Consider the following 72,089-nt stretch of genomic DNA (forward strand, 5'->3'; position numbering starts at 1 on the left):
TTTAGCTAATAAAGTTTGAACAAAACCACAATTTCTCAAATGAAGTTAACATGGTAGATTAGCCACACATCTGTCATCAGTGTTCACATAGGAAGGTATTTATATATGTGTGATGAAAACTCAAATGGGTATTTTTATTCTAACTGAAGTATGCACGCTGAATAGTCTCTTGGTTTATTGGCAGTAAATTGTGTAACTTTTTTTTTTTTTTTTAAACCACAGTCCAAGTATTTGTTTCAGATATGGACAAACCAAATGTGTTTTGGGAGGTTCTGTTTTTGATATTACCAGCCTATGTCTGGAAAGGTTTTCCTCAAATCCCCCCCAAAAAAAGGAAGAAAAATTAAAAAAATAAAAATAAAGATAAGGCATTTGCAGCAGCTAAGAAACTGAATAAAAGCAGTTTAGTAGTGCAGGTCAAGAGTACTTCTTAAGCTCAGCCACCAAGCTGTGGTGAGTAAATTAAATGCAGCAAGGCCTGGCTGACAATGAACTTTGCTGTTGGAAGGGGGTGTATTAAAATGCACAGACTTACCTTTCTATTTTAAATGCAGTTTTATCACTTTAATTCTTGGGTGGGGGATGGAGGCGAAGACTCACTTTTTTGCTGGGTTAGAGTACACAAAGTTAATCTGCTACTATTTATATTCATCTACTTTGAATCGCCTTTTATCCACCTTTGCTGCTGCAGCCCACCACTCGCCATTCATCAGTTTATACATTGTGCGCCAGGGCAAATAATGACAGAATATCTAGCTAAAGAAGGGGTACTTAATCAGCAATCAAGATTCAATTTGTTTTAATTTTAGCAGGTGTTTGTGAGGTACATTGATGGGAGAGATAATATGTGCTGCTTTCATTAGCTCTCTTGTTTTTGTGCTTGAACATTTAAGAGCCAGATGTTCGGAGGTGAGCTGATCAGAATATTAAGTCTCCAGAGGTTGGTTTCCATAGTGTTTTACATTCCTTTCTTTATCTCCCTCGATTCACCCTGAGCTCTGAGGTGCAAGTGCTTGCAATGACAGACTCTATCTCAGCGTCCTGTTCAACTAAGGCTTTAAATTAGTGGCTAATTCTCGGTATAAAATACTTTAGTTTAATAATCTGCCATTAATTCTTGGACTCTGGGTCATCCTCTCTTCTCATTCAAAACTCTTTCCACTGATAATCTATTTTAGAATTATTTGTGTAGCAGCTGGTATTTCATCAGGATATTTTCTCGAAGCAAAAACACGAGAATCACATAAGCTACAAAGGTAATGACCCCATCATCTTGTTAAATCCATACCCAAACTTGATCAGTGCTCTGTCATCAACTAGTCAAAACATGACAGTGACGACAGCATCCTGGCCTAAACAACAATAACAGGGCCATTTGAAATTGGTAGCTTTGCTGACTTTGAAAGTTATTACCTCTTGCAAGGAAGTGTGAATATTCTTACATGAAATTATTTTATAATGTAATATAAGATTACTGCGTTACAGTTTGCAATAAAGCATTAATAGGACTTGGAGAAGATCTAATCAGTAGTTAGGCTTTGTTTTACAATTTTATCTCAATGGTAACTGAATTTAGCTTTTATTTAATAGCTTTGCTACATTGCATTATGGTAAGCTGCACATTTTTTTTTCCTTCTTTTTCTTTTGGTCGTCCCTTTCTGCTGAAAAACAAACCTACCAATAAAGAGTTAATTGAATTGGCATTGGCAAGAAGATGTTTTCTCCCACTATTAATTGTTCTCTGTTTACTTTGATATTCAAGGATTGTACTGTTTTATAAGCATATTTTCTTAATTGTGTCACCTTGTACCATAAGTATGTCAGAGGGGAAACATTTGCAAGTGATTAGATATGGACCTATGTGTCACCAAATGTATGAGGTACATACCCTTATAGGATATAATTGTGATCTTTTAATATGCAGCCATTGACCCAGACTTGTTATTATCTATTATAGTTTATAATAATGTATCTCTTTATGATTAAATGATGATGCCCGGCAGAACACTATGATTAGCATTTCAGTTATTTATAGATTATGTCAGAGCAGTAATAAACATAAAATGCTGTTAATGTGTGGCTAATGAAATCTGGACCTGAACAAGTTTATGAATTGATATAATTCATTTGAGTGTTCTAACTGAGCTGCTGGTTCTTGTCATAATTCAAAAGCTTAGCAGGGTTCACCGATTAGGTGGTAGACTAATTTGCTACAAAAAGTCAATGGGTTTTCATCGTCTTGGGCCATCATACCCAGCATGGCTGATTGCATAAGGACTATACAAAGTAATTCTCATAAATATGTTTATTAAGCTTAATATGTTTTGTAAGGGTAGGACGGAATCAACTATTACACAACATATGTAGAACAAAAATCACAGTGTTAATTAGATAGCCAAAAAGATATGTAGAGCAAAATCATGAAAGGCTAGAGAATTATTTGATTATTAAGGGAGGAAAAAACCACGGTGATTCAGGAGCAAATGTTGATAAAGACTGCAAACTGAGGGTGCCTTTTGTCCCCCCTTGAGATACTCATCAAGTACACATTAAATTCCATTTGACTAGTATGACTGGAAGCTGCAAGTTGCATTTCTCAGGCTGTTAGGACGAACTTCACATCTGTAGCTCAATTCAAATCTCCAAGGAAAGATATCAGTTTATGCTTTGTTCTAGTGGTGTTAATATACTTATTAGAAAGGTCTGTTTTTAAGACCAAATCTGAAATGATGATTTCTTCTCAGTAAGCAAAACCCAAAGACATCTCTGAGGTTCATAGAGATCGATCTTTATGGCCAAAGAACACTCACTCCTAACTCTCAGGCAGTAGTGGCTGACTCCTAGACATGCCACACTTGCATAGAACACCATTACAGAGCCATAACTGATACATTAAAAGTAAAGTCCGTTTTGGAAGTCATAATGTAAGGAGAAAAAATACATTTATTTTCCAGCTTCAATTTGTATGTAAAATATTTGGTTACTTCACTGTGTTAGTCTATCTAATTTAGGCACTGCTTCCATAACCAAATCTGTCTTTTTACTATTCATCACAGATCTATAGATGGCAGAAGTAGGACAAAGAAAAGGATGATTCAAGGTGGCAGCTTTTGGATGATGATGATGATGATGATGATGATGATGATGATAATAATAATAATAATAAACAACCAGCACTACCCACAACAGCAACTTTCCAACAGTAATGACTAATGCCTCTTGGATATTAAGTAAGCCTGTGGTGGGTTATCCTGGGGATATCCTAGTTGAGGCTGGATAATCAGATGGATGATGAGACTGGATCAACATTTCTCAAAGAGTGTTCCATGGAATATCAGTACTGTAAGGTGCTCTATTTTTTAAAAACATGTTTTCAAAATAAATAAATAAATAAGTCTTTTTAAAAAGTGGGGTAGAGTACTTGGGTGGCTCAGTTGGTTAAGTGTCTGACTCTTGGTTTCTGCTCAGGCCATGATCATGTGAATCAAGCCCCATGTTGGGCTCCACACTCAGCAGGGAGTCTGCTTGAGGATTCCTACCTTTGCCCCTCACCCCACTCATGCTCTCTCTCTCTCTCTCAAAATAAATAAGCAAATCTTTAAAATAAAGTTTTCAGATTAGTATGATAAACATTATTTATTCCACTCTGTAGTATCTATTCTAACTGATTTAAAATTGATTATTTAATCCATGCATCAGGCAAGAAATAGTTTATAGATATAGTAGATGTTCAATAATTTGTGGACTGAATGTAACCATTAATTACAATTTTCTAGAAAATTCCTTATTACTGGGATTGAAGCAGTTTTAAGGTAAGCCATGCATCTATATGTTTAATATGGTTGATTTTGTAGTTTGTCCTGCAGTTGTGGCATAAGGGTAAGTGTTTTCTTCTGTCTATCTAAAAAGAGGAACTGGGAAAATAATCAGGAGAATGGAATCTTTTGCTCCTTTTTGATAGTTTTTTCCCCTTAAGCGTATTCTGTCCTCAAAGTGGACATTTACCCCAAAATTTTTTGGGGCAGGATACATAGGCCCTTGCCAAACACTGTGGGTGGAGAGTGGAAGGCTCCTTGGGGTAAAGCTTTCATCACTGTCTCTGAGAATATTTCTCAGGTTGGTATTCTTTTTTTATCTTTTAAATTGTTATTTAAATTCCAGTTAGTTAACATACAGTACAATATTAGTTTCAGGTGTACACTTAGTGATTCAATACTTCCATATAAGACCCAATGCTCACCACATCAAGTACACTCCTTAATCTCCATCACCTATTTAACCTGTCCCCTCCCCACCTCCCCTCTGATAACCATCAGTTTGTTCTCTATAGTTAAGAGTTTGTTTCTTGATTTGCCTCTCTCTCCTTTTTCACTATGCTCATTTGTTTTGTTTCTTAAATTCCACATATGAGTGAAATCATATATTTGTCTTTCTTTGACTAACTTATTTTACTTAGCCTAATCCTCCCTACCTCCATCCATGTCATTGCAAATGGCAATATTTCATTCTTTTTTATATCTGAGTAATATTCCATTGTATGTATATACCACATCTTCTTTATCCTTTCATCGGTTGATGGACACTTGGGCTGTTTCTATAGTTTACTGTTAATATTACTATTACTGTTTCCATAGTTACTATTATAGATAATGCTGCTATAAACACTGGGCTGCATGTATCCCTTTGAATTATTATTTTTGTATTCTTTGGGTAAATATCTAGTACTGTGATTGCTGTATCATAGGGTAGTTAAAAAGCTATTTTTATCTTTTTGAGGAACCTCCATACTGTTTTCCAGAGTGGCTGCACCAGTTTGCATTCCCACTAGCAGCGCATGAGGTTCATCTTTCCCCACATCCTCACCAACACCTGTTGTTTTTTGTGTTGTTGAGTTTAGCCATTCTGACAGGTATGAGGTGATACCTTAGTGTGGTTTTGATTTGTATTTCCCTGATATTGAGTGATGTTGAGCATCTTTTCATGGGTCTGTTGGCCATCTGTATGTCTTCTTTAGAAAAATGCCTATTCATGTCTTCTGCCTATTTTTAATTGGATTTTTCATTTTTGGTGTGTAGAGCTTGATAAGTTCTTTATAGATTTTGTATACTAACCCTTTGTCAGATATGTCATTTTTGCAAATATCTTCTCCCATTCCATAGATTGCCTTGTATTCTTTTTTTTAAGATTTTATTTATTTACTCATGAGACAGAGAGAGAAAGAGAGTGAGAAAGAGAGAGAGAGGCAGAGACACAGGCAGAGGGAGAAGCAGGCTCCATGCAGGAAGCCCGACGTGGACTCGATCCCGGGTCTCCAGGATCATGCCCTGGGCTGAAGGCAGTGCTAAACCACTGAGCCACCCGGACTGCCCTGCATTCTTATCCTGTAACATTGTATACCTACCTCTACTACTTGACTAGTCATATTGTATTGGAAGTTGTTTATCTATATAAATATTGCTTGAATTTATCAAAATCAGGATTATGTCTAATTTTGCTTTATATGTGTTTCTGTGCCTGTCAAAAATGCCTAGTTAGGGTAATCTACATAGTAAGCCTGGAAAGAAAGCAAGACCACAGGGAAACATTTAACCAAGATGCTATCCTTGGAATTATGAGCCCTAATCTTGAGAGCATAAAATTCCCTAGAGCTTTAAAAAAAATATGAGGTTAAACTCCACTTGCAGAGAGTTTGTTCATTTCAACAAGATAAGGCTAACAAGCTTGCATTTGGAAAATAAACAAAAAGAAGGAGAATAGGGATCCCTGGGTGGCGCAGCGGTTTGGCGCCTGCCTTTGGCCCAGGGCGCGATCCTGGAGACCCGCGATCGAATCCCACGTCAGCCTCCCGGTGCATGGAGCCTGCTTCTCCCTCTGCCTATGTCTCTGCCTCTCTCTCTCTCTCTCTGTATGACTATCATAAAAAAAAAAAAAAGAAGGAGAATAAAACAACCCCCCCCCCCCCGCCCCAGTGAATTGAGTACCCTATTTTAGGCCCAGGAGACATCAAACATTAAGACCCAGTGTGTCACCAAAACATGTAGTCCTGAGAAATACATGGAAACTTAATTGAGGCTCACCCAGAAGTGAGGTTTTGCTTCTATTCAACTGTAGATGGAAAATCTTACTAATCCCTTAAAAAAAGAAATGATCAATAGAGAAATATTCTTGGGAAGAATATATATATACATATATAAGATATGGTATGTGTATATGTGTGTGTTTATATATATATGTATGTATAATATATATAATGTTTATATACAAATGTATCTTTGTTTATTGCTTGATAAAACTATACAAATTTTACCCACTGTTTTGCTATGCTAAATTAGTAGAGCCAAAACAGGAAATTCTCTAGTGCCAAACTATAGAATTTTATAGAACATCAAAAGTAATAGTAGAGGTTCTTTATGTATTTATAATATTTCCAAAAACTTAATTTAAATTGTAAATTCACCTGTGATAAGAATGCATAGGCTGACTTAAAATGACAAACATTTCTTGCTTTTGTTTTTAATGAAATAAACTTAATGTGGTACTTCTGATTTGCTCATGATGTTCTACACTGAAGACAAAAATTTATCTATCTATCTATCTATCTATCTATCTATCTATCTATCATCTATCTATCTATCTACCTATCTATTGTAAATGTCTTTTACCTGACTCAGTTGGGACTGGTAGTTGTTCAAATTATTGGAAAAGTTGATAAAATCAAGAGTCATAAAAATAATACCCTTATATATTTTATTTTAACCTAAAGCTTTGAAAATGGGTCCAAAGACTGAGATTCCGTGTAGTCTTTTCTGTGAAAAGTATGCCAATGATCTTGCCTTTATGATTTTTAATTCTAGTTTCTTTAGAGTAGAGTGAAAAAATTGTAGATGCTTCTGAAAAAAATTGAAGGAATCCTTCAGTTGTTTTTAAATGATTTTTTAGGTCTATGGTGTCTTTCCACAAACCTAGTACTACACAACCTTTGTGTGTGTGTGTGTATGTGTGTGCATGGTGGTGGTGGATGTGGTGGTGGTGTGGGTGGGATGGTAGCTCAACTTAATCCATTTATCTGAAGCATTGAATGTAGTTTTAGAGACACAATAATTCTTTATTTTTCCCTCATGTCTCATTGGTTTGTGGATGAATAAGAGAGCTTTTATATATGTGTGTGTATGTGTGTGTGTGTGTGTATGTGTGTATTTGGTTTACAAAGTATTTAAAAGTAATTATGGTTTAATATACCTTGTTTAGTTGATAGACTCTTTTTTTTTTTTTTTTTAGTTGATAGACTCTTTGAAGAAAAACCAAGAGTCAATAAATCCTCTTTTGCTAAAAAATAATTAAAATTAAAATTATTTTTAAATGAATCCCTTGATTCCAAAGTCCTAGCTTAAAGAAACATGTTCTTAGGTTAAGTGGAAACGGCTGACCAGCAGGTCATGATGTAGGTATATGTGTGAGTGTAAACTCTCCTCCAGCATTCAAATTCCTTGTTAGAAAGAAACTCCTAATGCAGATAATTTTACAGGAAAAGTCTTTCTTCAGTTGGGTGGGATAGATAGAAATTCAGGTCTCACAAAATTGTGTCTCAGTGAATGCTCCCTCATACCAACATTTTGCATTTACAGAATAAAATGCTTCCAACTTTTTATCAGGTTCTTCATAAAATTCTCTCTCTTTTTTTCTCATAGCATCTGTTAGAGAGGGACTGAGGTCTTTTACTAAAGGTTGTTTTTCTTTTTTTAATTGAAGGTCTTTTTTGTATCCCAGAATCAACTCATGAAAATATTTCAATTCTGTATTTTTTTGGTTGAGAATCATCTATTTGCCATAGGTAGGACCAAACACTGAGGTCTCGGTGAGCCATGAGTCTCCTCACTCCTTGTAGTTCAGGGATTTTTAAACTACAAATCTAGCATTTAGGGTTGTAACACCTAAGAGAATGTTAGTTCACAGCTATTCACATTTCTTTTCATTTCCAGCCTTTGTCCCTGTAGGTGTCTATACATAACTAATTCTTATTGATGGAATGTGAATGAAGTGCTATGTCACCTTCTAGTCTGAGGTAGTTAAAAGCGGGTGGGCCTTGTACATCTGTACTCTATCTCTTGCTCCCTGCCTGTCCTCTTCTTCCTTTTCCTTTCTCCCTCCTTCCCTTGCTCTCTCCATTTGTGTATTAGAAGTTAGGGGAGTGAAGTTGATGATTGCAAGATAGAAGTGGCTCAAGTTCCTGAGTTGTCCAGGAGAGGATTATCCAAACCACAAAGAGGGAACAGGGTTAAGCCACTGAAATTCCAGGGTTTATTTGTACCATAGAATATATTAGTCTGTTCTGAATGATACAGTGGGTTCACTGTAGCATAAAGTTGGTAAAAGGAACTGGAAGAATTTCAGTTGAGTATGTTCTCATCTATAACATGTTTTTTTTTTTTTTATAATACTACTAACTACACTGATAAATCAAATCCAACAAAAATAATCACAAATAGCTATCTATTTTTGCATCTGCAAAGACTTATTGTGAGTATACAGATAACCAAAGAAGACATTTAAAATGGACCAGTTATAATAGGGCCAGCAAACAATAGCAGTGGCCCTGACCTTCTCCTCCCCTTCTCCTCAGTCCTGGTGTTTATTAGGTACTTACTAGCTTCTGGGTGTTTTCTAAGAGCTTTACTTGGAAAATATAAATTAATCCTCACAATAACCCAGTGAGGTAGGTAGTATTATTTTCCTTATTTTACAGATCAGGAAACTGAAGCCCAAGAGGTACATTGCCCAAGGTCACATTGCTGGTAAGTGAGAGGATGAGATATGAAACCCAGAGAGTCTGCTGCGAGAGCCCATGTGCTTAACCCCTACGTTATGTTACATAAGCCAGTTTCTTAAATGATACTCACAAGTGTGGATTTGTAGATTTATAAGCATAGTGCTGGGCATGAAGCCAATACTCCAGAAATACATTGGTTAATTTCTTGGTGTGGGGCTTCTGGAAACCAACTCTTTTTGGTAAGGAAAAGGGTTGTGAGCAACACTGCCTCATTCAGGGCTACTGAAGCCCCTCCGTTTTCAGCACATCATTTGGCCTTTTCTTCCTTGCTCATCAGTTCTGGTAGCCCCTTAAACTCAGAGATACCAAATGTTCAGAGCTCCTTTGGGAGAGGACGATTATGCATAGACTAGATTTGAAGAGCCCTGTACCACAGAAAAGGGCTCAGCTTGTGGCATACAAATTATCTTAAAATACCTCATGCCCATCTCCAAAGCTTCAGTGTATTCTTTTGCCCTGTTTGTAAGATTGTCCTGATGTAACCTTGTTTTCTACTGTCTTTGGATCACAGACTGTAAAACAAAGAACTGGCATAAATGATGTCTAAGATGCTTTACTTTGCCAGCCAGGTAGATCATCTAACTGTCTCTACCATCCATATTTCTTATTCCGCCTACTATTTTGTAGTGAGGAGTGTTCAAACATTGGGTCAGACAGACCTGGATTTGGATACAGGCTATATCACTTAGTAGAGGTTTGTCCCTGGGAAACTTATAACTAAATCTCTCTAAATCTCTCCCAGTACCATATTTCTCAACTATGAAATGAGTATAATCACATTGACTTAGTACAGCTTAGCCCATAATTGTTTTCAGTGAACCCTCACCTTTTAGTTTCTGTCTGTCTGTACATGTATCATTTTTCAAAGCCTAACTTTTGCTCTATCTCCTCCTCGAAACTTTCTCTGATGAATTCAACCCACACTGTATATTTCTCCTCAAATTGCTTTTGCACTTATTTTCCTGTGCTCCAGAAATGATCCTTCATTATACTTGGCATCTGAGCTGACATCCATAATCAAATCTCATTTAGTCTTTCTTCTTTGTCTTGATTATTCAACTAGTATGCAGGTTGAGGGTAAGGAGCTTTTTAGCCTGCATTTCTCCTAGAGCTGGGCACACAACAGACAGCCAGTACACACTTCTTTTAATTATCAGCCCATATATACCTTTGCTATAAACCAGCAGGAGAAGGGAACAACTCAATTTAATGATTGCTTAATTCATTTTGGTAATACACTGCATATGGAGACAGGGGGAGCCCCCAAGTGAGGAAAAAGTTGTGATACAGGAAAAAAATGAGTGCAAAATGCTATAATGCAACTTGAGAAATAGATATATGGGACATCCAAAGATGGTAAAAAAAATACATCTGGTTTGGAAAATTAGAAAGGATGAATGACATGGTTTCCATTACAATGGGTACTATCTGTTACATTGTATCCATCTCTAGTCCAATTGCTTCATCATCAGATGCAACTGAAAAACTATACCAAGTTCATCAGGAAGCAGAGGGATGTGCCTCAGTCATGAGTGCATTAGCTTGGCATTCCTTCTGTCCCACTTGTTAACCAGTACTTATTCTAATGGTCCTTAATGACATGGGCGGAATTCCCTCCATCCAGTTTATTTCTTTAAAAGTAAATCTCATAATGCAAGGATATTTATATATAAATTTGGAAGTGCATATGTTTTAATTTTTAAAAAGCTAACAGATGTGTAGAGTGGAAAAGTAAAGAGTGCACTTACAAAAAATCATCTGTGATCATTCCAGGGCCTGTGCAGAAGCATTTAACATTGTTCCCTCCACATGGCTCTGACTCAACACATGACTCTATGGGCATTTGCTCCCTTATCTCTCATATCAGCCTCTGTTCAGTTACCTTTCAGTATCATTCACACTACACACATTCTTTTCCTGTGGAACATAAATCTTTTTCCTGTCTCAACAAAAAAGTGCTGGATGTAATCATACACCACCAGCTTCAGCCATATTCTGCTGATCCTTTCATTCCCCCCCCCCCCTTTTTTAATTTTAAACTTCAGGGATTAAATTAGTTTTTGCCATATTGTTCCCACGAATCATTTTGCCTTGCCTTTGAAGATAAACCATACCTTCTTCCTTTTCTTTATTGAGTTAAGGAGGAAAAAAGATTTGAAAAGATTTGTAATTAAACTTGCTTCAATAAAGTAATCTATCATGAATCACTCTAACAAATTTGACATCTGTAATAAAACTTCACTTTTACATATACCCCTTTATGTCAACCCAGATCTTTTAATATTCTTAGGAAGGGAACCAAAATAATCATAGAGTCTTTGTCAGTACAATTAGCATAAATGCTGTGAATAATTTGACAACATCTACACCTTAAACTTCCCTATGGTCTACCATGTCTTAGCATTTTGATCTTTATTTTTGGTGGGGGGAAATAAGCCAGTGTGTTACCCTTTTCTTGATCCTAATGTGAAATTCTTTTTCTGCATATCTAAATACATATCTGACTCAACCCCTTAGCAACCTTACCCACTTCTTTATCTCCTTCTCCATTCACTAGCTTCCCCACTCTGTAAAGTTAAAAAGAATTATGAGTGTAAGCCAAGAGAATGCTGGGCTCGGAAGTGTGTGATTTGAAGATGTTGATGATAAGCATGGAGAATTACAACTACCCTCTTTAACTAGAATGTCATGTGTTTTCCTCACCACCCACAAAATCCCACAGGCAACTTAGAGGAACAGTATTTTGCTTGTGTCTGTATCTTACTGTTGCAGTATATTGTAATGAAGCAAGCATTAGAGAACTAATTCAGAGTCTGGATAGCAGGGGTTATTAGGAGACAGATCATCTGAAATACAGGTGAGCTAAACTTCTTTAACAATTTTCAGGATACTTGGACTATAGGAAGCCTTTGTACAAGTAAATATAAGTGTTACTTTACATAATAGGTAGTTATTATATAGAACACAGTACCCCAAATAAAGGAAAAAGCTTCACCAATTTGTTCACCAGTGTGAAGTTGATGCCACTTGAGGACCACTACTTACCTGTAAAAATATCTCCCTGCCCTCCCTCTCCCAATGTATTGTGAGAAAGAGGATACTGACAGTGGTTAAATCTTGAAGTTTATATTTTCTATTCTCAGTTATTACAAGATTTGCTAATTCTTGCCCCATTTTTCTCTTTATGGAATATTCTATAGAGTAAGAATAGGTGTTTAATTCTTCATAAGATTCTTTGAATTCATAGGCAAAACATTTTTAAGATCCCTATAAAATTAGGATGGCTCTAAATTCTGTAATGGCTATATAATATCAGTCTGGGCGTCTATAAACAAAGTGTGCCATTTAGAGTTCAGGTTCTTCAGTGAACATGGGTGATACCTGATTTTTCCTTCTTGCTTCATTGTGTAATGGAAATGGTCAGCATCTATGCACCAAGCACGCTGCTAGATGAGTAGGGGCATAGAAAATGATTGGAAGATATAATTCCTCCCCATAACAGTTTCCAGTCTACTTAGAGAGAAGACTCAGAGCATATGTGGATGATGATCCTTCTATAGATCATACATCCAAACAATTAGGGTTGGGGGGAAGAACATTCTGATTCAAAGTAGTCAAACAGATATTCTGGAGGAGGTAGAATGTGGAGCAGGTCTAGGAGGAAGGGCAGGGAGGTGACATTGTACAGCAGAGTAGGAGGAGGAGGTCTGTGAGCAGCTTAAGGAGAAGCCTATAGCATGGGTTACCAAGAATACGGGAATGGTGACAAGAGCCCTGGACTAAAAGCTTAGAGGATGTATGAAATATTTAATGTTTCTGACATTCTGCTTCTTCATCTATAAAATGGAATAATTATACCTACTTTGCATATCTTACAGAGGAGTTGATGGTTCAAAAAATAATACTTGTGAAAGTGCCTTGAAAGTTATAAATCCAAGTGTTACTTGTGACTGTATGTGGGGGCATTTGGAGAGAAGCAGAAGAGGAGACCTAACCAGGCTGCTGCTCATGGAAAGGAGGTTAGACTTGTTTCAGGAGATAGAACTAGCCACAGGAGAAATCATGCAATTCAATTAAATTTTAAAAATATTTCCTGATATTGTAATAGATGATAATGATAGAGATTAAATTATGTAGAAGACAGTCATGGGCTCTGCCCTCCTTGATCTGATGATCCTCTTCTCCCCAGAACTCTGTCCTTGTGCCAAACCTACAGGATCTCATCATGACCACAGTATTACCCTTTTCAAAAATATTGTCTTAATTATGGCTTCTTGAAGACTTACATGTTATTGGGGGAAAAATGACTAAATGTTAAGTCACATAAAAATGCCAGGTGCTGGGAAAATATTCCTGAGCATTTCACTGAGGAAGGAACATGATAAAAATAGTCTTTGAGGAATGTTAGTTTGTTGTGGGTGTGAAGAGCATGTTATTGAGAAGTGTGGCAAAGACAGTTACTGCTTCCTGAACACCTGATGCTCCTGGGCCTTCCACAATTAGCAGTGCCATGTGACTAATTCTGGCCCAAGGGCTGTGACAGACGCTGTTTCACTTCCAGGCAATGCATTTAGTAGTCATCTATGACCCTCCAGCTCTCTTTTCCTGTGTGTGGCAACCCTGGAGGTCTTTTGTTGAGATGGCAGAGGCCCAAAATGGAAACAACTTATATCTCTGAGTTACTTTGTGTTGCGAACTGCTTTGGAGAGGTGCTTGGAAGAGTAGCAGCCTTTGTGTGAGCACAAAATAAACTTTTGGCTTAAACCACCGAGTCCTATCCTGACACTTACAGTGAGATAGGCTGGTAACAATAAGATCTGCCAAATGGCAGGAATATTATTCTAGGGATGAGATGATTGAGGTAGAGTTGGGAAATGCCCTGAATGTTCTGCTTGCAGTTCCTGGCTTTTATGTAATATCATTCCATTCAACCTCTCATCCAAACAGGAGACTAGATTGAAAGCCAGTAAAATGCATTTTTTGTTAAACTTGTAAATATTATATGCAAAAACAAAAACCTGAGGACTAAATCCCAAGGATGGTAGTTTAATGCATAAGATCATGTTCACTGAGGGAAGAAATAAGTGCTGGATAATACTTGTGTGGAATTACTCCACTGCAATTTTCTCAGGTTCCTTTCCAATGACAGAACAAGCCAGAAATGACTCCACATCTACTCTCATGTCATGTGGGCTTTGTTTACTATATGGGCAGTTTCTCAATGAAGAGAGGCATTTCAATTATTCCCAGTAGCGGTGTTCCTGTTGACACCTTGATGCCATATAGGAAAGAGTTAGTGAGCTTTAGCCTCTGGAGCTAAATACATTTTATCAGGAAACAATTTCAGCAATTGACTCTCATCTGGTCATGTTACTTATATCTTGTTATTTCTCAAGGGCCCTGTAATTAAAGCAGGTGTGTGTCCTCTTAAATTAGAGTTGTGGCAACTGTAGATATTGCACTAAGTTCTAACAGGAGACCCTAATAACCCTTAGATTCCATAATTAAAATGAGGCTGGTGGGAGTGTTTGGCCAGGGAAAGTGTCAAAATGGGCAAATATTTCCCAAAGTGATGGGCTTATAGGATACATCATAAGTGAATCAGAAAACATTTCAAACAAAATCACAGACCCCTTTTCCCTCCCTCCCTCCTTCCCTCCCTCCCTCTCCCATCCTCTCACCCACTGTTCCTCCTTCTTTGTCTTCCTTCCTTCCTTCCTTCCTTCCTTCCTTCCTTCCTTCCTTCCCTGCCCCTTATTCCTCTCTATAAATAGACCAAAGCATAATTTCAATATAGATGTTTTTCCAATATTCAGTGTAAAATGTAAGACAAACCTTTTTGCTATTTTAATAGCTAATATTCTAGTAAGCAAGTGACCCAAAATTGTTAAATGGCAATGTTGGGGCTACTTTTTATGTCTTAATTGGGTATTGAGCATGTTCTACAACCCTTGAAGATTGTGGAAAAGTAAAGGCAATTGAGGAGGAAGAAAAACTATTGAGGTAAGTGAGAAGAAAATGTGATAAAGTAGACCTAAAAAAGAAAAATAAAGATGAAAACAGAAGGAGAGAAACCATAAAACACTCAACTACAGGAAAGAAACTCAGGGTTGTTGGAGGGGAGGAGCAGGAGGGATAGGGTAACCTGGTGATGGGCATTAAGGAGGGCATGTGATGTAATAAGCACTGGATGTTATATGCAACTGATGAATCACTAACTTCTATCCCTGAAACTAATAATACAGTATATGTTAATTAAATTGAATTTAAATTAAACTTTTTTTTTTTTTTAAAGACCTAAAAGAAGAGAACCAGGGGAGGAGAGTGGCAGGATTTGTCTTGAGGCAAATGGGCAAGGGCGGGGGGGGGGGGGATTAAAAGAATTTCCTCCGAATATATGTGTGTTTTGCAAAAGTAATTCCACATAAATAATATGTGGTGTTAATTACAATGCTTAGTGCTCCTATATTGCCTTTCTTTTATTGACTATTTTTTAGAGGAGTTTTAGGTTCATAGAAAAATTGAGAAGGTAGAAATTACCTATATTCCATATGTCCCGTGCCCCCACACATGCAGAGCCTCCACTACTACCAATGTTCCCCACCAGGGTGGTGCATTTGTTACAAGTGATGACCCTACTTCAGCACATAGTAATCATCCAACCTACCTTGACACTACATTATGGTTCACTCTCGGTGTACATTCTGTGGATTTGGACAAATATAAAATGACATCCATCAGCATAATATCATACAGAGTATTTTCTCTGCCCTAAAAATCTTCTGTGTTCCTCCTATTCATCCTCCTCCCCCCCCCCCCCCCCCCCCCCAGCCTCTGGCCAACCTTTAATCTTTTTACTCTCTCCAGAATGTCATCATCTGGTTAGGATCACACAGCCTTTTCAGACCAGCCTCTTAAACTTAATAATATGCATTTAAGATTCCTCCATGACTTTTCATGGCTTGCTAGTTTATACTTCTTGAGAGGAAAATAAACTGATCTTCAGTTCTTCTAGAGCAAGAAATGCATAGTAGATGATTATCAGTCCCCTCACCGACACTCCCTTGGCTCCCTCAGCCCCAGTAAGCAGTCCCTGTGCATGTTGATGTCTTCACGTCTCTCAGCTTCTCTACTTCAGGCCTTCCTTAGCTAGGTCAGCCCTGATTAGGTGTAGCCTTGAGGGAAGGGAACTTGATGTCCCTCAGGGTTTAGTGCAATTCTCTCTTATGGACTGGATCAGAGAAGAAATGCCCCAGGCTTCTAATACTGCAGTGGTACAATTCTGAGGTTCATGTCTTCTCAGTTCCCAAGGGACCTGAGAGGCACTAGGCCTCTGGTGTGTTCACAGTAATAATGGCCTCACAACTTGCCCTTACCTGCTCCCCCTCCTTCCCTGACTTGCTTTCCCTGTTCCTTGACTCCAGCTTCGCTGAGTCCTTGTCACCGTTTTTGCTTTTGTAGGAATTTAAATACACTATTTCCACTGTAAAGTGTTTTTCAAACTCAACTCCTCTGTTCATTTAATCTGATTTTCAACTATTTTTGGAATAAGTTGAATTGAAATATGTTTACCTTGACACACAGCTCCTAAAAGGATAGAAAACAGAATTATGGGACTATCTCTTCTCTCCCATCTCAAAAATGTTTTTATTGGTCAGGCTAGGTGATTACTAGTGCTTTCAGGGTTATTATCAGAAGTGCTAATTGGTTAGTAGACAACACAGCTTATTATAGTATTATAAGAGAAAAATGCTAAAAGTAACGTATTATTTTTATTTCCCTTCCCTCAGCCCCTAACAACTATTGAGAACCGTTTAACCTCTAAGTTATTAAGGAATTTTTTTTTCTTTAGAGATGACAATGCATGATGATTTCTATGTCCTTAGGGCAAGGGTAAATCTTGGTGTGCAGCCTGAACCAAACAGATAAATATAATTATTATTTCTGTATATTTGATGATGAAAGGGTTTCAGGCTCCACAGACTGATCTTTCTGTCGCCAACTGCGTACTGCCGAAATTTTGATTAAAGGCTCACTGAAGTAGTTTATCAGTATTTGTTTGGTTTCAGGAAGTAAAATATGTGAGCTCAATATGAATGACAGACTACATCCAAAGAGAGCATTTGTTTCATCAGCCTGGGAAACTCAGAATCCTTGCTGTAGATAATGTATGAGGGAGATATTTTCCCTTCTCAGATTTGCATAGAGCTCAATAGTTCCCTGATTCTAGACGTATTATGTTCTGTGGTAGCTTTCCTCGCCTCCATCTTCCTCTTGCAAATGTGAACGTGCTAGAATACAGACATCATTTAAAAAAATAATTTAAACCCTTCAAATTCCCCTGTCTGGAAAATGTTTATACAATTTGTAACAGAGAAGCCCAAAGTGCAGCTGAAGACAGCCAAAATATTTTGCTGACTTTTTGAAGGGATCATTTCTAGGCAGGGAGGAAAAAAATACCGATCTTGATAGAAGGGAAAGGAGGGAAAAAGCAGGTTCTGATTTTTAAACTTTTGGGAAATAGTAAGAAAATATTTTAAGAAATTCCTTTAAAAAATACTAAAATGGGTGAGTAGGTGGAGATAGGCTATGAAATGCCCTTGAGTCTCTTGAGTCAAAGCAAACTCATGTTAGGTGCACTATAATTTTTTTGTATATACATTTTTATTGGAGTTCGATATGCCAACATATAGCATAACACCCAGTGCTCATCTCATCAAGAAGGTGCACTATGAAAAAAAAAAAAAGAAGGTGCACTATGATTAATCTGACGTTTTCTTGTGTGTCTGAGAGAAAGAAGAAAAGATTGAGAGAGAGATATGGAAAAAAAGAGACACGGGGGGGGAGGAGAAAGAAAGAGAACACACACACACACACACACACACACACACACCCCTTGGTGAGGGGATAGGAAAACAATACAAACAAAACCATCATATGAACATTTCCAGAATTCACTTGATAATCGTAGAATGGTTATTTTATTCTTATTGTATACTCTTCTACCCATAAATGGAAAGCACTAGTAAATACAAATAAACTTTTGATAAATCTCAGCTATTTACATCTCTCTATGAAATATGGGATATTTATCCTAATCCAGCCTTTTAACATTAAGAATTTTGAATCTTTTCATTTTTTCATTATTCTCATGAACCTGAGCCTTTATCACTCTGTATGAACACATCATGTACACGAGTGATTGCAAACAAACAAAACAAAACAGACATCAAAGGAGGATGCCTTGATTTCTTTCTGTGGAGCAAAACTGAAGGAAGCAGAGATATTCACCATTTATTGTAACTTTGGTGTTTTTCCAAATTGCCTGCAATACATCAAGCTCTTTGTCCAGACCTTTTAAAATAACATAAAGAGACAACATGCAGAACATTTAGAGTGAAGGCTGACAGTGTCTTTTCAGTTGATGGGACTTGGAGTAAAAAATAGTAATAATGATGTAATAATAATAATAATAATAATAATAATAATAATCAACTTACACAATGTGAATTAGAAAGAAAATACCTGTCTCTACCTTTTAGATTTTTGGGTTTCTCTACACTTGTAATCTTTATATTTTGAAATGGTGGCTTATGTCCTCTTTTTTTCCCTTTTATTTTCCCTCTTTTTCTCTCTTTTTTAAACACTAAAGTCCCTTCTATGTGTGGGATAAGTACACAGTGAGGCATATGATAGGCACTACAGTAATTTTGAAAATGTGTATTATTTGGCAAAATAGTCTATAATGATTTGAGCCCATTGTGTACATCTGTATTTGGACACTTCTTTAAAAGTGAATTTTTGATCTGATAGACCGTAATAACTTCTTCCACAGCAAATCCCTCTCAGATGCTGAATTATTGGGCCTCCACTGCAGTTATGGTTTATTGGGTAAATAATAGTCTGACTGTACCAAGGCAAAAGTTATGGATGGCCTGATGTGCATGTTAGCTGCCTACAAATCTTGCCATACTTTCATTGAAAACAATTACCAGAGTATACAGGCCAATGGGAGGGTCAGAGATTCCTTTTGCATAATTATAATGGTATGCCCACTACCCTTTCCAAGGCCTTTTGTTCTGCATTTTTCATTAGAATATGACAGAAGTCTGAGAGGTCAGTGTTGGGAGCTTGTAGCCAACAAGAAAGCTGAATCTTGGTGTGTTAAGTGACTCATCCAGATCCTTAGAACTCTAGATGGAGAATGTGGCCATGAAGGTGGGTCTCCCTCTGTCTGCTGGGCAGCTGCCTTGTTCTCCACAGACTCTGTGTCAGGTGTAAAGTGATGAGGTTAGGTTTAGCATTTATCTTGAAGAAAAAGGGGGCTACTATGATGTTTAAATGTCAGCTATATTCAAGTTTGATTACATTTGAGACCAGTAAAGAGAAAAACATTTTAAAGCATTAACAGGGAAAGAGTGATAGTGTTGAAAAAAAGAATTAGTAATTTTATTTAAGAGCTGCAGTTCTGAGTTTGGAAATGTGAGTGGCAGGGGTGTTCATCGCAACCACAGGTATAGAATTAGGTGCTACTTCAGCAGTGTTACCAGGAGTGTTTTTCAGCAAATGGCTATGATTGTATTTCTTAAAATAAGTTTCTCAAAAGATAAAACAAATTTTCAGAATTGAGTTTGTTCTAGGGACTTAAACTCAGGATTTTCAATATGTGCTAGGTCACTCACATTCTATCTAGCATTTTCAAGAGTTAATAAATTAAGAATTTTCAAAATTCTCCCTAACTAAAGACATAAAATCTTCAACCTGTTTGTCTTTTATTTTGCCTATTTCTTCTTGCTAACAAGATTACATCTCCAATATTTTTTATGCAGTTGGAAGTTAAATATTTATTGATATGCTCCTGCATGCCAGACACTCAGTTTGGCATTGCTGGGTCTAATAATCTGAGTAAGATTAACCTGTATTAGTTTTTTAAATTCATCAGCTTGAATCAATACTCATTAATTAATAGGTCAGAAGTTTAGCAAAAAAATGACTGGGTTCTCTACTCAGAGTTTCACCAGGATAAAATCAAGGTATCATTTGGGCTGTTTTATCTGGAGGTCCTGGGAAGAATCTACTTCTGAGGTCATTCCTGGTGGAATTAAGTTCTTTGTGGTTGTACAACTGAGATTCCCATTTTTTAGATGGCTTTCTTGGTGGAGGCTGCTCACAACTCCTAGAAACTGCCATCATTCCTTGTCTTGTGGCCCCTTCTCTCTTCAAATATGCAGTGAGAACCTCTCATGCCTCAAATCCCCTTTGTGCTTTGATTCTCTGACCTTTCTTTCTTTCTTTCTTTCTTTCTTTCTTCTTCTTCCTTCCTTCCTTCCTTCCTTCCATCCTTCCTTCCTTCCATTTGTTCGTTCTTTTCTTTCTTTCTTTCTTTCTTTCTTTCTTTCTTTCTTTCTTTCTTTCTTTCTTTTCTTTTCTTTTCTTTTCTTTTCTTTTTTTTCTTTCTTTTTTCTCTCCTTCCTTTTTTCCTTTCTTTATTTGAGAGAGAGGGGGTTGGGGAGGGGCAGAGGGAGAGGGAGAGAGAATCTCAAGATTTCTTTCTTTCTTTCTTAAAAATTTTATTTATTTATTCATGAAAGACAGAGAGAGGGAGACAGCGACAGAGGGAGAAGCAGGGTCCCCTCAGAACGGGGAGTCCGATGTGGGACTCAGTCTCAGGACCCTGGGATCATGACCTGAGCTAAAGGAAATGCTTAACTGACTGAGCCACCCAGGCACCCCTGACTTGTCTTTCTGATGGAGAAAATTTTCTGTATTTAAAGACTTATGTGATTAGGTCAGGCTCACACTGACAATCTTTATATCATCTTAATGTCAACTGATTTGGGACCTTAATTCCGTTTGTAAAATCTTTTCACAGCAGTAGTTAGATTAATGCTTGATTGAGTAACTCAGAGAAGGTGTTTGTACACCAGAGACTGGGAATCTTGGGGGTCTATTTTGTAATTTGCTTACCACACCTGCCATAAGGGAGATTAAAAGTCCTTTAGGATGGATAAAGCAAAAAAAAATTAAAAAAAAAAAAAGATGGATAAAGCAAAGATATGTAGCGATAGATGCAGGACTATAAGAGCCACAGGAGAGGGATAAACCAGATGTTATAGGGGCTTTAAAAAAGGAGAAACCGGTTTTACGTAGGAAAATCTAGAGGGGTTTCATGAAAAGGAACTTGAAGTGTGGGCAGTATTTTTATTCCTTGAGTTTAGGAAAAGATGCTCCAGGCAGAGATAACCACACAAACACAATGACACAGGTATGGGAAAGTGAAGCATGCTGGGGGAAATGGTTAGCAGCACTATATAGAGAGAGTTGAAATGGATTTGGAATGGTGAGAAATGGAACTACAGAGGTAATTTCAATTTGGGAAGAACTTTGAATATCAGGCAGATTAGTTTGCCTCTAAATTGGCGGGAATGTACCATAACTGAAAGTCATTGAATGTGGGAAAGATGTGATTGGAACTCTGCTTTAGAAATATTGATAGTCCAATAGGGAGAGGTAGGGTTTGGGAGGTGGGCATCCAGAGAGACTCTCTATCATATCTTGGAAGGTAATGAGGACCTCAACTCTGCTAGAGAAAGTAAGAATGAAAGGAGGGTAAAGGATGAATGTGGTGATGGACCCTGTAAACTAGAAAACGGATTGCAAATATGGAGGGAAAGAAAGGGAAAGCTGGCACCACTTTGAGCCCTCCTAAGCAAAGGCAGAGACATCAGAATGATTTGCTTTGGAAAGAAAATGCAAAGAGATAGGTTGTACATAGCATGATTCAGATAGAATCAATGAAGCCCCCAAGAATGAGGCAACAAAGGCCATACTGAACAAGGGACCAGTGAAGTAGAACTAACTGGGCTTTATCTAAGGTTACCATGAATAGGCCAAATGTGAAATTAAAATAAATACAGTCATGGAAGCTGAAGTATGCTGAACACCTAGTAGTGGAGATCCTGGGATCTTAAACAATCATTTTAGAGAATTCAGTGGCCATAGACATGGGGTATATGGTCTAGTCCCCAAGTGGAAGGGGTTAGCAAAACATAGTTAAGATATTAGGGACCTATTCACCTCTTGGAAAACTGATGCACTATTCAGAAACTATTCATACAGATTGTGTGATCATGTAAGTGACATGAGTTAGGGGAGGGCTTAATGGTTGGCAACCCACAGCTTCCAAGGGCTTGGTAGACACACTGGGAATAGAACTAATATCAGTTCAATGGGCTAGATTGTGTCAATATAGTGAAATATATTAGCCGTCTTAGAAATGAATGGCTCAGTCTAGAAGGTGAGATGTTACTATCATATTTAGAATTGAAGGGGAATAGACAAGGCTAAGACTACTGTTTATTTTATTTTATTTTTAGGTTTTATTTATTTATTCATGAGAGACACACAGAGAGAAGCAGAGACGTAGGAAGAAGGAGCAGCAGGCTCCATGCAGGTAGCCCAATGTGGGACTCGATCCTGGAACCGTGGGATCATGCCCTGAGCCAAAGGCAGACACTCAACCGCTGAGCCACCCAGGCATCCCAAGACTACTATTTATTATTCTGACTTTTAGAGGATAGTCACTCCACACTTTCTGGCAGGCAGGTGGAAATGTGGTCTGTCCCTTGGATAAGTGATAGTAATTCTATGTTCCACAGAATTTTGGTGGAGAGCAGCAGTGACATTTTAGATATATGGAAAAAGGGGTAAGGAAATTATTAACTACTCTTCACTAAATTTTTAGTGGAAGGAGATTGTTCATGAAAAGGATCGTTTGCTTATTTTAAGAATCTGGTAGTTCTATGTTTGTTTATGGATGGAGGAGAAGGAACCAGTAGAAGTACTGATGATGAGGATTGAGGAGCAATCAGATGGTGTGAGATCCAGGAAGAAAGAGGCAAATGGATGGGATAGGCAGTCATAGTAAAGTTAGTGGGATTCTCTTTTTCTGGCAGGAGGAAAAGCTTGGGTTCTTTATAAAAAATGTAGAATACATCCTCCTCAAAACAGTGATGTTACCCATCTAAAAATAATATCATCTTCATAAAACCTATTTTTGAAAATACTTACATGATGGATCTGCTTTTATTCTCTCATACTTATTCTTCCTATTAGGATTTAGGTTTCCAAACTTTTCCTTAAAGTTTTCCATTGACAAGCCCTTTACTTTCAGGAGGCTGGATAATGAGGGTAGGAGTGTCCTTGGATTCCTACTTGTACCTTCTTGACTGCTGCATGGAATAGAGTAAGACAGAGGGCCCTGACACTAAGCCAAGTAGATCAGAATCCTGAATAGTGAGTGTTGATCAAGAGGGTGAAGATAAGGTGCTAGATGGAAGATGAAGTAGAAGGTCAGGAGACCACAGGAGACTAGAAAGCTGGAGAATGGAGTGAGTGGAAAGGAGAGAATAAATCCGGAAGTGAAGCATCTGAGTAAAGCTAGAGAAGTGAAATCAGCATGGCTGAAATGCTGGATTAGTTTAAAACAATCGTGCAAATGAGGACTTAATCATAGAATGAAACCACCCCCCACCTCCCACCCCCACTGAGCAGGACATCAAAGATATTCCTGCTATGCTGCAAAAAGCATCAAAGTAGCAGCAGGCTCTTAGAACATTCTAAGAGCAGGGCCTTTCATGCCTCTTTTTCTTTGAGCGTCTTTGCCTATTCAACCAAAAAATACCACTTTTACCTAACTTTTTCACATAGCTTTATTTTTGCTTGAAATAGCCTCTTGATACCATCTTCCAAAACTCTCCCTTAGGCCACAAGTTTCTTTTTTCTTTTTTCTTTTTCTTTCTTTCTTTCTTTTTTTTTTTTTTGGACACAAGTTTCTGAAATCCCACCTCTTTTCAAATGAAAACTGTACTGGCACAGTTGTAGAACTTCCTCTGGCTTGCTCCTCCAATCTAAACAAGAGACTGTGGCATCTCTTCCATCCTGCATCCTCCAACAGGCATAGTACCTTTTCTTGTACCTGATACTGAAAGAGCTTTTCTGAATATAACTTTTAAAAATATGTTTTCAGTTTTCCGTATCCTCATCAAATGTGTAACTGCTTGGAGCACATTTAAATCTCTGAATCTCAGATTACAGTACAGTGTAGTATTTTATTTAACATACATTTCTTGAATGTTCACTGTCTTCCCAGGATGGTGATGGTGGTGGTGGTGATGTGTGTAGTGGATGGAGATCCAGGTAGAGGAAATAATGGTTACCAAAGCAGAGGCATGTCTGGTGGAATTGCAGTGAATGCAGCACAAGATGTAAGGATGCATGAAACCATGGTCATGTGGGCAATTAATCTAGCAGTGTCTTTTGAAAAGAAGTGAAGATGTTGTTTGAGGTATCTGGAGTGGATTCCAAAGGCAGTGGGGGAAGCGCAGGTCTCCAAGCAGGGGAGGAAAATGACTGTGATCTCTGTAAAGACAGGGTTTGATATTTTCCCCCAGCAGTTTCCCACAGTCTCTAACACCCTGGAGCTAATCAGTAAACATTTTTGCTGAATTAAATTATGTTTCATCCATGTGACATGAATGTAATGCAGGGGCAATATTGTGACTACACTGCAGTGGGGAGAGGCTGGAGTCTGGAAGAATCGTTAGACCACTGCATGTATTCAGGTAAGAGATAGTAGCGATCATAGTATTATGGGTGATTTTTATTTTTCTCTTTTTGAATTTCTGATTATCTTGCAGATTTCTTAAAATGAACATGAGTTATATTTATCATTTTAAAAGCCTCCTAGTCCTTATTATGAAAGGAAATGGAAATGACAGACTTAGAGGCCTTTGGAGTGCTCATGGAGCAAAGAGGACAGAGTTGAGAGACATTTTGAAAATACTAGACATGGATGAAGAAATGACCTCCTGCCACCACATGTGCACATTTCATATTCCTTAAATTTATTGAGAGCTTTTTATTGCTGAGCTCTTTTTAAGGCTCTAAGTTAACCTCAGACCTCTGTGAGTTTAGGGACTGAGGTGGTCTCACTTACCAACTTTGGGAAATTGAGGTCCTCATGTGGGGAAATTAAGTTCATAGGAAATACCTCAACCAGGCTAGAAGAAGACCAGCGTCCTTGATCTCATTCTTTCAGGCCAGCCATTTTATGGGAGGCAGTGGTGCCAGAGCTTTGCTCCGTACACTCTTCAGGGGTAGTAGAAGACTGCCTACTGCTGGCAGCAGTTTGAGAGCTAGGCAAGAGCAATCCTGAGCTGTATTTTATACATTAGACTGTCTAGTTGCTTGTTATTCTCTGTGTTTATTTCCTAGGTTTATTATCCTTCTTTGGTGGAATCTTGTTTCCATTTTGTTTGAGCTGGGCTTTAGAGAATTGAAGAAAAGTTGTGTTCCCATGCAGTGGAGGCCCCCCTGTGTGATCTTGGCATTAGTAATTAGCATGAGTTCCCAAAGGGAAGGTAAATCTCAGGGTTTGGTGGGAGACTGTCAGTTCCAGGCATCTCTCCCTAGTGGTGATTCTCTCCCTAATTGTGAAGGACTAGGGTCTGATCCTTTTAAAGACATCTGCATACAACTTGATGCCTGTTTTAAGTATGAGGGTAAACTAGAGAAGAGAGAGGGTTTGAGTATGACTTGATGTTACAGTTTGTCAAGTTAGGTAACAGTGTCATGGACAGATGAAGCACTGATGAAGACAGGTTTTATGGAGAATGATTGTACTTGACATGCTGAGGTCAGGAGCTAAAACTCAAAAAGTCATATCCAAACAGCAGATGATAATACCAGTTATACTACCTCATGGCATTGCCATAAGAACAAAATCAATCACCACAAGGCTGTGGATTGATTCTGGAAGTAGCATGAGATAATACATGCCAAAGTACCATAATATATGTTACTAATATTCAAAATAATAACCAGTAGCTCGGTGTGTTTTCCCATCTGTCACCTTCACATTCCGGTGGTATATTACTATGTTTTCTGTTCTTAGAAGCACTTTTAATTTTATTATTGTCAGACTTAGAGCAAAGACTTATTTGGAGAACTGCTTTGTCCTTGAGTAAGGAAGGTTTTAGTTTTCCTGGGAAAGTTGCATTTAGGATATAATGATTAAAGCTTAAATATAGCCTGATCTCAATCTGACTATATGGTTTAATGTTTTAAAAAATCACTGTTCCTCAGAAACTGCTAATTTTTTATTTCATTCAGCCAGGACTGAGAAAGATACTCACATTTGGAATTGGGAGAAGCAAATAATTTCCTTTTAAACACCAAAAAATCCCTGAATATTACTAATACTATAAGGCTTTTTTCCTACTCAATTTATCTGGAGAAACCCTGATTTGCATATGTTTGCATCTATTTGCATGTGAAATTCAAGTGACTCCCAACTCCAAGTATATAAGTTGAAACAAATTAACTCTTTGTTTTAACCTGCTGTGATTCTTGTCTAACACTATGTGGTAGATTTAGAAATTTAAGTACCTTTTTAATGGGAGAAGAATTTAGGAAGTGTTGAGGTGCCATTCAGGGTTCCATCTTGGCTTCAGCAGGGAGGATGGGAAGTCACAAGAAGCCTGGGAGAGTGTCAGTATGAGCAAGTATGTCGCCAAGTGTGGGCTTCCAGAACATCCCTTTTTTGAGCAGGGAAGATCCCGAGGAAGGTTTTGAGAGACTTCCATCTATAAACAGGGACTTACAGCTAGTAGAAGCAAAGCTTACCTTTGATCCCCTGCACTTCCCCACTACTGCTATCCTCCTAGCACATCCCTGCCTTCCTTCCAAGGGTCTTCTGGGTCTGTCTTAATTTTATGCAAATATGTATTATAAGGGGATTGTATATTTTCATGTTACACTTCACTAGATATGTTTTAGAAACGAAAAATCTCCCTAAATACCTCTCTCCATTATGTATATACATATACATATGCATATACAGTATATCCATCCAGCCTTAAGAAATAAAATACTAGAGATTTTTTGCCCCTGGAAAACCAGTAATTATATTTATATTTATATTTATATTTATATTTATATTTATATTTATTTATATTTATATTTATTTATATTTATATTTATATTTATATTTATATTTATATTTATATTTATATTTATATCCATCCGCCACCCCCAGAGGAGTAGGTGGTCTTTAAAGCCATACAATTAAACATTAAAAGCAGCTGCTGCTTTGCCTTCTTTTTGGGCCAACTTCTAAGACTTCATTACCCAATTAGGCCATTCACCACATGTGGTCATTGGGCACATGAAACGTAGCTGAACTAAGGTGTGCTGTAGGTGTAAAATATACATCGATTTGAAGGCTTCCCATGAGGGAAAAAAATGCAAAGCTTTTCATTCATAATTTTAAAAAAATACTGACTCGTTGAAATAATGTTTTGGATATATTGGGTTAAGCAAAATATATTATTAAAATTAATTCTCTGTTTCTTCATGTTTGTAAAATGTAGCTGGTGGAAAAATTAAAATGACACATGTGGCTCATATTTATGGCTCACACACTATTTCTGTTGTTGGGCTGTGCTGCTCCAAGAGAATCTTTTCACTTTTAATCCTAAAGGAAAACCTGTAACAAAAGCTGAGTCAGGACTGGGCTGTGGTTGGGAGCGCTTGCTACCCATTACTGATGTTCTAGATTATTAGTGTTTGTGATTTGAATATCAAATGTTTTAAAATCATTCTAATGTGAGTCTTGTTTGCCTTACCTTTCTTTCTATCCTGACCATGTTTCTACTCTGATTTGATGCAGAAATATAAAGCCAGTGTCCTCAGCTTCAGTCCCATATAAATGGATTTTAGTTGAAACCCAGCTTCTTCTGATGACTAGTAAAAACTAATTAGGTTTTGTCATTTATTCACTTGGAATTTTGTCTCATTGAAACCTTGCTACTCTATTTAACCTTCTAGTTGGCAAATATCTGCTGCCATGTTAGGTTATGCTTTTTTTGCTTAAAGTAACTCTTAAATAATCTAGCATAGCAGATACAGAAGAATGGGTGGGGAGAAAAAGTTTTCACTTTTTTTTTTTAATACAAGAACTGATTTTATTATATTACCAGGGAAATAAGTTAGATTCCTCTGGCAGTCTCAATAAATCACACATGAAGTCGTCTTTTTTTTTTCCTAAATTAAATTTTTATTTAAATAAAAGTGTTATGTTTGTATTTGAGCTGACAGCTAAATCTGATAATTAGAGTGCATGAAGTTGGCTTTGATTGGCATTGTAATTGGATTGTCATTGGGCTGAGAACCTATTATCTTTGGATCATGCCCCATGAAATCTGTTGAAGAAACTTTGCTGCCAGTCATTAGAGCCACCATCTTGGCTTACAAATTAGGTTTGAAAGGCTTCTTACCACTGGGAATGTAATTTAAACCACTGCAATTGCACTCCCATTAATTAAAATTATATTAAAATTATGGTTCATTTTCTAAATATTTTTTTGTATTTTATTAGACATACTTATTACTAAATGCTTAACAAATTACATAGCAGTGCTTAGTAAAATTATGTTTCAGAGATAATCCATCTCTTCAGCACATGCTACTCAGTATCAGTAGAATTAGTCAATGTTAATCATTAAAAGATATACTATTTGTGTTTTTCATTACAGCTTTCACAAGGAAATATTCCCATTATTTCAACATAAAATGCAGGACCAGCAACGTCTACTGTAAATTAAGATCAGTCCTGCCGATAATGAAATATGCAGCTTTGCTATAAGGAGATGTCATCTGTTATGGTCCCAGTTCTTCCTGCCTTAATTTTTTTTTCTTTTCTAAAACAATAGAAGCCTGTAAAAGAGAGAGGCCTTTTTCTTTTTCTTTTTCTTTTTTGGATAGAAGATTAAGGGGGGAAAAAAAAGCACACACATGCCAAAATCTATGCTGCTCTTTATTCCTATTATTGTCTGCTAAAAGCAGATCAGAGCTGATTAAGACAGAAAAGGAGCTTGTGAGGACTGAGAATAAGAATGAGGCAGGAGTTGGGGGGTAGGCTAGTCTGTCCTGGCTGGTGGGGATGGGAATGTGTGTACCAGAGCCCACAATGCATCCTTCTTTTGCCCTGGCCCTTCTCTCTGGCCATAGAACCCCAGATCCCCATGGGCAGATGCCATTATCAAGTAAGAGGATGTGAAGAACTCAGAGGCATACTTTCTGATACACAGAACAAGGCAGAGATTCTTATGTTAATTTCTCTTGTTATTTCTTTCCTTTTCCTTTTTGTGATTGATTTTGTGATTGTGCAGGAATAGCTCCTTATCACTCAACTTCTTACTTGCAGATATCTTGGAGGTGATAGTTTCATAACCTGAATAAAAACAAACAAAAACTTTGATACGATTAAAAAAATATAAAACAGAGTTTTCGAATTTGTACCAATTTTTTTTTTAGATTGTATTAAATATCTATACCCTCCCCTGCCTTCTGAGATTCTGTCTCAGGTACCTTTTTACATGGCATGGTACCTATTTCTACTGTTGTCTCTGTCTCTAGCTTCAGTGTTTTGCTCAGCATATGACACATAATAGATGTTCAGTAAATATTAAATTGAAATGAATTAAAACTCTATTATTTCTAGAGATAATAGGGGTATTTAGAGCTCAATCCCAGGTAGGCTAAAGTACTTCACATGTGGGTGACAAGGCATAGTTGATAAGGTACCTTTATGACCTACTTTATTTACTCTACCATATAGTGTTTTAGGGTGAATACTACTACTGGTTTTCCCAACCCCCTTTTCTTAATAGATGAAGACACTGGGACTCAGATAATTGAGAGTTTAAGGCCACATGGTTACTGAATAAATAGCAAAGGTGAGAGTAGACCACAGAATTTCTGTCTCCAAGCTCAGGGCCCTTTCTTTCTCCCATTCTACCTTCTGTAAAAAAGGACTATGTCCCAAATGAGGGAGAATGTAGGGAGGCAGTTTTCATTTCCACTCATACTCATTGGTGGGAGAAGAAATTGTAAGGCAATCAGCAATATGGATAAAAATCCTGAGGAATGTGGGTCCTGGGGCCTTTGATTCCGTTTCTAGGAATAGGTTCTAAGGAAGTAATCACATGATGATGAGTTATTTAATTATAGCCAACTTCTACTGGCTGCTTAAGATGAGCCAGGCACCATGCTTATGTTCCTTACATATATCTTTTTGCTTAAGACTCAGAACAGTCTGACAAGGTATGTTCTTACAATTACTTTCCCCTGAAACAGATGGTGAAACAAGGCACGGGAGGATTTTATGAAATATGTCCAAGTGTCCATGTTGCATGGCTATTTAGGATTTGGACCCACATATGAACTTAGAGCTCTTCCTCTCCACTGATCTGTGATCTGCTCATTGCTCAGTCATTGCACTGATGTTAAAGCAGGGAGGCTCAGAAGCAATATAAAAGCTTAGCAATAGAGAATACATTTAGGGAAAAAATCCTACAGACTCTACAAATGATGCTTTAGATGTATATAATGGATATTGAAAGATGATTACAATACAATTGAAATCTATAAAATACTATTATCACACTTTGTAAGCATATGTCCGTGGAAAAATACCTAGAGGGATTATAGTTTATTTTTTTCTTGTTCTTCATCTGTATTTTCTATTTTTTTATTACAATGAACATGCCTAATTGTGTACTGTTTTTAGCTAAAGTATATAATTGGGGAGTAGTTTAGAACTTTTGAAGCATTCAGGTAGCATCAACAAATTTTCAAGAGGTATGTCCCAAACAAAGAATGAGTTTCCCAGGGATCTCTGAGTGGCTCAGTGGTTTAGCACCTGCCATAGGCCTAGGGTGTGATCCTGGAGACCCGGGATCGAGTCCCACGTCAGGCTCCCTGCATGGAGCCTGCTTCTCTCTCTGCTTGTGTCTCTGCCTCTCTCTGTGTCTCTCATGAATAAATAAATTTTTTAAAAATCTTGAAAAAAAAGAATGAGTTTCCCTTCAAAAGGATTGGTTTTTTTTTTTTTCTCCTATTCCTCCTGAATAGGACCCTCCTGGGTCCCTAAATTGGGTCTTTGGGCTCAACAGGATGTCAGAAAAGAGTAGGCGCATCATAGGACCAGACTTGGAATGTTTACTGCTGCTCATGCAGTAGAACTGTATGGGAGTTACCCCTTCTCCTTTTTTGGGGAGGGGGCATGGCTTTAGGAAAGGAAACATGACTGCCAGATGCTGGGTAGCTTTGTACAACATTGAGTTTGTACAGCTTGAGATGCAGCAAGAATAGCAGAAAGGAAGCTAAGGGTCTAAGCTCTGGTAAATGAGGAGAGAGAAGAAAGATGCCCTCATCCTGAGGGGTAGAGAGTCCCTTACTGTCCTTGTTTGGTTCTGTTGCTGGTAAACTCTAAGTCAAAGCAAAAGGCACAGCAGAGAGGCGTCAGGACAACAGGGCTAAGGCAGGACAGAACTCTCTGGGCTGGAGTCAGCTATATGCAGGCTTTTCTTTGGGACATACCTCACATACCCATGCATGTGCCATGGTTGAATTGCCACCCCCCTTTTTTTGTGTCATTTCTTTGGATCTAAGAAGTGGCTTAGGGTCTGTTCAGGTTCTTAAACACTTGTAAGGGCAAGTAGGGGGAAGGAGTTCAGCAAAGCGACACCAGGTTCCCTGTACTTCTATTCATACATTTGAGATTTGAGGCATCCTATTAAATCTCACTTAAAAAAATGTTCCAGATCTAAAACATCATCTACAAAAATTGAGAGTGTTTGGGGGATGAGACGCATGACGTGTAATTTTTCTTGTATGGTAGGATTGAAGATAAAGGGTTGCCCAGAGAATGCAGGCCAGAATGAGACAGCTGGGCATGACAAGGACAAGAGTTGTGTACTAGAAGAAAGAGCAAAGGGAGAAACAAAAGAAACACCACATTTTCACAACTTTTATCCTCAACTGGTTATGTGTTTGCAGTTGAGAAATGTCTAGAAATGTTGCCAAAAATTTACTGGCCAAATAGATTCTAAAGTTTTGAAGGATTAAATTTTCTCAGGGAATATCAGTCATTTTAAACTAACTGTTGTTATAGTATAGCTGCCAAAAAATTACACATAATCATCATAAATTCCTGTGTGTGTGTGTGTGTGTGTGTGTGTTTAATTTTTTGGTATTCCTAGAATTTAGGTGTGATGTTTCCAATTTCGTCTGAGCTCACATTTCCAGTCTGAGACAGTAGAATTCAGCTCCTCAATAAAATTTGGCAATTCTGTCCAGCAGTTCTTATGCTGTACAATAAGAGGCAGTTTAGCATTAAAGTTAAGAGGTTGAGCTCTGGAGCTAGAGCCACTGAATGTGAATCCCATTCTGCCATTAACTAGTTTTGTGACCTCAATAAGTTTCATAAACTCTCCATGCCTTAGTTTCCTCATCTGTATAATGGGGATGATGATAGGGATCACTGACAGGATCTTTTTTGAGGATAACATGAATTGAAGTCTGTGAAGTACTTATAACCGTGCCTGGCACATAGAATGTTCCATCAGTGTTTGGTGTCATTGTGATTACCACTGTTCTTCAACACTTACCAAATACCAAGTATTGGGAAGATGAAAGGATGAAAAAGATGTATTCCTCTTCTTAAAAAAACCATAAATCTTATATTGCTATTTTTCTCTATTTTCTCCATTGTATTAGGCCATATTACTGCTGTCACCACTATCTTTCTATCAGAATTTCTGAGTTTCAAAGTTGTATTATTGAAAAAAACATGGAATTCTCTTTATGGATTTTTTTATTCCCTAAGAGAGATAGTTACCTCCTTCCTACGCAAGTCAAGACCTAGCAATTCACTGCCTTGAAGGTGAAGCAGCCCCTACCTAGATAACCACAGTGGTATTGCAGTGAAATCCTTTGAGTATAGTAAAGGCCCTATGCTCCCCTCTTGGTAAATGAAATCATTGATCTGCTTTTAAAACGAACTTATCTAGGGGTTATCTACATCAACATTCATATCGAGATAGGTAAGGATGCACAGCGAAATGTACATCCGCAGTGTAGGCACACATTTACAGAATACCCCCACACAGCTGGGACCTCACATTCAAATTTGAATGTTTTTTACTGAATTAGTGTATTCTTTCTTGAAACCAAGAAAGAGCGTGGAATCTTTGCATTTTTTTTCTTTTCAATTTGTGTTAATATAGACATGAGCCTTTATTGGGAAAAGTAGAAAGCAATGTGTATGAAATTTGGACTATATCCAATCGAAAAAAAAATGAGTTCAGATGCTTTCTGTGTTGGTTTTCGCCTCACATGCAGATTGTGCTATTTGGTGAGAGAAATAATTAGTCATTTACAGGTTCATTATAGTATGGTTAAACCTGACCTTCTCTTCCCTTTGGCTGGCTGGTGAGGGACCTTTCTCAGTAGGTCCAGCTGGCTAATATGGCCCTTATATGTACAAACCTATGTAGTACAGTCTGTTTCCTCCAACTCTAATGCCACTCTCTTTGAGATCCCAATTTTACATATGGCAAGGAAGAGCCTACATGTCATTCATTTTTCAATTCTTTGTACAAGATTTCTAAATGGGACGTCCATCCTCCCCATTCCACCTCCTACAACAAAAAAGGCACATTGTTATTTAAAGCAAAAGCTTTATAGATTAGTTGTTGAATGCGATATTCATCTCATGAATAACTAATAACATAAAATAAAGAACAATGAAAATGCAAATTATCTGCACATATACAGTGGCAGTTAGCAGTACGAATAGCCCTCCTGAGTTCGTGCAAGGTAGGCAAAAGCCAGTCAAATTTCTGATCGTACCTAGTCCTTTGAGTTGCTGAGACAATATCAGAATTCATCGCTTTTAGGACTCATTATTGAGGCATGAAAAAAAGAGATTGAAATCTGGTAGAATTTCAATTCTTTCGTTAGCATTATTAATAAACAGGAATTGGCAGGAGCTAAACTGATTGGCACATACATCTGGAATAACAGAAATAAATAAAGTTTCAGAATGGAAGGAAGGTTTCCTGCTAGAGGGATTTGGGTAGAAAAATAGAACGCTTATGAGGACAGCTTCAAATCTAACTCAACCTCAAAAAAATCTAAGTAGCACTTTTAGGATGGAAGAGAGGGACAGGTGAGTACCTCTCTCCATGGAAGACATTCTTTGCTCTTATTTTAGGGGAGAGTATGCAAAGAGTGGTAGAGAAATAGAAGTGGAGAGTAGGTTCCTACAGCTATGAAAAACCAGCCTTAGGAGACTCACTAGGGAAAGATTTTATTGTTCTAAGTATCAGACTGATCCCAGGCACTATTTTCTGGAATGGCTCTTAAGAAGACATTAATGATAAAAGATCTTCAGCCCTTGAAAGATTTATATTAATACACAGAGCCAAGATTTTATTTTATGTGTGCACAGTGAAGTAGCCTATCACTTGATAAAGAACCAACACCTACCAGAAACACTGAAATTTTCTTTCCCTTACTTACCTGCTGCTTTTATCCAGTTTATGTCCTCATTATGTACACTCTGCATTTGGAAAATATATTCAGAATAAGTTGATGCAAAAAGGCTGGATTTTATTTTCTTGACAGTCTGACACCAGGAGAGGACTCTTTGCCTTGGATTTTAGTGGCAGGTTGCCTTGTATCAGTCTTGGTAAGGATCTATCATGCAATGAGATGTAAGCAATGGACATGTGAACTTAGGATCTGTCTTTTTATAAGACGTTAAATTACATTTGATTCTTTTCTTTCCCTGTTGTAAGAGAAAGATGAAAGCCAAAGGTTCAAGAGGACCATTTAAAAGCAACAGGCCCCACAGATGGCTGACCCAGATAACTGATAGCATGACATTACAGCCCCACTCCGTGTGGTGAGCTCTGACAACCCGGAGTCTCTGGCTACCCGCCACTAACTGCCAGCCTAAACTGTGCTTCCTGTAACCACTTCAAAGTCATCGTTAGCCTAATAGAGGACCTCACCAACATCCCTACCCACAGATCAAGTTCCTATATTTCCTTCTGAATCAACTCTTGAGAGGTTCACTATATTCAAAAAATTTGTAGCACTCATGAAACTTCTATCTTGACTCCTACATGGCTTATACCAGTTCTCTTCAACCATTTGTATGCAAGTATCCTTTATGACATAGGTGAGTTAGACTCTTAGTTCATGCCTAGTCAGCCCACAGCAAACCAGCATTTCTTAACATTTCTTTTTTTTTATTTTAAAAATGCAGGGAAAATTTATATTATACTCCATAATGTGTATGTGTTTTAATTTATTACAGTATTTAACCATCCCCTGCTACCGTGACTGTTAAATTTTTGAGAAAAACTGATATACAAATGTAGCCCACAAACGAGCAGTATCAATAGCATCTAGGAACTTCCTAGAAATTCCTAGATTTTCAGGCACACCCACTTAATTTGGTGTTGGGGCCTAGCTATCTGATTTTGAACTAGTTCTGTAGGTGATTCAGACACATGATACAGTTCAAGAGTCATTAAGTCAAAATATTGTGCTATGTTAACCCTGGGGCTTTGAGCATTCTCTGTTGTGGTACTCTCAGGCATATCAATCCTAAATTGGAGAAGTGTAAGATAGTTGCTTAGAGTATAAATTCTCTAGATCTTTTAATTTGAAAAAAAATTTAAGATTTATTTATTTATGAGAGACACAGAGAGAGAGGCAGAGACATAGGCAGAGAGAGAAGCAGGCTCACTGTGGGGAACCTGATGCGGAACTTGATCCCAGAACCTGGGGATCAGACTGGAGCCGAAGGCAGATGCTCAGCCATTGAGCCACCCAGGTGCTCCTTTCCAGATTTTTTTAAAGGTATGTTTATATGTGGGAAACACTTACTTATATGTACCTAAAGTTCAATCAATTGGCCATTCCACAAATATTTACTGAGCACTTACTGTGCAGACATTCTTTTGTGCATTGGAGATACAACAGTGGACAAAACCATCATAGAATGTGTGTTCCACTCAGGGAAATAGCCAACAAACAGGTATAGTATAAAGTCCTGAGACAATATATGGTATAGAGAAAAATAAAGCAGAGTATAGGGATCGAGAGTGTCTGAGTTGGGACTTTTTAGATAGGGTAGTCAGGCAGCTTTTGAGCAGAGATCTCAATGAAGGAAGAGAAAAGATTATGAGACTATCTAGGAGGAAGGTGTTTATCGGCAGAATGAGGTAATATCATTGTCATGTTCAACTTAGAGTATGTACACCTAGACACTTGGAGTATTTCTTGGCTTCTCCATCTGGGCTTAAGTCACTGATTTACTCCCCTTTTCCCAGACCAACTCCATGCTAAAGATTCCCTTTATTAGGAAAAGATGGTTTAGCTTTTCTGGTGTATATTCCTCCTAATTATGTCTTCGAGCCAAGAATAAGTCATTAAATAAGCAAGGGCACCAACTATAACTCCCTGCTTTTACTTTCTTCTCCCAAAACAAAAACCCAGAATGAAATTTACAGTGTTCTTTCTATTTTTTTAAGATTTTTTTAAAAGGATTCATTTATTTTAGAGAGAGAAAGAGTATGACTTGGGGAAGGAGCTGAGAGAGAGAGTATCCAAGCAGACTCCCACTGAGTGCGGAGCCAGACTCAGGGCTCGATACCACAAGCCATGCATTCAGGACCTGAGCTGAAACCAAGAGTTGGACACTCGACCGACTGAGTCACAGGCACCTTAAGATTTATTTATTTGAGAGAAAGAGAGAGATGGGGGAGGAGAGGCAAAAGGAGAGGAAAAGAGCAAATCTCAAGCAGACTCCCTGCTTAGTGCCAAGCCCAATGGGGGGGTGGTTTGTCTCACAACACTGAGATCATTCCCTGAGTTGAAATCAAGAATCAGAGGCTTAACTGCCTGAGCCACCCAGCTTCCCTGCAATTTGCAATGTTTCTATTTCATGGATAATTTTGAAGCTACTCTGATTTGTGTATATAGTGAAGAAAATCACTCCCAAACTTTTGTACTTTAATGATAGTAGAACACATTACTTTTGACCTTACCTTGCAAGTATTCTAGACATAGCACTGTGCCAAGACAAGGTGGTAAATCCTGGATTGAAATTACCATGGTAGAGGTCAAGGTGATGAATTCAGTCCTTATTTGTGGCAGTTAACTATTACTCCAGAGACTCACAACCCTTCCTAGGGTGAGTCTTTTTAAATAAATGTCATTAGTTGCAGGGGCCATGGGGCAGGGAAGTACACAAACCATTCTGACCAAAGGAAAATCATGCCATTTATTTACTTTATTTTTAAAAAATCATGTCATTTAGTAAAAGCACTATTGACAGCAGATGAAGATGGAAATCATAGTCTTGTTTGTTGCAAAATGTAAAGGAAGGAGGCTGTGATTCAGATTGGAGGAGAAAGATCATTGCTCTTTCCTCAATCCCTAGCTTTTTTTTTTTTAAATAAAATGTTCAATGTAAGTACTATTCATCAGTAGTTTACTATCCCGAAGAGTCCCCAAAGAGCTTTCCTCTTCATCCTGTTGGAAATACACAGGGACATTCACAGGAGGGATTCACTGAACAGTAGTGGTGGTAGCACAGCCTTGGATTTACCTGCCTTTGAAGGCAAACAGATGAATATCCATTGTCCATGAGACCCACTGTGTTACCAAAAGTGTAAAGACAGTCATAAGTGCAGTCTTCTTATTCCCACATGTATTTCTAATGGTTTCCAGAAAAAGAGCAAAAAGGGAGTCATAATTGTACTCTCACTTGAGGCAGAAAAGGCATTCTCACCGAGATCTATGGCCAGATTCACTTTCTTCTCTTTCCCTTTTTCATTCATGTGCTTCCCTTCTCACTGCTTTACTTTCCCTGCCTTTTGTTTCTCTGATTTATCACTGGATCTCTTATCCTCCCATCCTTTGATACAATATGAAGTTTGAAACCTCCAACAGTCGTTTCTGTCAAAGAAAGCATATAACCTCCACGTTGGAATGTCTTTGGAGCTGTGTGAATAAATGTGTTGAGAAGGAGGAGATGCTTCCCAGGTAATTCTTGCAGACAGAACTGCAATCCAATTCTGGATCTGCAGTCAAACCATCGACAGAGATAAACATCACAAGCAAATTTGTATTTATGGGGCAAATTGTCCTTTGCCCTCAACCCAACATTGAATTTGAAAAATTTCCAAGCTTTATTACATGTAGAATTGGTTTTTAATGTTTCAAGGTGTGCGTAGGTGAGTGAGAATGTAGTGACATTCTCGCATCCATTGGTGACCCAATTTTCTACAAAGTCACTTTGCATGTAGAAAAAAAGAATCGTGATGAGGGAATGAAATAGTTACTGTCATGAAAATGTTTAAAATAATCTGGCAAGTCTCAAAATTTGGGAGAGATTTGAGGCCAAGAAAGACTCTATCAAAAAGACTTTAAATACTATCTCCAATTTTTCTATATCTTGGTAATAAGAACATAACATTTTTCAATCTAAAATGATTTTCCTTGTTTATGGTGGTCCAAGAGCCAAGGATGCAAGACTGTTCTTTCTGGTTTATCTTCAGATGAAATTCAGCCAAGGGGTTCAGGTGGAGGGCATCTGAAATGTTCTGAGGAAGCGGCAGCATGGAAATCTCTCATTGCACCAGCAACTGACTTTTCTACAGACACAGAGGTAGAAAATTACAATTCCTCTCCACCCCATCCTGCACTCTTACGGGATTTAAGGAATTCCTGCTCCACTTTCCACACAGACCCAGTGTCGTTCATGCTGGTGCCAAATTGGACACAAGGGGGCACCGAAGTGCCACAAATTTTGCCCTGGGACCTTTCTCCACTTGCAAATTCCCATCAACAAGAGAAGGCCAGGAAACTCTGGGCCTTCAGGAGCATTCTTCCCAGCTTACTTAGTAGAGGCATTGCCATGGTTGTTGGAATCATAAAAGATTGCCCACAGTTTGTATTTGCCCTAGTGTCCATTTTGGTGCCAGTTTGAAAGTACTCTACCATGGTGGTTGAAGCTCCCCCCACCCTTTAACTAATTCAATACTGCATCTTTTTTTTTTTTTTTAAAGAGAAAGTGCTAAAAAATCCATTTGAAAGAAACACTCTCCATTTAAAAAATGATGTTCTCTTCTAACAATACGTTTCAAGTATTAGTGTCCTGATATATTCTTAACAAGGAAATTATTTTTCTTTGTAATCCATTCGTTTGCCAAAAGAGACAGTCATTTGTTGACTTACTTCCTGTGCTTTGTTTTTTTTCTTTACCTGAAAAGTGAAGAATTGGCAGGGTTCTTGCCACAACGTGAAAAACCATGGGATAATTCATGGAGCAACAATAAAGTTATATGTTAGTTTCTCTCACTTAAAAGAAGATGGGGAATTTGACTATTGATTTCAAATTTTCTCTGTCTGGGCAGGAGAGCTTGCATTTTATTAAATGCAGTCAATTTGTGGTGAAATATTCTTTTTATTTTTCAAGATAGATTGCTGATTTACTTTAGAATGGTGGGAAAATAAGGCTGTACCTGCTGAGTGCTGAAGAGAAGCGTTTATTTGCTTTATTGATTTGGTCCATTTTTGTGAGATGTTTTCTGTGTATTTTTCATTTGGCTACACAAAATGTACCCACAAATGGTCCTGGCTGCTGTACTACTTTAGTGTTCTGGAGAATAGCTCCAAAAGGAGAGTTTGGAATTTGCAAATGGTTCTTTTGTTGGAGAAGCCTTTTGTCCAGGGAGCTCTGTCCCTTAGATATGGACAGGCATGACTGCAACCTCTATATTTTCAGTGATCTTGATTGGTTAAGTTCTCTTAAGTTTGACAATATGAACGGGATGGAAAGTTTGGGCTTCCAAACTGGTACCCCCCAATTCACTGTTAAGCAGGAAACCTGTTTGATCGTGGGTACTGACATCAGTGCAAGGGATATTAAGCTTTCAGAAATGATCCTTGTGGCTTTGACTTCTTACTTTCTTTAAGAGGATAAAAGCTTCCTCTTTAAAAACAAAAGGACAGTACTGCTTCCAATTGAAAAACTATTCATTTATTTAAAAGACAGTCTCTTTAAATACCATTCAGATATCCTAAGCAGGAAGAATGCCCATTCCATAGTGTTAAGTGGAAAGGTATAATGCACATGTTACCTACACAATGTAAAAGGTATGTATGGTTAGGAAGCGAAAGACACGGAATAAATGATACAGATTATTTTGTATGAGTTGGGATAAGAGGTGACTTTTAAAAAAATTTGATTCTTAATTTTATAGCATTGTTTGTGAGAAAAAAGGACATTGGCTACTTTTGCAAAATGGTGAGTCCTTTAGGTGACTGGAACCGGTTCTCTCATCATTTTCTGGCTTTCTGAATTAAAATCTTTTAAGTGTTGGATTTTTTTTCAAGGGATACCTGATTCAATTGGAGATGACCACTTCCACTTTCTTTAAAGAGAAAGAGTGAGATTTTTAGATCTACACTGGAAAAGTGAAATACAACTTTTGCTGAAACTTAAATTATGTATGCTATCCTTCTGATTTTGACAAAATATTCAGGGTCCATTGGCACTTTTGCTTTCTTGGATAATTAGGTGGAGGAAATAAACTTGATAATTTCTAAATTATAGTAAAAAATAATATATTCAACTATACTAAAAATAATATAGTTTAGGCTATAGAATAAAATTCCTTTAACAGAATTACCTGTTGCCATGAAATATATATATATTTCAAAACCTTATGTTTACATGTCAGTATTAAAAACCATATATATATATGCATATATGTATACTTAACAAAAATAAAATATATATGTAGTTTCTTAGGAGAAAGCAGTTTTATTATACAATTAGTTCATATACATATGAGGTCAGTTAACTCTCTTCAGCTTTTAGTCATGCATAGAAGGATAGCTAAAGATAGCATATCCAACCCACTTCATTTCCTATGTGTGCCTAAAGGCACTGATGCTGGATTTTGGCAGAGAAAATAAATTCAAATATAAGAGGATGTAGGCATGTTGATTTCCAGACCAGAGGAAGAAGTTAAAGAAGTAACTTTGTTTTGTATAGAGGTGGGTGGGAAGGACGCTCTCTTTGAAGTAATGTTGGGAGCTTAAATCATTTTCTAGGAGCCATTCCAAATTTAATTATTTTTGTGCTCAGTGTTTCAAATTTCAAATAATTCCAGTTATCTAGGTTTCAATGCAGGCATATGGTCCCCCAATTTCCTGCAACTTACAACTGTATTTGTTTGGGGGAAGGAAGTTTCAAGGTGGGATTCATTTTTGTGGTGGTTGTGGTTGTTTTCATTGTGCATGTTTCTAGGCAGGGTTTATGAGAGCAGCCAGGGAATTTTGCTTACCATTGGCTAAAAGGCAATACTTAAAGGTAAGCTTTTGGGCGGCAGAGTAGGAAGTGGTAAAAGAAATATATAAGAAAGTAACCATGGAACAAAAGCTTTGCCAATTTGTCAATTCTTGTGTTGTTAAAAAAAAAAAAAAAAAAAGAAAGAAAGAAAAAAATAAAGATTTGATAATCCCAGGTTCTGAGAGCAACACATTTTCATTTCCATCACAGTATTTCATCCTGGAAGAGCAATTTGTCTATCTCCATTATGTTTCTTATTTATATTCACGTATGGATAAGTATTTCTTTACATTCAGCTGTCTCTTATTATCTACTGAAGCCATAATATACTTTTCCAGTCTTGCTGCATTGATGTTGGTTTGGGAAAGCCCCACGTTTTAATAAAAATATAACTAGTATAGGATTTTTGTCCCCATTTAATTTAATTTTTCCTGATGCAGCTTATCATAGATGCTACTTTAAGGTCATGTTGTCTTCTGTTTATGGCCTCATTCTCTTTCAAATTCTTAAGAAACAGGTTTAAAATGTTTGTAAAACATTTTGTTTTATGTTTACATGGTCTTGCAAGCATTTCTTTGAAATTAACTCATTTTAGCTACCTAGAAAGTGTGTTTTTTTAAGTAACTCAGCATCACTTCTATTTTTTTTCTTGTTTAAAAGTTTTTTTTAACGAAAATTCTCATCGATGAGAGAATAGTGAGTCCCCTTTCCCAAATATGCAGATGAAAAGGGGAAATGAAATGAATGATTGAACTTTTCAACTCCATCCAGATGTCTTGGCATTCTGGTGGCAGAACCTGAATGTGTGTGTGTGTTTCTGTGTCTGTGTCTGTTTGTCTACAGGCCTATGTTGCAGGCCCTTAGTCTCAGGTGGAAATTGGGAAAGCCAATTCTGTGGTAGTGGGTGAGTGGGCATGTGGTGGCTTCCACCAGTCAGCATGACACTTAGTTTTCTTTACAGGTGCAGGTGTGTTGGGATGGAACATAGGGTGGCCTATGCAGGTGGCCCCTGCCTACAAATGCAAATGAATTAAAGAAATGGCTGCTCTTCAGAGACTGTACTTGTGGCCTTGTAACTGATCTGACATTATCCCATGCTTATTAGAAAAGAGACTCAGTTTGTGTCAATTCAATAAATTATTCTTCGTATCTCTTCCAGAGAAGTTTGTTGTGTAGTATTCCTGGAGATATTTCTATTTGGCCTGCAGCACTGACTGCCTTTAAGCAGTAAGGAAAAGTGAACCCCACACAAAGAAGTTAGTAAACCAAAGGTATTTGGAACTATAGTATAAATGTGTTATTAAAACTCATTTCTTATATAGTGAGACATGCCTAGTTTCAGAAATTGATTTTATCACCCAGAATCAGCAATATCTTTCTGTCTGCAGTCCACTGCCAAATGGACACATTATCTTTTAAACAGATTTTTCTCTTAATACTGAGAATATTATCTGATGTCCAAATGTGACTGACGTACTCCAAATCCCATCCGTTGATCTTCCTTGCAAATATCCTGGTGTCCTCCTTGTTTCCCATTTTTTACTGTTCAGGCCCTCCACAGAACATGATTGTCCCAGCAGACCTTTTATCCAAGGACTGTTGATCACAGCCCAAGAGCTGTCATCCTATTTGCATTCTGTGGATGCATCATTATTCACAACATTTGATGTCCATAAAAACACATTAAAACTATTTCCTTGAGCAAAAATAATCAGCTCTCTGCTGTACATATCATTTGTATACTCAAATTGTAAAATGTAAATTGATATATAAGAAAATGGCCCATTAACTTTTTCATTAATGACAATAATACATTTTGTACACCAGCAGCAGGAGGATCTTGCCTTTACTTTGGCAACCTGAAGGGTAAATGGGGCCTTCCTTTTTCCTTTTTAATTTCATAAAAATGATGGGTGTCATCAAACAAATTCTTTTATGTATTCTTATATGTCTTAAAATATGGAACTTTTGATTTATTCTAAAATTGAAACTACCCTGATATGCAGGTTAAGTACTTTTTTATGAAAATAAATTGTTTGCTATTTGAATTTGCCCAAGAAGACAAATTTTTACCCTGGATAGTATATTATCTTAAAATGTTTATTGTATTTACAGTGCGTAGATAGATGCTTCCAGATTACATTTAAAATGTTGCCAAAATATTAAAATACTTAAAAAGGGCATCTTTTGTGGCCAGATGTACAATAAATTTGAAAATATTTTTTATTGTGGAATGTGGACATTTTTATTAAATTTCATTAGGGTTTACTTTGATTACTTTTTGTTAGAATTTAGTGCAAGCTCTTGATGTAAGTGAATGTTGAATTAATCACTTGTGTTTTTTGCGGTATTAATAATAGTCAGATTCTTCCAGGTGTTAACTCCTAGAGTGCCTACATGACTAGTTATCAAGCTGCAGCATTTGATTAAAACATAGATTAATAATTTGTCTATCACAGATACATCATGCACTAACAGATAAAGAGCATCTGATATTAACTGAGAAATAAAATCTGCCTTCAGTAAATTGCGTAGAAAAATTACACAGTACATTTAAATTACCATTTGCTTAGCAACATGCCCTTGTAGCCATTCCAGTGGGGCTATAAAATGATCGATTTACTTTAATTTTCTACTGAATCCTGAAAAAAAATGGCTATCAGTAACCTATCCCTTCATCATAGCATGCTGATTCACTCTGTGTATTAAATTTACTGGCAAGGAGCAAGACGTTAACAAAAAGTAACAGATAATGTGAACATTTCATGCATAATCTGTAATATGAGATATGTATTAATAGGGAAATTATGATGCATTCAATTATTCTGAAATGCCTTCCAGAGATGTTTTGATTTGGCTGCGCTCTGATAGTAGCGGCACAGCGGGAAGCATCTCAAGTGATGAATAACCTAATCTCCTAATCTCAAAATGGGCACTATTCACAGCTAGCCTGGGAGAGGCTGGTGGAAGAAACCACACTTCACAGCCACGGCCACTAAGAAAAATGTAACAAAAACAACAACCCAAACAACAACAACAACAACAACAAAACAACCAGCAGCCAAGCCTGCCACCCTGCCACCCAGCCTTTTAAAAATAAAGAAATGAAATGCACATCTCTAATGAATGCTATTTTGTCCCTTGTGATGGCACAGGGCTAGATTCTAATCTGAGAGGCACCTTCTACTCTTCTCAGCAAAACTTAAAAGACAAAAGGCTATAAAAATGATCGCACTTGCATTAGTGCTTTAGGACTCCGGTAGTTATGAGACATTATGTATGCACAAGAACCCTTACTAATTTGCCACGTTTCATGCACACCTGGAATGATCTGCCCCATGTATACATTTTTTTTTCCTTCTCCTTAATTTCCAAAGAAAACCTATCACAACAGGAAACTGATCATTTTGTATCATAAGCCCCATGTTCTGTAAAGCTTGCCTGGGTGTAATTAAGCGTCTACGTTTACTTCTTCGTGTGGGGAACAATGGTCTGGCTCCTTGGAGAGGTCAAGCAGGATTTATTTTATTGTGTACAGAGTCGGAGCGATGGGGGAGGCTGTGAAGATAGTACCTGGTCATTCCCTTGCATTTATGTGGCCCTCTCTGTGTAAGAACAGGGCTGTATCCTCCCCCCTTTGATTTACTTCCCTTTTTTTTCATGGGATCATTGCTACAAAACTATTAGTTAATACCCTGCTGTAAGGAAAATAAGTCCTGAGGAAAATATGCTATGCATGTACGCCTTCCCCACCCCCAAATTACTTGATTGCAGCAGGCTCACTTTTTGATTAATGCAATTTTGCATAAGGTAATATTACACGAGTGTATTACTTTTCAGTAATTATTCAATGGAGTTAATATGGCAGACTTCTTGAAGAAAAATTAGAACCGTGGCGTCTCATTTCTCTAAATCCCCAGCACTGTTCAGTAGGGTAACAATAATAATTATGTATAAATAAATAAATTTCTTTTATCAATGTTCACTTGGGCTGGAAATAACGGGCAGCCTCATCCCCAATCAGAACACTAACGGTTGTACTTTTTAATTAGCAGCGTTCCGAGGGGCAGAAATGATTTTATGTGCAGTTTTGTTATGCTGCAGTTTGAGAGAGTGGCACAGTGATTTGTTAGAACACGGATCTTTGCAGTTTAATCATCGTGTGAAATTATGTGTGCTCTTTTGCTTTCGCTTTTCCCTGTACCTTTGGGTTTGAGCCACTCCAAAACGGAGGACAGCAAGGCGTGTGGACTCCCTTTCCTCAAGCAATTTTCTCTCTTCTAGGTCTGATTTCACGTGAGCATCATTTTAAACTCCAGCAAGATGTGGTTCTATTTAACTAGCCCTTGCTTACAGAGGTCCCATGCCTACTATTACATTTCCTTACCATGATACATACTTTGCAGTGCATTTTTCTCACTAATCATGGTTTAGCAAACAAGGAAGGAGAGGGCCCCGTTTGATGAAACTTTCTGATGAGTGATGTTCAGTTTATTTCAGTCTTTAGTATACTAGAATGTACAATTGCTCTGAAGATAAATAAAAGATTCAGCCGGGTGCCACTGGAGAGCAGAGCAGCATGTCTTTGGCATTGCTTGAGACTTATCTGATTTGGATTTGTATACCTCATGGGGAATGGCAAAATATTGGAACAGACGGCTTGATATTTCCGAAGAATATAGTGGGCTTTATTAGCACCAGTTTCGCTCCCTGACTGACGGCTTTTTCAAATTTTTTATCTTATTAATCCGTGCTACTGTATGTAAATGTTATTCCTCTCTGCATAAGGGAGGCAACCAGCGATTTGTAATAAATGCTTATGAGTGCCTGAGGCTGCACTTAAACTTTAAAACATCTATTATTAAGTTGCAAAAAAACACTGTAATGGCCAATAGTGACCTCATAGGAATTTTAAACTGTGGTCTGCTCTTCTGCATTAAAAACAAAAAAATTGCCTCAAGTTAGAATTATGAGCAATGCTATTTTAACAGCTGCATTTTGATTATTAAAGTGTGTTTTACAACTGAATTACAATGCTTTTATGGACTCTAGGTATAAGATTTAAAAAGGTCATTAAACATAGTCGGGTTTTGTCACAGTAGGTGTCATTGTATACAATGGACACTATACAATCTATTTTATGTCACCGCACTTAGGATTTGAAATAGCATGCAGGAGCATTTTAGTTTATTTAACCATGTAGATTACTATAGATCTCTGAAGGATTTTTGACAGTTTGCAGTCTGAAATGACTACTTTCATTATTATTTTATTAATTTGACAAGAAGCCCTACAGATTTTCTGTGTATCACTGATCCATTTGTCCCAGAAATAATTAAAAATGCCAGCCTGGAGCAACAGACAACAGATACACTTCTGGCAAATCAATGTTCAAAAATGCATTGCTTGTACTGTAGCCAACTCTTTAGTCCTGAAACATTTCTACATTTTCTCAATCTGATTGTATATAGGCTCATTGACAATAGGTATTGACCCATGGTGTAGGTTTTCCAAATGCAGGACCTTTAAATTGATTTATCCATTATGTCATATGCTGGCTACTATATGTAATGTTTACATCTCATGCTACACAAATACAAGGTGAAGTTGCTTTTCCCAGGGCTGTCTGTCGTACACAGCTCAGCAAGGCGGTAAATGTAAACTTGAGTTTGCCTTGCTTGTGCCCTGCCTGTTAGCCACTAGTATGTAAATCTTTAATTTTCTTTTCATTAATTTGGCATGGTGTTATGCTTGTGACTAGCTAGAGCCTGTGCCATCCGTGGAACTGATTTCTGGGTGCCTGATTGTTGATGAGGACATGGGGATGGAGGTGTGATAAGGAGTATAGAATCCTCAAAATATTTGACAAAATGTCACAAAGGATTGTATTTGCATGTAGTACCGTGGGTAGGACATAATGATTAGTGTGCAGTGCGTCGCTGGCACTGCATATCCGAGCTCATGCAGATAACATGTCTGCTGTACAGCTTTGAATATTGTATATGTACTTTGAACATATCTATGACTAGCAAAGCTGTCATTCTGTTGAAAAATGTAGCTGCATGAATGACAATCTTGGTTTAATTTTTTTTTAAAAGAGGACATCTTCTAAATAATTATTATCATGCTAATAACATTTGTATTCTTTTGTGTATAATTAAGATCTGCCTGTCTAAGCATGAAATAGGGTTGAAATCGTGAATAAGTATGCTATCCTTAACCTATTTAGTAAATCAGTTTTAATTTGGCTTTCTTTAGGTTAAATCATAACAATAGCATGCTGTATACAAAAATCCACAATTCTTGGCTGTAAACAATCTTAGAAATATTTAATACTCATCAAAGCCTCCCACAAAATTGAAGAAGCGCCTCTTATGAATGTTAAGTGCTGAATCAAAAATAATGATTCAACAATTATAGAAGTCATATATTTTTAAAAGTTAATGTTAAGTCTTTATATTTCAGAGTGATAAATACTCAAGCAATTTTATATTTTGACCTCTTTGGCATGTTATTTTTTTCTCTTATGTAATAAAAAAAATTAATTTAAGATTTCCTATTCCACCTACTTCTGAGAGAACTCAAGGCAGCAAACAGGGTAAAACACAATGAAAAATAAGCCATTTAGGGATAAAACATAACAGGTTATGTAATTTAATGATCACAAACTGTTTTGGAATACATCATGCCTTTTTGTTCTCTTAAAATAGGAATATGTGTTGTTGGTGTTTGTTTTTTTTTTTTTTTTTTCCTTCTGTAATTTCATGGCTAATACCTAGCCAGGCAATGATACTAAAAGAAATTATCTTTGTCATTTTGCAAGTGTTATTCTTTATTTCAAGGTACTCATGGCTTCTAGAACCTAGCAGATTCTTCTTCCTCATCCCGACTGTAACCATTTACATGCTGTGATTTATAAGGTTATTGGAAAACACCTCCATTTATCAATTATGAGAGAGCACAGACTGCTCGGGAGCAGTTCAGGCTGCATCTTTGGCAAGTGAGATGTCTAAGGGGGTGGGAGGGGAAAAGAAGGAAAAGAAAAGAACATGGCAACAGGAGGAAAGTGGGAGTGCAAAGAGCTGGTGGTCAGTGATGCTTCTCCCTTTGTTTTCCTGCTGAGCACTAGCTGCCCTTCTTCCACAGCTTTCTTGGTATTGTGCCCACAGGCCCCTGCCATTTGATTTCTCCAACCATATTTTTGGTCCTGTTTTTCTATGAATGTGTATTTGTTTTTCAGTCATCAGCAAATATGTTCTGGGTGTGTATACTCTGTGCATGCTGTGCTTGAGAGCCTAGAGTTGGGCACAGTCCCATGAGGAGTATGAAAGAAAAAAAGATTGTGGGACCTACTGTGGCCACTGTCATGGGCCAAACAAGATTATCTACAAGTGCTAATTAAAGATAAAAAGAAAAGGCAATGTGAAATGAGTGCTAAATGAAATTGTAAAATGGTTTGCATCATAGTGTCTGACACATCATAATTGTTTGATAAATAATAGTAATAGTAATAACAATATCTTGATGACCATCATCATGATAACTGATGCCGATAAGGACTTCAGCAGTTGCCATAGTGAAAGAGGTGAGAACATTGCAAGTGTTCCTACCACTTCTGAAACTTTCAGCATTTGAATGAGTCTACCACAGTGGAAGCTGCTTTGGTGGGACCGCTTCTAACACTTACCACTTGCCCCACACCCCCACTCTTCTGCCTCCCCTATTTTTGTTCCTTCAACACATTTACTATATTCTAATCAATACCTAATCTGCTGTTTGCTATTTTTTGTTTATCTCCCCCTACCTGAATGCAAGCTCTGCAAGGACAGGGATCTTTGTCTCTTTTGTTTGTTGATGAATCTGAAGCTCTTTAAGAGTTTCTGGCACAGGGTAGTCCTAATAACTAATAGTCCTAATAACTATTTCTTGAATGTCAAATGATTGACTGATGGCTTCTTTAACTTGCCTGCCTCCTTCTACTGTTTCCTTAATCTCATGACTGAACTTCTCCCATCTTATATACCCTTCTAACAGCATACTCAGTGGCCATTGTGGCCATGCTTTTTATAACAAGTCCACTCTGCTGGGGAAGGAGAAGAGAAGATTTCCAGTGCCAGCTGTGTGACTGATGATAACTGTATGCCTGTGCTAAGCTTCTGGGAACAGCTGGAAAATCCAGTTATGGGCTACTGATCTGTTTGCACATTGAAGCCAGTTTTTTGGGCAGGCTTTTTCCTGAGATACCCACTTCTCTGAACAATTCCCTCTAATGAGCAAGTGGCTAAGTGAAGAGGCTTTAGAATCAGGCAGACCTGGGTTTGATCCTTCTCCCCAAACTCCATGCCAGACTAACTGAAGACACGTTCTTAGCCTCCCTAAGCTCCACTTTATTTATAGAACTGAGCTAATAAAAGTACCTGCTTCCTGGGTGATTGTGGGGCATTAAGTGAAATGCTGTATGAATTCTGCACAATGCTGAGCAATCCACAGCTCAGTAGATGGTGGCCGATGAAATAGCACTGCTACTAATTGTTATTAGTTTATGCTTGTTGTTGTTATTGTTTACTTTGGCAGCAGTCCATTCAGTTGTGTCAAATATTATCTCACATGTTGTGATCTGTATTTCATGCAGTTCTCTCTTCCTTCTTTCTTTTCTCACTTCTCCTTTAGGTTATTTCTCTTCTTTCAGGAATTTAGGTTATTAGGATTTATTTTTCTAAGACTTCAGTAAGTAGTTTAGAGGATTATACTGAGGTTCAAAATTATACTTACTTTGGAATTATTTAATAATTATATATTATATATTATTTATTTATTTATTTGTTTGTTTGTTTATTTATTTTGTTATTTATTATTTTTCCTCAAGGCATAATTATTAATAGAAAGAAGAGTAAAGGTATAGGATATGGAGGAAGGACAATGCAGAGAGGAAGATAAAGGAAGATGTAGTACCATAAAATCAAGAGACCCTGTGGAGGCCATGAGAAGGGTACAGAGGTACCCATGAGAGGGTAGGAATAGGACAAGTGAATGAAATGAAATAGATATAAAGAAAGTGATAAAAAGGGTCCGAAAGAAAATGGTAGAAATAGAAGACATGGAAAAGAGATCTACTATGTTTGTTTGAATTCCTTATGAAAGAAAACACTAATGAAATAGAACAACTATTTAGAGATACAATTTGAGAAAATTTTCCTGAAAGGAGAGAATAAATTTACCTACTGAATGGGCAACAGTGCCAGGAAAATTGATCCATTTTAGTCAACACCAAGAACATTATGGTAAAGTTATAGGACTTGAGCAGCCAGGCACAAAAAGAGTATTTAAAAAGTCATTTTCGGGCAGCCCTGGTGGCCCAGGGGTTTAGCGCCGCCTTTGGCCCAGGGTGTGATACTGGAGACCTGGGATCAAGTCCCATGTCGGGCTCCCTGCAGGGAGCCTGCTTCTCCCTCTGCCTGTGTCTGCCTCTCTCTCTCTGTGTGTGTGTGTGTGTGTGTGTGTGTGTGTGTGTGTGTGTCTGTCTGTCTGTCATGAATAAATAAATAAAAATCTTTTAAAAAAAGTCATTTTTTGGGATTAAAAGTCAAGCTGGCCTCAGATTTCTCTACAGCAACCTGCAATCCTCAAAGACAACAGTGAAAATCTACAAGGTACTTAAGGAAAGAAAATATGAATGAAGTATTTTATAGCTAGTCACATTCTCCTTTTAGTATAAAGACTGTAAGCCAACTGTTTTGAACACATATAAGAAGTCAAGGTGTCTTCTTACAATGAGCTTTTCTAGAGGAAATTACTAGAAAGTGATTTTTAAGAAAACAAAAGACAACTTGGAGAAACAGAGCAAAAGGACTGCCAGTGAACATTCCATATATTTAATAGAATCAACTAACACTAAAACTAACATGGCAAGTAGAGTAACAGACAGAAAGCAAATTTTATAGGCTAGTGATTCTCAAATTTAGGGTACATAAAAATCACCTAGGGATCTTGTTAAAATGCAAATTCTGAAAAATTAGGTCTGGGTGAGGCCTGGGATTCTATCTTTCTAACCAGCTTTCAGCTGCTGCAGCTGCTGCTGGTCCCTGTACCATGCTTTGAGTAGCAAGTACCTCATAGTAAAAATAAACAAACAAATAAAATTAGGAGGGGACAGTAGATGGAAAACAAATGATTATTTGTTAATCTGTAGTAAGTGAATTACTGAATGTTTATCTACCACTGAAATCAACTAATAGAAATATAACTACTTAGTACAAAGGTAAATATTAAGAAATGTAATAGTATTGACAAAAATCAAGCGGTGGAGGAATAGGATAAGATGCCAACGAAGAGAAAACGTGATACTTTTTTCATTCCTCATAGTAGGAAACTATTTGGTACAGCCCCCAAAATCAGAGGACCACAAATATTATATAAGTATATAGCTATACAGGTAATGACTAAAAGAAATTAAAAACCATGGTCTTAAATATTAGAACACCTAAACATGCATAAGGAAACATACCACAGTTAAAATTTTTTTTAAAAGGTAACTACAGAGAAATACAAAATAATACGACAAAACTAAGACCAAATATATTTATCATGGGAATAGTGTAAGTCAATGAATTACTAACAGTCTAATGATTTCAGTTTGGACCACAGAACAAACTCATTCTTAATATCAGAATTTCTCTTTCTCACTGTTAACATTTTAGGCTGGATAATTCTTTGGGTGAGTGTGTGGATGGGGGTCTGCCCTGTGTGTTTTAGGATGTTTAGCAACATCCTTAGATTACTCGTACTAGATGCCAGTAGCACCCCGCCCCCTTCAGTTATGTCAACCAAATTGTCTTAGACATTGCCAAATATCCCTTGGAATACCAAATCATCCGATTGAGAACCACTGTTGTATATGGCCCATTACCATGCTGTCTGAGAAAACATTAGAAGCATTACTACTTATGATAGAAATAAGGAAAAGATACATATATCAAAATGATTCAGAAAAATTAAAAGGATAGACAAAGACATACCATGTAAATGTAAACAAAAAAGACAGACAACATGGTATTAATATCAAACAAAAAGAAATTCAGGCCATAGGCATTATATAAATAAGATGAAGAAAGTCCCTTTGTAATGCTGAAGGATGAAAATTGCAATGAAGGTATAATTGTTACAGTTTTCTATGCACCAATATCATAGCATCAACATACAAAATATATAGTATGTGCAAAGAAAAACAAGAATAGTTCACCTCTTATAGACCATGATTAGATGAAGAAGACTGAAATAATAATGCACATTTATGTGTTCTGTATTAAGTTCTATTCCATTAAAATAGAGGGGAACGTTGTTTTCCAATTACCATGAACCCTTACCCTGCTCACGTCCTAAGCAACCAAGGAAACCACAATTGTCTCCAGATGTATAAATAGCAAAGTGAACATTTTCTGATCACAAAACAATGAAAGTAAATTTGTGAAAAAAATCAGAAAATAAAATTTCCTGCGTCCTGGAGGAAAATGTCTCAAACTCTGGGGACACAGCAGAATATAAACTGAAATTTCAGAATATGTCAATAATCATCATTACCCTGTAATACCTATAATGATAGGATATAGCTAAAGCAATGTTCAAAGAAAATTCATAGCCTTCAATTCTATATAAATAAATAATGAAGACTGTAAGAATTAATTATCTGATGTAAGAAGGAACAATAAAATGAATAAGAAATAAGAAGGAACAGCAGAAACCAATGAGTTATAAAAATAGGAACAAAAGTGATATAGTTAAGCTCTTAGCTAAATTACTAAAGGGTAAGAGGCTAAATTAAAATTTATGAAATAAGAAAATAGAATATTCACAAAATTGGGGAAAATAACATATCAGAGGAAACTACTTGACTACTCAATTATTTTGCAAATAAATTTGACATTTCAGGTGCAGTAACATACTTAAGTTGACTCTAAAAGAAATTTAAAGTGTAAACAGATATTTTTCCATAGAAGAAATAGAAAAACCTCTTCAGTTCTCCATACCTCTCTCTTTACCCCAGCCTCCCTCCCCAAAAAAACAACCAACCAGCTCTTCTGGTTTCACAGGGGAATTATATTACCACCAAATCTCTAAAAAGCAGATGATTCCAATGCTGTTGAAACTATTTCAGATCATAGATAGTAAGGAAAAATTCCAAAATATTTTTAAAAAGTGAGCATAACACTGATTTTTAAAGAGCAACAACATTATAAAATAAAAAAGAGCAGCAACATTTGAATGTATACAAAAAGGAACGATATACTTATGTTTTCAGAACCACCCTTGCACTAGCTTCTCCAGATGCCTGGGCTTGCACCTTCATAGGATCTGATGTGATTGGTTGATACATGGTGGAAGTGGGTCATTGCTTTGTCATTGTTTCTGTTTTTGTTTTTAAAGGTCCCTATTCATTGTAATGTGTAGTAAGATAGGATAATCACAATTCTAGATCAGTATCTTTTTTTTTCTAGATCAGTATCTAGATATCAGTACAAGAATCCTAAATAAATACTAGCACTTGGAATCCAGCAACATATTGAAAGAATAATACCATGTGACCAGGAAGGTTCAATATGAGAGTATCTTAATAATACCATATTAAGAAAAAATTATACAACCATTTTCCACAGGTGTTAAAATGTCATATTACAAAATTTGACATTCATGCTCATTTTTTTAACTCAATAAAAAAGTATGGCCATCTCAAACCAAAACCCATCACCATGCTTTCTGGGACACAGAAGCATTCCTACTTTTGTTAGAAATAAGGAAATTTGGAGTGTGTGGATGGCTTCATCAGTTGAGCATCCGACTCTTGATTTCAGCTTAGATCATGATTTCAGGGTCCTTGGATGGAGCGCCAAGTTGGCACTGTGCTCAGTGGGGAGTCTGCTTGAGGATTCTCTCCCCTTCCCTCTTGCCCCATTCCTTACTCTCTCTCTCTTCCCAAAATAAATAAATTAATCTTAAAAAAAAAAAAGAAAGAAGGAAAGGATGTCCACCATCAATGTTTATTATTGTACTAGGTAAGCTGGCAAACAAAAATAGATGAGAAAGAAATAAAAAGAATCAAAATTGGAAATGAGAAGGTAAAAGTATTATTATGCAAATGATATAATTAAATATTTTGAAAACCAGGAAAATCAGCTAAAATTACTACAACAATAAAATCATTCAAGCATCAGGATACTCAATTAATATACAGATATCAATAGTGTTCACATTTATAAACAACAACTTAGAAGATAGGAGGGAAAAAATACCATAAATAAATAAGTTATATTCCTAGGAATGAGCTTAACAAGACATATAAGACTTATATGAAGAAAAATTTAAAATACTTTTGAAGGCCACAAAAGATTGTATGAACAAATGGAAAAGCATAGCATGTTCTTGGATAGAACGACTGAACATCATTAAGATGCTAATCCTTCCTGAGTTTACTTATAAATTTAACATGATCCTGATAAAAATACCAAGCCTTTTTTTTCCCCAAAAACTAGACAAGTTGATTTTATAATTCATATGAGAATCAACAAGAATATCTAGGAAATTTCTGAAAAAGAAGACCAATGGACAGGAATTACACAGACTAGAAAAATGTGTATGGTATGATATGATTTGTGTAAAAGAAAAAGAAAAAATATATTTATATACACACCATATATATACGTGTGTATATGTGTGTATATGCGTGTGTTTTGGCTTTCATGTGCATACTATTGTCCTCTGGCAATATAAAAAACAAAAAAGAGTGATAACCTAATTGAAGATAAAGACACTTACCTAACATGGTATAGAGATGGTAAAGGGAGCCTTCAATGAGTACATTTTTACAAATTTTGATGTTTCAATCAAGCAATTGTATTTATGTGTTCTGAAATACATAAATAAGCAAAATATTATAAACCCATTTATAGAAAAATAGGAAAAGGACAATTTGAAGCAAAGAAATTTTGAGTATCGCTAATCACGGCATACAAATAAAAGCAGTGATAATAATGAAACTTTACTGACCCTTACAATATGTTAGCTACAGTGACAAATACTTTATATGCATTGTTTAACTTAATCAGCAGACATAACCCTACAACAGATGTACATATATTATTTTAGACAATTTTTAGTTTTTGTTCCCTGTCATTTCCAATGTCCTAAAATTATCATTTTTATTTTTAATTTTCAGTGGAGAAATAGTAAATATTTAAAAAGAAATCTAGTGTTTTTAACCATCTTGTCACTTAAGCGTACTACATTATTTGCCTGAATACTTCTAAGCTTTGCTTTGCTTTCCCTGCTTGCTTGCTTTCTCTTTTCTTTCTTTCTTTCTTTCTTTCTTTCTTTCTTTCTTTTTTTTTTTTATTTTGTTAAAGTACCTATTGGTGCCTGGCTATGCCTGGAAGGATAATATTGTAGACAAAAGATTGATTAGCTCATTGGTAAAAAGTTCAAGTGAAAGAACTATCCTGTTCCCCAAATCAAACATTTCTCAGAGTCAATCAATGATTAATTAAAATTGGTGAAAAACACTTAATAATCTTTACTAGTAAATTTGGACAAACATTTGGCTTTATTAAAAACTAAATAAATAGTAAGCATACCTAAAACTTTTTAATCCATCAAGTTAAATTGTTCTTAAACTTATGAGCTTTTCTTATGAGGCCCTTCTTTTTGTGTGGCTTAAAAAGATTTAATGGCTTCTTTTTTTAATTTTTTTAAATTTTTATTTATTTATGATAGTCACACAGAGAGAGAGAGAGAGAGAGGCAGAGACATAGGCAGAGGGAGAAGCAGGCTCCATGCGCCGGGAGCCCGATGTGGGACTCGATCCCAGGTCTCCAGGATCACGCCCTGGGCCAAAGGCAGGCGCTAAACCGCTGCGCCACCCAGGGATCCCGATTTAATGGCTTTTTGTTGGTTCATTATGCAGGTTATCAAATTAATTCAGAGACATTATAACAAAATTATTTGCATGTGATAAACTTTGTTATTTCAAAACCAGCACTAGAGCCATCAGTAGATTAACAAATACCTTTGGCATCATCCACTATGTTCAAGACAATTACTAGGTGCAGATGGTGATAAACTTCAGGAGGTTGACTGAAAATATAGATCAGGATGCCATCAAGGGTAGGTTCAGTGGTTTTCTGAACTCATGACATGTGCATTTAAAGAAACCGACCCAATTTAATAAGAGCAGTAGTTAAGATGATAACAATGAGGCTTGGTTAGCTAGGAGAGAGACTATCACAAACTTCAAATAAACGATGACACATCAGTGACAGCATAACCATAAAAGCACATGAGAACTACTTAAACTATTCAGCCACTTACTAGCCGGATGACTCAAAGAAAACTAATTAAACTAACCAATCTATATTTCAGTGGCCTTATCAATAAAATGAGATGATCATGGCACCTAACTCACAAGGTTATGGTACAGATACATACATCTGTATATATACATATATAGTTCTTGGAACATTGCTGAACAACAGTAAATTCTCAATAAGTGGGAGCTATTATCACTGTTATTGTAGTAAAATCTCAGTTCTCTTAGACAATTTGTGGAACACCACTGACACTGGAGATATTTCATATAAACAGAGGTGATTATAGAAGATCAGCCATTTTCTGCAACAGTTGACAAATGTGGTTGAGATAAAAGTAGGTGGTAGAAAGGAAAGAGAAGGGAGGAAAAAATAAAAGCATGGAAATTTAATTATCAGCAGTGATTGTGGCTATTAAAGTAGACGATGAGGATAATGATAACAAAGAAGTGACACAGAAATGAAGATACCAAAAATTAGAGCTATGCTATACTACTAGTAATAAGTAGGATCTACCACAGGAAGTGTAGTAGAAAGCATGGGCATCTCTAGTTTGCTTGTTTGTGGAAGGCTTGCTAAACTCTTCACACCTTTCCACCATGACCTTTGAAGGCATATATGATGCTAAGCAGTAATATTTCTAAGTGATAAATTGTATAAAAGAATATCCTATCTAGGTCTATCTCATAAGCCATTATATATTATGGATTCCAATTTTCTTCCTATAAAAGGCAAAAGACAAAAGGATTATAAAAATTTGTGCCACATGTAAAAGATAAAATGAGTTTCTTCACATGACTTGGAAGGAAGGATTAGCCCAGAAAATATTTGATGGGACTCAACTTAGCTCTACTTGCTACATCCCAACTTACAGCCATGGTCACAGTTGTGATCAAAAGGCAAGGTTGTATTTTGAAACTCACTCAAAAAGTGAGTTCCAGAGCCACTGCTGAGATCAATACCCATTCAAATTCCATTCTTATATATACATACATCTCCAACAATATCTGTAGTATTTCTGATAACTAATGTCACTGAAATATACAGGCCTGGCTTATGGTCCATGAATAGTAAGTGGTCAGGTTTTTTTTTTATTTGTTTAACAAAAATGTGCTAGAAAAATTGTTATCCTTTTACATACAGATGGGTAAGTTGAGTCTTGACTAGGTTGAAGTAAATCATCCAAAATCACAGTGCTAGTAACTTATGATTGGATTGCTGGCATATTTGACAATATATCCCTTCTTTTTCACATACTGGTGCCTGGAAACTTTAATACATGAGTTTGTAAAATCCATTTTGATCATCAGAGTCCTATATGTTTTATCTAACTTTTTTTTTTACTGTGTTTCAGTGTTTTGAGCTTTCCAAAAACATAAGATGTTAATGTCTTTATAAATATAGATATAGATGTTTGTTACATATTGAGAGACTTTATAAATACACACACACACACATTTTTGTCTTAACTAAACTGAATCCCATCAGCATTTCAGTATGTTCAAGTCTCTCCCATCTTACACACCACACACACACACACACACACACACACACACACACACACACAGAAACCAGGCAAAAACTCTCCTTCCATTTCATGCCTCCTTCAGCTACAACTCTGTTTATCAACCACCCTTCAGAATAAAAATTCTAACATCAATTATCTCTTCTACTCTATTCCCTTAACTCTCACTTGTTTCTCAACCTACACTAATTTTTCACCACTCTGAGGAAAACGTTCTTGTCATGGCCACAAATTCTCTTCAATTTTCATAAAACTAAAGGCCCACTGTAATTCCAGTGTTCTTTGATCTTTCACTGATAATTTTCAACAGAAATGCTGTTGGCCATTTCTTTCTTAGAATGTTCTCTTTTCCCTTGAAACCTGTAGCAACTTGGTTGCTGCTTTTCCTTTTACCTCCACTTCTTCTTGGCCTCTTTTGCAGGCCCCTCTTTTATGAGTCTGCCTTCTTTGGGTTCCATTCTAGGTCTTTTATTTCTTTACACACTTCCCTCCTTGATCCCATCCATTCTTTTTTTTTTTTTAAGATTTTATTTATTTATTCATGAGAATACACAGAGAGGAGAGAGAGAGAGAGAGAAAGAGAGAGAGAGAGAGAGACAGAGAGAGAGAGAAGCAGAGACAAAGGCAGAGGGAGAAGCAGGCTCCATGCAGGGAGCCTGACGTGGGACTCCATCCCAGGTCTCCAGGATCACGCCCTGGGCTGTAGGTGGCACTAAACCACTGAGTCACCAGGGCTGCCGGATCCCATCCATTCTTGTGACTTTGCTGCTGTTTGTGGTTCTAGTCCATACTTCTCTCTTGATTTCTAGTCCAATTTTCCCACTTACTCTATATGTCTATCTGGCCCTCAATCTCAGATTTCCAAAAATGAGTTCAACATTTCTCATACCCCCAAACTCTAAACCTGTACAACTTCTGTATTTCCCATTGTGAGCATGGAAGTTTATGAAGCATAGCATTCAGGAAACATTTATTGAATTAATTCAAAAGCATTGAAGTTAGATAATTCACCTTTTTTCCCTCTTTATAGCTCAACAGCATATAGATAGGGAGTGTTTAAGAAATATTTTGTAAAATAGTACATAATCGTCCCTTCCATGGCCTGTGTGGGGGCCCACTAGGATGATCCTTGCATAAAAGCCCACATCTTGAACTTGCTCCATAACCTTCGGTGCCCCCAATGACATTCATTGTGATCATCCCTGTAGAGCATGAGCTCTCTCTGTACAATCCTGATAGCTTGTTACTGGACTTGAAATTCTGTAATCCTGAAGTAGCCCATCAATCTATAAAGTAGTCCACTAAATTAGAGTAATTCTACTAAGAACTAAACATAAGCAAAATTATTATGCTGTCTGGAAGATTAATGATTTGATAAACATATAGAAAGATGAAGGAATCAATAGAGAGCCAACACAGACCAGGGAGATGCTTTTATAAGGAAACAATGTATGGAATATTGTAGACAAAATATACTATGTTTATTGAGGATTTACTTTGTACTAGAAAATGTTCTATGAATTTGGTATGTATTGGTTCATTTAATTCTTCCAACAACTTTATGAGATGAAAATCTCATTTTCTAGATTAGGAACCCTGTAATAGGAAACTGAATTAACTTGTACAAGGTCATACATCTATGAGTGATAAAGCTTAAAAAACATGTAATAGTCTCAGTAAGGAAGATTTGATCCCATTAAATGATGATGGGAAAATAACATAAAGTCCCAATTCACAAAAAGGAAACATATTAGTAAGTAAATATATAAAACATTTTTCATCCTTCTTGGTAAAGGAGAAATGCCATACAATAAAGTAATGCTTTTGCTTTTACTTTTATTTCTCTTAAATTAGAAAAAGAAGAGGGAGGAATGGAGGAAAGAAGGAAGGGAGAAAGGAAGAAAGGAAGGAAGAAAAGAAAAAGAAGGAAAACAGAGTTCCTGATTTGGTAAGGTTGTGGTGAGCTAGGAAGGCTCTCTGCCAGCAGTGTCATGGGTACTGCACTTAGGAAATGATACATCAAGCAAGAGTTATAGTTTCTTTCTCATATTTTGGTATAAAGAAATAATTAAAAGAAAAAGCTTCATGTACCAAAATGATATTGCAAAACTCTAAATGCCTAGTGATAGATGACATCATAATTCATGAAATCTGTAGATTATCCAGGCATTAAAATAGCCATTTTGAAAATGTTGTAGAAATATAGAAGACATGTATAATATAATGTTAAGAAATCTGAATATGAGCTTTATCTTTAATTATTACATCTATTGTTAATTTTATGCCTATGGTATTGGTAACATAAAGAACATGGAAAAATGGAAACAGTGGCTATGTTAACTTTAATATTGTGAGTTTCTTTATTGAATAACATTCTTCTAATGTAACATTGTCTATGCAATATGTGAAATTCACAAGTAAACCAATGAACTAGATGAGATACAGGAAGCTTTGTAAATGGTCTATAGCACAATTTTGGAAAGAGCAAAGAAGCACCATTCATTATGTACTGGTAGAGCATGGGGCTTTGAATACAAACAAACTTGCTTTCTAAATCCTGGCTCCAGCATGTGGTCTTAGATGAGTCACAACCAATTTGACCCTTAGTTTTCTCATGTGAAACAAACAAACAAACCTAGGCTCTTGGATTAGTAGTCAATAATATTTAGTTGTGTCTGAAGTACTCTCTCCTAAGATTCTCAAGCTGTAAAAAGCAAATAAAAACCAAACAAAAAACCCAAAGCCTAAGTCAATTCTATCAATTCTATAAATTGAGAAAGACTTCACTTGGTAGGATCCTCTCTGGATCTCAGCAAAACTGTCTTCCTTTTTGGGGTTATTGAAGTACTTGAAATGATAACCTTTGGGAAGTGGAATCTTTGCTTTACACAATTCTTAAAGTAGACCCTTGTTTATTCAGCATGATGATCACATCTCTGTCTGTGGCAGTCAGTGCGAGCTATTTGGAAGATGCAAGGTTGGGAGGAACAGTTTAGCTTCATGAGGGCCACTCTTCTCATCTTCTCATTCAGAAGTTGCAAAGAGCCATCCAATAAGCTAAGGATTTGAAAATGAAAAGACTAATGTGCTTTTTAAGAACAGGAAGTTTCTTTGTTATGCTAATGATTTCCCTTAGTGGTAGAAAAGTGTGATATTCATAGTACTGCTGGTACTCTAGATGATTTTAGGTAGTGTATAGTGTTTTTAAAACTTTTAATTAGTTATATTTTTATTGTAATGTGTATTAGAAAAATGATCACCAAAGTTTGACATTGCATACTCTAGAAATTATACAAGATGATCTATTTTGGTACAAGTCAATACTATTTGAACTTCTTTTTATATCCCTTTTTTAACCTATCCTTTACATTTTTCCATTTGTTATAATGTTAATATATTTGCATAGTAACACAAGTACATTGTTATAAATAAAACAGTACATGACTGGATGTACATGCTCAAAAATGTTACTTATGGACTATGTAAGCTGAAGAATTTAGAGTCCACTGTAATAGGGAAATATTGGCTTTCCACTTTTAATGTGACCTAAAACTTCCTTTAAGAATTAGATTATTAGGAAAGTCAACCTAGAGTAAATAATAGTATAATAATAATGAATAGTAACAAAGAAATATCACTAACCAGAATGGTGAGACAAGAATTACTAAAGTTTGGAAACCCTGGCAGAGAGTACTGGATGACAGAAGAAGGATTGACAATATAAAAAAAAAAGAAAAAGAAAAAGAAAAGAAAAGAAAAAAAACCATACATATCTGTTAGTCTTTGTTCAAGATTATAGTTTTCTAGGAAAGCTGCTCATCCTGGAATGGTCATCCTAATCATTAACCTTATTAGGAAAAGGGTAGAGTGGACACTGAGGGCATTTAGTGGAGGGACATCAAATGATTGGTGCCAGGTCATAAGGCGGTCTTCAGAGGTCAATACCTATCTGCTTCCATGTAGCCTCTATCTATTGGTTTTAGATCTTACTGTACATTTAACGTTCTTTTTCATAACTGATTTGGGGTGAAGGGAGGCTTGAAATTCCTATGACAGAAGAAAGAGGTCTAGATGAGAATAACTCATTCAGTCAAATATTTTACAGACTTTTTTTTGCAGTCACCCCCCTCCTAACCCCCAAAAGTGGAGGTGTTACAAGAAAATAAACTGAAGCTGTTTACCAGGGCAAATGACAGGTAATGCGTAAGTGGTTTATTTTTTGACACACTAAAGGTAAAATAAAGTACCCTTCCAATGTTTCAGTTTATAAGTTTGTGTCTGCTTTGATTTTTTTAAGGAAAAGTAGAAGCAGGCTATGTATCTTCCTTAAACATTTGAAAACTAAAATGCTATAAAAGAATGCTTTCAGATTTTGATCAAATAGTTTAGTTTTGAGTCTCTGTAATTCATTAGAGAAATAAGTAACCACTGCTGTGTGAGAATCATCTTTTCTAAGCCACTTGAATTATGTGAGATCGAGGGAAAATAGGTTGTTAGTTGTTTTTGCCAAATAATTAGCTATTATTAGCATGTAAACTATATATCAACAAATGGACTGGAAAAACACCCACAGTACTTAGGCCAAAGTAAGAAATTGTTGATTGCTGGTTTTTATGCTCAGGAACATTTTTAAAAACAAGTGACAAAAGCCGGCCCATCTGCATGGTGATGGTTTGGGATCCAGTCTCATTTTTAGTTATCAGATTTATAAGGAAGTTTTTGACACTGATTTGCACCTGTGTCCACTGACTTCCCTTACAGTACTACATAATCATTGTGTATACATACACATTTGCATATATTTACCTACCTAGAATTTACCTACATTTGTCACTAATGGATGTGACTGCAGGATAAGAAGAAGGACAAAGGTGATGTCTAGGGACCTCAAGGTGAACTTTTTCCTTCTTGAGCACTCCTTGGGCAAAGAAATAAGAGTCCTAGAGACTTCCAGCTACTAGTAAGTACAGCTCACTAAGTACTGACCTTTAATAAATCTGCTCAGTCAGACACATTCTTTAACTTAGAGAAATACAGGTCTGAGAAGGGATTTTGAGTTGTCATAAAATTCACCTATACTTACTTTGGTCAGGACTAACCTATAGCTCAAAGATGTTGGCCCCAATACTTTTATATCATTCCCCTGGCTGACAGCTTTCATTGCTGAATCTTCACTATGCTATGACTTTTTCTTTCTTTCTTTCTTTCTTTCTTTCTTTCTTTCTTTCTTTCTTTCTTTCTTTCTTTCTTTTCTACCTTTTTAAGATGAAGAACCACTATAAAGCTTTGAAAAAGAATTTTTTTCACATGGGGGGAGATATCTTGAGGCGACCTCCTTTCTAGGTGCTCACTTAAATGTGCAGCAATACTGGGCATTTGGTAGATATAAAGCCATCTTTATGGTTTCAGTCATGCAAATTGTATCCAGTTTTTCCTCATTGCTTACCATGTCTTATAGTCCAGCTTATTTCTTTCTTCTTCCTTCATTATTTCTCTGAAAGAGAAGCCTATAAAAATACACAAACAATAGAGGTTCTTCTTTAAGCCTCTGACTTTTACAAAGTTTTTCCTATGGCTCATCTAAATTCAACAAGCAAGATCAGAGGAAAAAATGGAACATAAGAGGGAGTTGATGGGACAAGGACTTTAGGAATATTATTGTGTTTCTAATAGCTTCATGTGGGTTGAAGGCCATCTGGATGGTATTATGGGAGAAGGGGCAGCCTGCTGGGATATTTGGAAGAGAATCAGGATTATTAGATAACTTGTGAAATGCAATTGCAATTCAGATTTTGGAACACCTGAAAGGAACAGAGAAGTCAGGGAGCTATCAGAAGACATATTTTGTTGTTATACAGATATTCCAGAAATGAATATGATATTACAGATGAGAGCAGTTGTTATCTGGAGAGTGGGGGGGTACATTGTTAATAGGATTCAAAAACTCAATATTGAGTTACTCAAAACAAAGAAGATAAAATTAATATTTATTTATGGGAAAGTAGCATGGCCTTTATAACTGATAGAATATACAGTTTCTCCCCTTTTTCAGAAACAGCATATTCCGTTTCCAATTTTTTGTTGACTTTTCTGTGTTTAGCTCATATGAAAGATGTGTTCTGGTTCCTGGAGATTTTCTTTCTTTCTTTCTTTCTTTTTTTTCTTTTAGAGATTTTATTTATTCATGAAAGACAGAGAGAGGCAGAGACATAGGCAGAGGGAGAATCAGGCTCCCTGCGGAGAGCCCGATGTGGGGATGGATCCCAGGACCCCTCCTAGGATCCCGAATCACACCCTGAGCCAAAGGCAGACGCTCGACCACTAAGCCACCCAGGCGCCCCTCCTAGAGGTTTTCTTGAGTCTTGTAGAGTTGTTTAGAATAAAAACTATGTTTTTCTCAATTATGTAAATAGAAATACTTTAGAAAAAATCTTCATAGGAAGAACTATTAAATTTATATTACACTTTTATTCCTCAGATAATAAGTATTACAGACCAGTGTTTCTCAAATATAAGAATGTGATTCCCCAAGTTTAGAAGCACTAACTTAAGAAATGAAAGTAACAGTGGCTTTCAAATTCAAATTTTTACAAGATTGGTTTATACAGTTGCTTAAAAGACTCCTCACAAAGGCACATAGACAATCATTATCTTTTTTTTTTTTTTACATTTATGACATTTTCAGTTATGGGGCACAATGTTTGAAGAATTTGCTGAAAAAAAATTGAATTTGCTGAACCTTTAGGTAGTAACTTGTTCGTAGTGATGTAATGAATGACACAAATACAAATGGCTATATTTGGTTAATAATGGTCTTTCAAATAATAAAAGGGGTATTTATCTAAATTTAAATAATCTAGATATATCTAAATATAGTCTATACTATATGTAATAAAGTATATATAATAATATAACATATATAATAATAATATATGTAATATCATATATATATATATATATGTTGGAGCCATAGATGGTAGGTCTCTATGAGGGGTTTTAAATATATATATAATTAAAATGACAATGCTTAAAATATTTTTTCTCTTGATTATATTATTTATTTATATAGTTAAATAAATATAGGAAATATGAATATATATTCACAAGAAAAAATATCACTAGAAAAAAAGTTATAACTGTGTGGTGATGGATGCTAACTAGATCTATAGGTGATTATTTCACAATGTATTATACATATATTGAATCATGTTGTATACCTGAAACTAATATAAATAATTCTATCAACTACATCTCAATATATACATTTGTTTATATAATTATATATTTACATTTATATAATTATATATATAATTTTTAAAAAAACATTCAAAGAAAAAACCCTCTCCAGGAGCTATCATCTGTGACCTCTATGTAGAACCATTTGTAAGGACAATTTCTTATTCCTATTTGCTTAACTGTCATGTTCTATTATTTTCTCTATGGATAAAAAGAGGGGGTAGGGGTAGATGAAATAAATCCACACAGAAGAGATCATTATTAGATGTTAGATTTCTGGGACATGTAGCAGTTGCCCAGTTCCACTACCTCATGTTGACACTAAGCTGACTCAGTGAGATTACATGATTTATACCCAGTAGCACAGATAGTGACTGAAGTAAGACTCAGCCCCAGGATTCCTGACTTCCAGTTCTGTGCTTTTTGGAGCACAACCACTAGAAAGAGACACAAATACTATTTTTTATCTAAGCAATGGGAAGCAAATAGTTTTTGGCTAATATGGATACAATTAGTTTTCTTTTTTTTTAAGATTATATATTTATTTATGATAGACAGAGAGAGAGAGGCAGAGACACAGGAGGAGGGAGAAGCAGGCTCCATGCCAGGAGCCTGATGCGGGACTCGATCCCGGGACTCCAGGATCGTGCCCTGGGCCAAAGGCAGGCGCTAAACCGCCGAGCCACCCAGGGATCCCCATACAATTAGTTTTGATTCCTAAATTTTCCTCTGTGTTCAACTAAATTTGTTAAATATAGATTTAATCTTTATTCCTTGCTTTCTTAACTTTCATCCTTCCTTCCTTTCTCCCCATCCCCCTCTCTCTGGCTTTCAAATGCTATAATTCAAATTATTATTAAGGTAAGATATTCCTTTCTCCAGTTAAAGAAAAATATCTCATTTTATAGTCATCTAAGTATGAATATTAGAAACTGTCAAATGAAGAGTGGATATTGCTATTTGGGGTGATGTGAAATACAATGGAAATGCTTTGGGGTATCAAACCTCGAACATCAGATTTAAAGGGAAATTAACTTCTCTGTGATGTTCTGTTTCATTTTATACAATTCCATTCAACTTTTTACCCCTTGCCAAGCTCTGCTTTCCCCAATTAGATTGGATTATATCATATATCAGTTTTGGGGGGGCTTGGTACCCACTCAAATGCCTATCATTGATATCAGCCTTTTTATCTCCCTGTTACCTTTCACAGAATTCAGCTGTACAAGGTCTTCTATCAGAGGCTTTCTTTTTTTCCCCCCCAAAGACGGAATTTAATGTTTAGTCAAAGGAGGTAATGGAAAATAAAATCCTTTACCCTTTGGATATTTTTCTGTGTTTATACTCAAAATTGGATGTTATTAGGCATTGTATTTATTAGAGTAAAAATTATTTTTGACATTCACACTTCATTTTCTCTTGCCAGTTAACATGCTTGTACATTCAAGTCTGTACAAAGAATTCAGTAGAGTGAGAGTGTGACCAGGGTCAGGATAAGGAAGACAGTGATGCCAAAACTGTACTCACTCAAAAACCATCCCAGTATCAAACAGGTCCCTCAAGGAGAGTAAATGCAGTTCTGGAAAAGATAATATATTGAATATTTAATTCAACAAAGGATATGTGATATGATAACTTTGAAAACATGGCACCTTTTCTGCTTTCTAGAGGGCTACTCAAAGAAGGAAAAAATATTATTTTTTTAATAATTGGAAAATGCCTTACAATATAAATTTCAAGACTGTATGCAACTGATATTTAGAGATTTTATATACTTATTTGTGGTTTCTTTAATTTGAGTTTTTAAGAAATAAAAGGATAATAATGGCTACCTTTTATTGAACACTTAGGATAGTGAGAACAGCCTTGTGTTAAAGCTCTCTACCATTTTGCATTAGTTAGATAGATAATGTCATCATCATTTTGTAGATGAAGACACTAAAGTTCACGGATGATAAGTGATTCTGCGAAGATTATACTGCTATCATATGTCAGAGCTGGGAAGTATAGGCTGCGTGATGCCATGGTCCTCACTAAAACCCTCAACCACTATGCAATACCAAACCGTTTGTGCCATGAAATCCTTATCAGCCTTTAAGGACTCACTAGTAGCACACTTGGAAACAGGATATATTTTAAAACCTTTGGGTTAGACATTTTAGGGTCTGAATATATGATAGAGTGTTATTATTCTAAAATCTGAAGAAATGATAACGATCTCTTTTTTATATTGTATCTCTTTCCTGTTCTTAGAATGCCTGCTTCTTTTTCCCAGTCTTCAATGTTAAAACTTTATTCATCTTTCAAAGCCTAATTTAAATTAATTCCCTATATTAAGTTAATCCCAATCAAAAGTGACTTATTGCTTCCCAGTTCTGTGGCCATTCAATTACAATGAGGACTTTCAACTCCATATAGAGTTATGATGTCTGATCGCTCCTAGTAGAGCACCTACCCGTGCAGGTAGCATTCTGTGATTCATCTTTATATTCTCTATTGCAAGTGGTTTGCTTCTAATGGGATTTTACTACAAATCTGTTGAATGAATGGAATGGAAATGGAGGTGGAAACCTGCAAAGGTTGCTCACATAGAGGTCTACAGATGATGATGATGATGATCTAATATTTTATTCATGCTTACTTTGAGAAAAGAACTGTGAAAACTGCTGCATAATCACATTTTACCCTCCCAACAATCCTATTAAGAAGAGATTATTATCCCTACTCTACAGAGGAAAGGGCCTCAAAGAATTAAAATAGTTTGTCTAGATTCATAGAGCTACTAAGTAGCAGAGTTAAGACTTAACCCCAGATCCATCTGACTTTCCAACTAAAGCCATCATGACATTAAAATTGATTTTTCCTACCCCGCTGTGTTTACTTCCAAATTTAGGGTCATACCAAACTTTTCTTATATAAAGCTTTATCTATCTAAGAGATGGTGTAGCAGAAGAGGGGAAACTTAGGGCCGCTGGATGCACTTGTACAGGATGTGCATGCAGTACTTCAGGAGGCACCATTCACAAAAACCCCATGTGAACCGTGTGCCTCCTGGAGGTATACAGTGCATAGTATGCACAAAGACTCATGACAGCCCTGAAATCTATGCCTTATTTGAAACAATTCTCTTATTCTCCAATCTAAAAGTTGACTGCATAGAGGGATAGTACATTTCTCCTTTCAACCTCAAGGATCATTTCAGGCAGAAAATATATTTTCTGAGAGACCTCTGTATCTTTATCTTAGCTTTAAATTCTGTAATAAGCACAAAAGAGAAAAGAACATGTATACAATAGGAATCATATTTCCTAAAAAAGTAATAAAAAATCTCCACAAAAATATATTAAGTGATTATGCAATTATAAGAAAGTATTAAAATATCTTTATTGCTTGAAGAATTAAATCACATTGCTGACCCGTATCTCTGACTTTTTTTCAATATTATTCAATAAGGATTCTCCTAAAGGTGATTTTGATTCATCATAGGGTAGGCACTGCAAAATAAATAACCTGGCAGATGCAATGCCACATGACAGATCTGAAAGCATGTTCACTTAATCTCTGCCTCACTGTTTCACTAATCTATCTTTTTAAATATTTCCAAAGGTCTCCTCAAAGTCTTAGCTTGAGTTAACACTCTAAGCTCTTGATATTCATTCCTTCATTTAGAAACCATTATCCAAGTGTTGAAAAGAGCCACTTAGCCATTCATCCTGGGAAAGTAAAGATTTATTCTGGTTAGCTTTCAAAAATCCTAACTTTCATTTCATTATTCATTCACATATTGTCATAGTGGAGCAAAATCAATAGCAATACACTTACATTCTGTGGGCAAGTGTAGTTCTTTTTTGTAAGACTGCACAGTCTCTGGTGCTCACTCAGTAAGAGGTTTAAGTCATGGTCAAAATTAACCTGGAAACCTATCTTCAATAATTTTTTTTTATCAACAGCTATTGCTGTTCTGCCAAAGCAAAGTTCACCTTGGCCAGGTATTTCCAGTTGCCTGCCTTATGTGCAGACAGTTTTTTTTTTCCTGCTTTCCTAAATTTTATAACCTTATTCTTTCAGCTTCTTCACACCCTGCACTTTTCAGCTGTCATTTTCAACTCGGCCCTGATCCCTCATTGCAGTATGACTTGGTTTCCCAGCCTTTTGCTTGTCTGCTTTTTGATACCAGTGCCCTGCTGGCTGCCTGGCTGCTCCTGTTGCTGACGTCCACCATGATCAGATGCCCTTTTCTCTTTTTGTCTGAGTTTTCTATCACATACACAGCCTACTCAATCAATGCCTTACTCTTGCCTCTCCTGAAAATAGTTCCACATTAAGCCAGTGAACTGTCACTGGTAAGATCCTCTTGGTAAATTTGGAATATTGATGACCTTTGGAGAGGTATTTATGTTGATGATGTACAAGTCTTTAGAACTGTCTCCTAGTTTGCAAAACAAAATATCTGGATAATTTTGTCAGTAATCTCTCCCCAGGTTCCTCACACTACACATGTATAATATTGAGCTCGGCATCTCCCATAAACCTGTTCATCTTCTGTATTCCATATTCTATATTCACTCTCTCCAATTGTATCATCCTCAATGGAAGCCTGAGAATAATTCTTGACTTCTTCATTTTCTTCCCTCCCCCACTCCCTATATCCAACAACTTGAGATATCTTGTCACAACATTCAAAGTATGCTGTCCTTTCTATTCTTCTTCATATTGTGCTGATTTAGGCCTTAGCATCCTTTTATTTTTTCCTCCAGCTCAATTGATATCATTTCTTCCAGACTTGTCTCCCTCAGTGTGGTTTTCTTGGCATTTCCCTTCAAGTATGGGATGAAATACTTACTACCTACGGTGACTCTTCATTATGTGATGCTTGGTTCTGTTTTCATGTCTTGCCAATCAACATCTCTCTCTTTATACTCCATGAGCACTATGATCCTCATGGTTCACCATACCATGCTGGGTCTTGCCTTGGTAACTTTGTGATGTTCCTTGATGTAAATTTAGTTTTCTATTTCTCACTTGGCTTTTGATGTGTACTTTCAATTTGAGAAGACATGGTCTTTATTCACTTTGGGAAAATTCTCAGATGTCATCTTTCCCAATATTGCTTGTCTGCCGCTCCCCCAGTTCTCTTGTGCTTGGATGCCCATGAGTGTGTAATAAAGGTTCTCAATCCTCAATATCTCAGAACTGCCCTTTCCAATTTTTACCTTTATTTGCTGCATTATTGGTTGATTCGTCAGTTGTATTTTCCAATTCTTCAATTCTTTCTGCAGCTAGTGTTATTCTAGAGCTTATCCAATTTATTTTTTTCAAATACTGTGGCTCACATTTCTGAAACTCGAATTAAGTCTTTTTCAAACAGATACCCATTCTCATTTCTATTTTCTCTTCTTTTTTCCCTATTTACTCTTCTTCAAAGTATTATTTTTCCTTGTTACTTGTTCTGAATATTATTTATATATCACTTTTGAGGATGTTAAATATAATTATTTTAAAACTACTTACAAATTGTCCAGTTACTTTCATTTTTTCAAGGTGTATTCTTCCGATTATTGAATTTTTTTGATTTACTTTTCTAACTTTTTGTCTCTCCTATGTTTTGGAATTGGTCTTCAAGCTGATCTTGAGTGGGATTTATTTTCTTTCTGTCCCTCTGTGTTCATCTCTCTCTAATGTCCCTATCTATTTTGAAATTGTCTCACCCAGATTCTCCAGTTCACAAGTAGATCTTTGATGGGCAATGTTGCACTTTTTTTTTCTCATGACGAAAGGATGAAAACAGATGTTCTACTGAGTCAATTGGAGCTGTAAAGTTGTGTCTGCTACTCCCAGCCTCTTAAGTACCAGACTATGTAAATCATAGCCCTAGATAGAGGATACTGTTGGGAAAAAAAAGACTGTGACAGAAAACTTCACTGAAGTAGTGCTTCTGGCTGCTTCCCCATCCTACCACTCCTCCCCAGGACAGAGAGAGTAATTTATTTGCTTAGAGACTTTTTGATATGGGCTGAGCATATGTGCTTTAGGCTATTCTAGGCTTTTTTTTTAATTGTCTGCAAGGAGGGATGTGCAGGGATGGGAAAATTTTGGTCTGCTTTCTTGACCAAGGTATAACCTCTATTCTGCTTTTTCAGGGTGGACAAATCTGGCTAATTAGAAGGAATGTTACTAAGTCCAACAGGCTATACACCTAAGCTGCATTCTTCAATTCAGCTTTTATCTGTAATAGAGCATACATTTTTAAATGTATCTTCCTGACTCCTCCCTCTCTTTCTTTCTTTCCCCCAAGGTTCTGAACTTGAACAGGAAAAGGAATGCTATCAACTGGGCTTTCTTGCAGTCCAGCAGCTGGGTGTAGCCTTATGTGAGGCATTCTTAATCTCTGCTCACAAAAGTAAGAATTCCTAGCTTACTCTACTGCCATCCACAGTTCCAGAGCAGTAGACCCACAACTTCAGGACAAGGCCTGAAACATTTATATTACTTATTTGCTTTCACATCACAGAAACATCTAGCTTGTAATTTAAGCATGGCTGTTCCTTTGAATTTTGTCTATTCACATATTTATTAATTTACTTATTTATTTATGCTACATTTTAATAGTGGAGAGAATGGCCAGTATATGGCTAATGTGGCTTTACAATTCTACCTTCGTGAGAAATTCTTCCCAGTGACTTTGTGCCTGCTTTTTCCTCTGCTTGAGAAAATGCTTCTGCCTCCTCTGCCTCTCCCTGACCAAATTATGCTTTTAAGATTTGACTTTGGTGCTACTTTTATTTTTTTAGCTTGTGTTGCAAACTGCACTAACAACCTAGAAATGATCCTTTTAAGTGTCTTTCTCATTAGGTTGTAAGCTCCAAG

The sequence above is a fragment of the Vulpes lagopus genome, chromosome 5 (genome assembly GCF_018345385.1).
Source record: "Vulpes lagopus strain Blue_001 chromosome 5, ASM1834538v1, whole genome shotgun sequence".
Lineage (NCBI taxonomy): Eukaryota > Metazoa > Chordata > Mammalia > Carnivora > Canidae > Vulpes > Vulpes lagopus.